Raw genomic sequence first — 72,089 nt, forward strand, 5'->3', positions numbered from 1 at the left:
GTGGAACTGCCTTGTGTGCAATATTAGTCACTAAGGAACTGCTTTAGTGATAGCAAACAAACTGTGTAAGTCTACTACTCTCTGCTTAAACTGCTTTAAAATGTACCTGCATGCTGCCTTATAAGCTGTGGGAGAGAGAGAGAGAGAGAGAGAGAGAGAGAGAGAGAGAGAGAGAGAGAGAGCAGGATTTGTGCTTTCTAGTCAGAAAAAGTACCAGACAGCCTCAAGTGAGTTATCAACTCTAGGCACAGCCAATTTGACAGACAGGCTGTCAGTTATCTGAAGCTAAAGACACATTACACCTACCTGCTTGTGTATCTGCATACTTGCTCACTGCGGTTTCAGAACTGAACTATGCATCTTACCTTATAGGCTCTTAACAGTTGTTTGCATGCTGCACCAGCGAGATACTGAACTGGGCTATTGTACAGATTCTCTGCTTGAATTATTCTCTTTCCCCATCTGCTAAGATTAAGGCATTTTCTGCATGCTTATCTAACAAACTATGAGACTGCATAACCTTGCTTGCTACTCTTAATGCTGGGCAGGATCTAGTAAAGGATGCAAGATTTCTTCTGTCTGGATGCAGCAGACACAAATTTAAGAGACCACATATACATTTGAAGGATAATATATATTGGGACTGGGTCACAGAGACTTTTAAGTCACTGCTTCATGGACAGTACTAGGTATTATGGTACCATTACTGACAGAAAGTGCATAATTCATATATATTGCTGAAATTCGCATGTTATGTTTATTACCTTGTAGGTGTTCCTTTCGCATGGTGTTATCTGATGAAATTGATATACAGTAACTGTCTTTAAAAGGAATTGTAATTGCTTTTGATCAATTAATCCACCAGTGGTGACCAGTTCTTCCTCAATAATAAAACTTTCTGTCACCGTCCTAACGCGTGGTGACTATTGTGTTGGGTCCTCTGGGGTTGGGGTTACTTGTATCTCTGCCTAGGGTTCCAGTGGTTATATCCATTTGAAGAGGTGATTCCGGGCAAAGAATCCAGGTACGTCAACTGATACCTGCACCTGCACAACACATCCACCGTATTTGCTTGTTACACATTAACTGACACACCTAGAAAGGGTAGCAAGTGAAGATAAGTAAGAACATACGTGTGCACCCCAGGATTCTCTTCCTATGTATTCTGGTAAGAAAGTGGCTTCATGTCTTATGAGTTTGTTAAAATCCCTGATAAGGGCATAGCCTCGGTGCCATCTAATTTTCCTCATACAGAAGGACCCCCTGATGTAAATACAGATTGACTTCATCCTCCTCCCAAAGGTCAGAACTAGCAATACATATGTACTTTTTGTGATTGATGTTTTTAGTCACTTCGTAGAAGCTTTTCAAGCCACAATTAGACTGTTAAGAAATTTCAAAAGTTAATTGGCAGATTTAGTATTTCTAGGATTATTGAAAATGATAGGGGAACACATCTTAAAGGCCATTTGACTATTTGGATATGCCTCTTATAGTTTAACAATGATGTGCCTCTTAATCTGCCCATTTTGATTAGCCTGCCACCACCATCTGCAATGACACATGGTTGTGCCAAACTACAAGACAACACTTGCTAGTTTGATTTCCTACTTTGCTCATTAGTTTACAGTAGTAATTTGGTGCTGCAGAACCCTTGTAGTGCCATATAAATAAAGGATAACAATAATAATAATAATAATAATAATAATAATAACAACAGCAGCAGCAGCAGCAATAATAATTATCAGAAGAAGAAAAAGAAGAAAAGTAATAATAATAAATACTAAGGGGTATATTTACTAAAGTGCAGGATTTTAGAAGTGGAGATGTTGCCCATAGCAACCAATCAGATTCTCCCTATTTGTCAAGCACCTTCTAGAAGATAATAGCTAGAATCTGATTGCTATGGCCAAATCTCCACCTGCCCTTTAGTAAATATACCCCTAAGATGTAAATAAATTAAGCCTAGGAGAGAGATAAAGCGGAGAAGTTGCGCAAAACAGCTAATCAGCTTCTGTAATTTCTCAAGCACAGTCATTGAAATGGCAGAAGTTGATTGGTTGCTTTGGGCAACTGCTCCACTTTATCTCTCTCCAAGGCTTGATGCATCTCTCTATAAATGAGGCTTATACAGTTTTTAGGAAATCAAAAAAAGACTACAGACAAACAAATGCAACATTGATAACATCAATATATATAATAATAATAATAATTATTATTATTATTTAGGGGGTTGCCCTGCTGTAAGACCATTGAGGCTCCTACAACCATCTCCTCCAGCCACCTGAAGTGATGCAAGCATTTTCAGCTTATTTGTGTTGGGCAGACAGGCCTTGGACAATACTCGTAGTCAGAGGCATAGCTAGGGTTTTTGGAGCCCAGGGCAAGATCAATAATGGCGCCCCCCCAAAAAAAAATTTAAATAAAAATAATAAATAAATAAAATGATAATAATAATAATAATAATAATAATAAAAAAATACAAAAGGAAAGTATGTGCAGACGCCACCGATGTCACTGTATATAAAGATGTCAGTGTGTGTATGTATAGATGTAGGTGCAGTGGTCGAAGTTGAATTTTTGAAGGCCGGAATGAAAGAGTGCAGATAGCACTCCGGAAAAGGGGCGCGGTCACTCAAAAGGGGCGTGTCCTTCAGTGTAGTAGGACCTCTTATACTATCTAGTACTGGTGCCACTTTTACATTATAGCACACGGTATGAGCCGAAATTCACATTACCCCACACGGTATGAGCCGAAATTCACATTATAGCACTCAGTATGAGCCGAAATTCACATTACCCCACACGGTATGAGCCAAAATTCACATTATAGCACACAGTATGAGCCGAAATTCACATTACCCCACATGGTATAAGCCAAAATTCACATTATAGCACACGGTATGAGCCGAAATTCACAGTATAGCACATGGTATGAGCCAAAATTCACATTACTCCACATGGTATGAGCCAAAATTTACATTACCCCACATGGTATGAGCCGAAATTCACATTATAGCACATGGTATGAGCCAAAATTCACATTACCCCACACATTATGAGCCGAAATTCACATTATAGCACACGGTATGAGCCAAAATTCACATTACAGCACATGATATGAGCCGAAATTCACATTATAGCACACGGTATGAGCCAAAATTCACTTTACAGCACATGATATGAGCCAAAATTCACATTATAGAGTGAGGGGATCCTACCCCCAGAATTAACAAGGCCTGTGGGGCACTATGGTGAAGGGAGCCCACCCCCTTAATAGACTAATTGCAGAGTTTAGCAGCGGAAGGGCTGCAGCGGTTTCTCACCCCAAGCTGCGGCGCTTCTGCCACCTCCGACACTCCACATCTTTGGCACCACCCAGGATGCAGAGCATCGCACCAGGTATGCACCCTTTTCAGTGTAGTCTGCTGCGCTCCAAAGGGGTTCTTCTTTCCTGCTGCAGGATCCCGATGTGCGCCATCCTCCCCGCTGTTACTGCCACGGTAAGCATTAGTATCATTTACTGCAGAGGCCATTTACTGAGGCATATGTGTTAAACATCGGGAACTGAGATGCCCTTCTCACCATACAGCTGTGTGGCCGAGCCGGGCGGGGGGACAGCCAGCAGCAGCAGCAGCATGCCGGATATCAGCAGCAGAGGGAGCGGGCTGTTCATACTTGAGGCAGCTGGATATTCAACAGTGCTGAAAGCCTCCAGAGCCCGCACCCCCAGAGCTGCAGTACACTGGCAGAGGACACCCATCCTCCGAACCCTGTGTAGCCCAAAGCCGGAGATCAGCAGAATGTTGAACGCGGAAGCAGAAGCTGCTTATTTCCGGTCAACATGCTGCTGATCTCTGGCTTTGGGCTCCGCACCGCTCCGCACGTGCCTTACAGCCCCCACCCTCGGCTGCTGATATCCGGCATGCTGCCCCTGCCGCTGACTTTCCACCTGCCCGGCTCGCTCACCCAGCTGGATGGTGAGTGAGAAGGGCATCTCCATGCCCGTGGTTTAATACATATCCCTCTTTGGTAAATGGTCATTAGTACATCCTCCCACACACACAGACCGCCCCTCCCCCTTACTTACAAACACACTCTGTAGATTACACACACACACACAGACTGGCAACCCCCAAACACCACTCAGACTACACACACATTCTCATACTTTCCCCTCCCCCACACACACTGGACTGCAAAAATTTACACACACTCACACTGTCCCACACACACACAATTAACACACATGCACACTGTCCCACACACCAGTGGCGTGCGGTGAGGTCAGTGGCTGGTGAGGCACTACAGCCATAATGTCCGCCGAATGCTGCCAATGACCCCTACCGCCACCGAGCCAATGCCCGCTACTGCCTCTGAGCCAATGCCCGCTGCCACCACCAATGGCTTACAAACTTAACACACATGCACACTGTCCCACACACCAGTGGCGTGCGGTGAGGTCAGTGGCGTGCGGAGAGGTACTACAGCCATAATGTCTGCTGAATACTGCCGATGACCCCTACCACCACCGAGCCAATGCCCGCTACTGCCTCTGAGCCGATGCCCGCTACCACCACCAATGGCTTACAAACTCGCCCACCATCAACTGACCCAGCCCTCCGCCCCTAATTTGTATTTCAGTCCGATGCCTCCAATGCCCGCTGCCTGCCTGCTTATCATACTTGTGATATATTGTACATTTTTATAGAAAAAAATAATAATTAGTGTTTGGGACTGGGAAGGGAGTGGGAGGAGGACATAAATGCAATTTTGTTGTCCAGTGCTTCCATTAACTTAATGGAGAAGGGTCTGAATCGGTTAAAAAAAAAAAAAAATTGTGAGGTCCCCCCCTCCTAAGTATAACCAGCCTCGGGCTCTTTGAGCCGGTCCCGGTTGTTTAAATACTGGGGAAAAATTGGACAGGGGTTCCCCGTATTTAGACAACCAGCATCGGGCTCTTAGTCCAGTCCTGGTTCCAAAAATATAGGGGACAAAAGATGTAGGGGTCCCCCGTATTTTTAAAACCAGCACCTGGCTCCACTAGCCAGGGACATAATGCCGCAGCCAGGGAACACATTTATGTAGGTCCCTGCGGCCGTGGCATTACCCCCCCAACTAGTCACCACTGGCCGGGGTTCCCTTGAGGAGTGGGGACCCCTTAAATCATGGGGTCACCCCCCTCCAGGCACCCAAGGGCCAGGATGAAGCCCGAGGCTGTCCCCCCCATCCGTGGGCAGTGGATGGGAGGCTGATAGCCATGTGTGTAAAAAAAAAGAATATTGTTTTTGTTGTGGAACTACAAGGCACAGCAAGCCTCCCCCGCTTGTTGGTACCTGTAGTTCTACAACAGAAAAAATACTAAAATAAAAACACAACTCACACACGTTGACAGTAAAAATTTATTAAAACACACTTACACACTCACACATACTTACCTATATCCCACGCCCGTCACGTCCACTTGTCCAGTAAAATCCAATAGGGGTACCTTTAAAAATGAGAGACAGATTACTTACCTACATCCCACGCCGGTCACGTCCACTTGTCCAGTAGAATCCAATAGGGGCACCTGTAAAAATAAATTATACTTACAAACTTCAATCCACAGGAGGAGAGAGAGAGAGAGAGAGAGGTGAGGGTGAGAGAGAGAGAGACTAATCTGCTGCTGCTGGAGAGAGCCGCACACACTGCAGGGCCACGCCGGGAGGACGGAGCCGGCGGAGGAGGGGGAGAGCTGCACACCGCCGCTCCTGTCAGCGGGAGGACGGAGCCGGCGGAGGAAGTGGAGAGCCGCACAACACCGCTCCTGTCAGCAGTGGAGGAGGATGGGGGACGGGGCGCACACTGCAGACGCCACTCACCGCCGGGACACGTCGCCTCCAGCGCCGCGTGTGGGTGATTGGACAAGCAGATCCAGCACTGGATCCGCTGTTTAATCACAGGTGCCTCACTGACATGGGGGTGGTGTCCCTGTCAATTAGCACACACGCACACTGTCACTCACACACACACACACACACAATTAACACACACGCATACTGTCCACACACACACAATTAACACACACGCACTGTCCCACACACACACAATTAACACACACTCACACTGTCCCCCCACACACAATTAACACACACTCGCACTGTCCCACACACACACACACAATTAACACACGCGCACACTGTCCCACACACACAAACAATTAACACACACTCACACTGTCCCACACACACACAATTAACACACACTCACACTGTCCCACACACACTATTAACACACACACAATTAACACACACTCACACTGTCCCACACACACACACACACACACACACACACACACACAATTAACACACACGCACACTGTCCCACACACACACAATTAACACACATGCACACTGTCCCACACACACAATTAGCACACACGCACACTGTCCCACACACACACACACACACACACACAATTAACACACACGCACACTGTCCAACACACACACACAACTAACACACACACACTGTCCCACACACACAATTAACACACACAATTAACACACACACAATTAACACACACTCACACTGTCCCACCCACACACACACAATTAACACACACTCACACTGTCCCACACACACACAATTAACACATACGCATACTGTCCCACACACACACACACACACACACACACACACACAATTAACACCCAGGCACACTGTCCCACACACAATTAACACACACGCACACTGTCGCACACACACACAATTAACACACACTCAAACTGTCCCACACACACACACACACACACACAAAAAAGTAACACACACACTGTCCCACACACACACAATTAACACACACACACACATTGTCCCGCACCCCTCTCCCCTACCCTCCACTCCCCTCCCCTCTCCTCTCCAGACAGGAAAGTAAACCCCGCTCGGCACTCACCTGCACTTCTGAGGCCGCGCACCCCCGTGGTCGCTCACGCGCGATCACGCAATGTACACTTTGAAGGGGGGAGATTAGGGGGAGGCGCATGGCTGCCGCTGTCTGTCCAGTGTGACAGGCACAGCAACAGGGGAGACAGGGAGAGTGCCGTGGGTATCGCCGTTGGAATCCCTGTCCGATGGGGCGAGCGGGCCGTGCAGGTGCCAGTGGCGCCCCCCTCTGTTGGGGCTGCCACGGCGCCCAGGGCATGTGCCCTGCTCGCCCCATGCTAGATACGCATCTGCCCGTAGTGTGTTTAATGTGCTTCTATGTACCAAGGAATAATTTGTGATCCTATATCTAGATGCTGAGAAAGCCTTCAATAGGCTTAATTGTGACTAAATGAGACAAACCCTATGCCTTTTAGGTTATCAAAGAACAATCTTTGACTCAATATTTGCCCTTTAACTGAACCCCTCAGTGCGGGTCTTCATTAATGCCTTTCTGTCCAACACATTTCCATTTCTAATGGTACTATGCAGGGTTGTTAATGCTCTACTTTAATATTTGTACTTGACATGGAGCCCCTGGCTCAAAAGATTTGACTCTCTGGATCATTTCCTGGTTATCTTTCTGAGTGGTGCTCATAATTTATGCCTTTTTGCTGACAACATCCTGCTTTTCGTTAATGAGCAGAAAATCTATTTACCTGCTTTACATTCTATTTTAGATAATTTTAGCACAGTTTCTTACAATAAATTCAAGGCCTCTAAATCTTTAGCCCATCCAATCAACATTTATTCACCTACAGTACTTCTTCTTAAACATAATTTTAAGTACATATGGACGATAACACATCACACTTCTGTAGGTGTTCAAATTGCTAATTTAGTTAAGGACATATTTGAGGTGAACTTGTCCCTGCTTTTATAAGAGTTTTGATCTCTGGGGCACATTTCAGATTTTGTGGTTGGGCCATACTGTATAGCCACCTTCAAAATGATGCTCCTCCCAAAATTCAAGTACTTGTTTGGGATATTCACTATCTTTTCTTTCCCCATTATTCAGTACAATTTAAAAAATGTATGATCTCCTAGTTTGGAAGTGTAAATTACTTTGCCTGCTGATTCATAAGATGACATTACTTAAGAGGTATGTTTAGCTTAAGCTCCAATATCACAGTTTTTATCAATCTGCATGTATTTTGGCACAACTTAAAATAAAATTGCCACTTGGACAAAACCCCTGGATTGACCTTGAAAAGGCTACTCTGGCAGGATTTCCAGCTATAGACATGCTCTGGCTTCCGAGTATGATTCACCCACTGCCTAAACACTGTCTATTAATTATTTAAGATGCTCTTAAAGTATTTTACGTCCACTCCTTTGCACAAGATGATAATACACCATCTATGCCTTGATATATGGGAATATCCTGTTATCTTTCTCCTGTCTACAGTTGAAATTTGGCCTTCCCACAACCACACAGTATCAGTATTTTCAAATTGCTCATTGATTGAGGGCCATGACTACGCTGCACAAAGGCTTTTCCTCTCCACCTTCCGGTTTTGTAAAAAGTGACCACTCATTGCTCTAGAGGTGATATTTTGGTATTTCAGTTTGCACCCTCTGATAAATCTGTGACTCAACAGTGAAGGGTTTCAGATCTACACTAAACTTTTACAACTTAGCAGTGGGAAAGTATATGCATTAATTTATCATATATATATATATATATTTAACTTAGTCTATTTTATACTAGTTAAATTTAATAAAATATCATTATCATGCTCAATATATTGTTGTCGTCAGTGTGCAGAGGAAGGTATACTCCTACATAACTTTTGGACTGTCCTTCCCTTTGCCAATTTTGGGTTGAGTTTTTTAACCTATTTTTTTAAAGTGATTAAGAATTAAGTAATTAAGATTCTCGTTATCCCTAATCTAGCTCCTGCTCTCCTGAATTGGTGTCCTCTGTTAAATTCCTATTTCTGAAAGCTATTTAATAGGTCAAATTTTGCTAGTGACCAGAGCAACATTAGCTTAACTATGGAAATCCCCCATTACGTCCATTCTAGCTAAAGATATTACTGCTTTGCTGGCATATATACAGGTGTGTCCTCTTCTAGTGTTGTTGTGTTTGTTACCACAATGTTTATGCATCGTGGTAATGATCATTTGCACCCATGAGTATCCCATTAATAGTGCATGGACCCTGAGTGCAAGCTTACGCACACAGCATGTGCAATCTGAAATATTAATAAAAAGGCAAAGTATATTGTTGTGGATGGGGTTGGCATAGAAACACGGCGCGTACCTTATGTGCGGTAATGTGCATGTAACTACCTTAAGGGATCCAACTATGAAACCATATACATTTGTAATGTGGTCCAACGCACATACAGATTTAATACTAACAAAAATAGGGTAAAATAAAACAAGTACAGAAATACAGGTAAACTGCAAGTATTATACACACCGTCAGAGTATATTACAGCTGATATACATACACAAGCGCCACCCTGGATCCAGGCAGCAGTAGTCAGCAGATATCCATGATAGTTCTGAGATAGGAGATCTCTGGAATGGATCCAAGGAACTGTATTTATACAGTAGCTTCTAACACACACAAGACAATAATAAACACGCTGTTCTTATTGGTCCGTGATGTAAACATTTTCGTAATTCGGTGGTCCATTAGTCCATCCACAGGTATTGTTCTCAGTAATGTGACTGTTGATGCCCTCAGGCTTCCACCATGCAGGTAATTCAAACTGCCTAGTTACACGCCCCTCACAATGCACAATATTTCACCTATGATTAATTTCTCCCAATAGCGTGAGCCCGCTATATGCGATATTCTGTCCGCTCATACCGGGGTGCAGCAAATGGAGAGCTGAACACGATGATATACAATAAAATGTGATATCATGTTTCTAAACCTGTGCTATGTGAAATGATGTTTCATGATCTAACCTTAATGTTGTTAGATTCTAAAGTCTGTAATTAAATCACTTATGACTATGTGTAATTTATGTGTAAGTTTGTAGTATGAATATAAGTAACAATATGGCTTTTATTAGCAACTGCATGTTCTACCACAATAAGGGTAAGCTGCGGTAATCCACATAGTACCTTAGTACGCAAAAATGCGTACGTACACATGGTAATAAATGCAATATTGCATTCTGAGAGTAATATGCAATTTCGACTTTTACAAGCCACATCTTGAGCAGTGTCAGACTGGGGCATGTAGGGCTCACCATGGAATGCAGAGGTAAGGGCCCAATATAAGTGGTGTGTCTATCCACAGGAGGAGATGTGGATAACTATTAGAGAGGATATACTCAGCCGACAAAGTGCCCCTTTATAAGGTAGGGAAGAGTGGTGTGTCAAGACTGCCCACTTTGATTGGCAAGAGGGCTAATATTTTTTGTATTTGTCATAGAAATAAACCAAGCTTCTAAGTTCATCCAAGGGCCTGCTCCATGAAGTTTTTGACCCTCTAGTAAAGTATCAATGTATAATTTGAATGAACAGTTTAGAACTTGACCACTAGAGGAGGGGGTGGGTTCACAGGAAGCAGAGCCCACTGGGGATTTCCCCTGTACACCTAAGGGCCAGTTCAACCCTGATCTCAGGAGACATTACCGTAATGTGTACAAAAACAGAAAAGGAAACATCTGTATAGCAGTGAAGGTGATGGAGCTAGAATAGGCACTTTAGATCTAACTAACTCTTCCATAGCATTGATTCTGAATTCTTGATATAGAAGTAGGAATCTGCCTGTTCTGGGTCTTTCAACCTTTTACCCTCCTATATATATATGTGGACTTAATGTGCATTGCCATGTATTGTGTGCTTTTATGACTATTTTTACTTTATATGTTACCAGCTGATCAATACCTACTTATGGACTTTAGATTATGTTTCCCTTCACCTTTTTAATTCTGTACCCATAACCTTTTTTCTTATTCAAATTGTAAAGCGCAACGGAATTTGCTGCGCTATATAAGAAACTGTTAATAAATAAATAAATGTATGAAAAAAATCTTTAATAATAATTAATGGAGAAAAAAAAATCAATTCACAAATATTTTATCAGTGGGTCAAGTAAGACTGTATAAATTAAAATAATATGTGCATAATTTACATTTGTTTAATGTGTTTTATATACTTTATTATTATTAAATGTACAAAATAAACATTTTAAGAAACTTTCCTGCCAAATTTCATGAAATTATTTACTGCTGTATAGTTGTAAAGTTTAAGCTTCATTAAAACACAAATAGAAAATGCAGCTAAACATTATCAATCACTGTAAGTAAAGCATTGTTTAGCAATGTAATTGGAATGAATATTTTTATTAATTTACTACAAATTGCAAAATTTGTAGTAAAATTGATTGCAAATTGCAATGCTCAGTTACTAATGCTGGGTGCACTTTATACAACATGTCATTCAATCAATCTATGACTTACATATCACATACAGTATTGCATCTGTCCATGTGTACAGTAGATATGACTATTGGTACATCTGCATGTGTGAACGGCAGACCTGTCGACCAACCCATTTACCGTCCTTAGTAATAGCTGACAATGGGCGGGATGTACTAAACGGAAAATGCAGTAAACCCTTGTTTTATGTATTTACCTAATGTACTAACCCCGGCCGCCAGGTCAGTGCGGTGGAGGGGATAAGCAGCTGTTGCTGGCCAAACCCCATAGAAGCCTATGGGTTTCTCTCCACCACGCTGATGTGAGGGATCTGATCGGTTCCCTCCCAGCATGCCCCGCTGCCACCCCCGTCACTCTGCGCATGCGCAGACTGCTTCCTGGGGCCAAAACCCAGAAGTCTGGGAGCTGCACAAGATCGCAAAGTACATATGCAATTAGCATTGTGACAAATGGTTTGATTTAAATTTGTACATCCCACCCAATGACATCACTACTGGGCAGGTATATTTAAATGCCCGCACAGTTGTGAAGTATGGCCAGACATATCAAGCAAAATGCTTACCAGAACTGGCTAGTGGATTGGTGGGCTGGCAGATAAGTCAGTAATTTGTGTACCTAGCTTTATATTCCTAACTCTGTATAGCCTTTTAACAAATGGTATCTTAGTGATTGTTATCTAAAAGTTGATATTACTAGTTAACTTTAGCTTTATTTTTTTGGTTTAACAAATATACATACCAGTAATCTATAATGTGGAAAAGTTGTGTTAAATGACTTCATACTGTTTAGAGACAACGCTCCCATGACACTTCTGAACAAAACTCAACAAACAAAAGAAAGTTAATATAATACAGAAAGTTAAGTTCAATGAAAACAAATGATGTCATTCCCAAACCTACTTCAGTTCCCAAAAGGTATAAATTCTGTAGCAGTGTGAGCACTTCTTAGAGATAGAGACAGTGTATTGTGTCACCTTCATCTCGGAGATCTATTGTGTGTGATCTTATTGGTAAGTTCTGCTTTTCTCTGAAGCATGTTATTTTGCAGAGGTTTGTGGGTAATAACAAAATATTCAATAGATGGTAGAAAAGACTAATTTTTTTATTAAGTAATTTTATTCACTCTAATTTATTGTTACAAACGTACTGTATATGAATTCTAATACTGGATCAATTTACTTACATGATATATCCTCTATACCAGTGGTTCCCAAACTTCCTTGTGTCACAGCACCCTCGTGTATCAGCATTTTTTTAACGGCACCTCTAGAATAAAAATTTTTTTATTGATACAGCTTGATAAAAATAGTAAATTAAATAAATTCTGGTAACTGTTATCTTTAGGTTCAATTGTGTGGTGGTGTACAGTTGTACTTCTGATTATTTAAATGTTTTATGATTGGCAGCCACTAGCACTGGTTTTTCCTATCACTTTGATTTAATTTAATTTGGTCCTGGATCACCAACCCATGGCAAATCTGTGATACCCTTGTGGCACCCCAGGGTGCCTAGCACACAGTTTGTAACCTCTACTCTATACGGTACTTTTTCACAAACTGGGTCATCTACTTGTAAATTGGTTACTTACAATTATGTTTGTGGGGTATATAGAAATTTTGCCATACAAATATACAATGATGACGATCATATGACTTTAACTTTACTGGTAGCTTATTGCTTTTAATGAAATAAATATCCATTTTATCTGCAAAAACAAATCTTCCAAAAATGATTTCAGCAGTGTGCAATTTCTTTGTGCATTCAGCAAAACCAATTGTTCAGTATTTAGCCTTTTTATTCCAGCTATTTTCTTCTTTTCACTCATGTGTATAAAAACCTTTTTTACGAAACATATCTTGTATTTACTTTGATTAAATAATTTGTTCTCTTGCCTCTATATGCATCTCATAATAACTTGTTCTATTTAGTGAATTGGTCTCTGTGGAGTCTATAGGCGCTCATAAACAGAAATTGATAATGTTGATGCATCATATCCAAGATGTGCACAAGAAATAAGAGTATTGAGATTCTCACATTATATCCAATATTGTGCCCGTTTTTCTCGAGGCAGGAATAATCAACACATTTTACCGATTTATGGGTTTATTTGCTATCCATTGGTGCTGCCAATCATCAGCCAATTACCGTTTTACATCTGTTGGTCATAGCCACCAGTGATTGGCTGCTTTGAAATCCAACGGTTAGTAAGTCTTTACCCAATCAGTTTAGACATATTGGGGGGAATGTAATAGGGTGTGAGAATCAGAAAGTGATAGATTTTGGGAGATTTCTCCTGTTTTTTTAAAGTGGGAATCATTTACATGGCAAAACCAGGTTGATTTTGCCATGTAAATGATTCCCACTTTAAAAAAACAGGATAAATCTCCCAAAATCTTTCACTTTCTGATTCTCACACCCTATTACGTTCCCCCCTTTTTGTTACTACTGAATGAAGAGTGGAAAACAGCATTTTTATTTAAAAAATTATTAAAAACACTTAGGGGGACATTTACTAAGCAGTGATAAGAGAAGTGAGCCAGTGGAGAAGTGCCCATTGCAACCAATTAGCACTGAAGTAACATCTATAATTTGCATACTATAAAATTATACAGAGCTACTGATGGGGAAACTTATCCACTGGTTCACTTCTCCGCTCTTATCACTGCTTAGTAAATGTCCCCCTTAAATATATATTACATTTCTAGTAAAATACTTGTCTTATTGGCAGAGGAGTTTGAGCAGTCACAAAGTATCCTTCAGGAACACTGTAAAATGAATACCATGTAGTGTTAGTGCTAAGATCAGTGTTCATACATTCTATACACCTTTATAGATATTTGTGCTATGGCTATAATATGAAAGCCTATACTATTGTGATTTGACCAGAGTATCTTTTCATTACCCGCAGAATTACTGAGAAGGTCAATTCATAAATAGAACATATCACATCTATAATATCATCAGTGTTATCAGTGCATGTTCAGTCCTCTATATGGCTGTGTCTTTACATCTACAATCTGTAATTTGCCAAACGTTTAACAGTTCATCATAATTCACTATGCAACCTTATTGAGAAATAATCATTTTAATGGTTTATATTAATCCTCCTTTTTGTCTTATCAAGAAGAAGACATGTAAGTATAACAAAAAGTAACACTGTAGAAAAGAGTTCCTAATATACGGCGCATAGAAAATTTTATAAAAGACATACTGTATAAAGCTAGTGATTAATGTGAAAAGAAAAATACTTATATGACATCAACCTATTTGTATCTCAGAAAATTCCTCTTGACTTGAAATATAGCTACTTTCCATGCTTACAGTATAACTTGCTACTCTTATTCATTTCTTATTTTTTTAGTTTTAATTACTGTTTTCATATTTTTTCTGTACGTCTATCTATATTTAATCTCATAATATTGAATGGGAGGGCAGTAGTAACTCATATATTATAAAAATAAGATTAAAATCTTGAAAATAAGAATTATACAGTTATTAGTACAATTTAATAATTTTCCAAAAACATGACATGACACCAAATGTATTTTCATGCAACCTTTTGCATTCAAATGTGTCTTATTTGCAAGTCGATGTAAATAGTACATAAAAGCATCTTATGTTGATTAAAATGATATGTGGTATGCTAATATTCTGTGTTGCGACCGCAGCTGTATCTGCATACGAAATGCTAAACTACAGTGTTTACCTAGAAAACACTGTAACATACCATTTCATATGCAGACACAGCTGCAGATACACACAGCATATAGACATGCCACATATCATTTTAATTAGCAGTCTGATGATGTGTCTTATTTGCATATTGATTCAAATAAGATGCATGTTTGGCAAAAAACAGACACCCAATACTAACGGATTTGCACGGGACCTGTCAGCTCACTTGCGCCAGGCATCTCCCACTGTTTGCTGTATTGAGGCAAGACCTTGTGACATATATTTTATTTGTTATCCCTACATTACATTTTCAGTGCCTTATTCCATACAAATATAGTCAGATTAATATAATAAATATAAACTGCTCAATTAAATGAAAATTAACAAACCTACAGACCCATAAAACACATGTGTCTAACACATTGTTCAGCAGATTATTTACTTTTGTGGGTTTAATTAACAATTGAAGTCAAAACACAATAGAAGTATCATATCAATATAAATGGACATCTGAAGTAATATTTCAGGCTGGGCTTGTCACCCTAATTGTACTACATGTAGACCTTGTTCTGAATGTGACGCTATTCCGATATTCACACAAATGGCCAATGCTTATTCTTCTGTGCATGCTTCTGTGTCTCACTACACATGTACTCCAATTTTTTTGCAGTACACAATTGGATGTGTTCCTGGGAGCTTACTGGGAGGTAATGGTGGGTGGCTAAAATGTTTAGTCTCCATCTGTTCCAATTCTTTTTAGGATTGTGGTTATTACACTTTTTACAATGTTTATGCATGATTCTTTGGTAATATTAGCAGTATAGATTACTTACTAAGTAGTATGTATCTTTTTTGTTATCTTTCTCTTTAAGTTTAATGATTAGATTCCCTAAGTGTGGCCCTTTAGGTTCATCTTCACCAGCATGTGACTAGTACTTCACCACACAAAGGTCTTCAGGACTTCCTTTGAGCAAGCTTGGTGGTCTATCCCCAGAATCCTTGGTATTTGGGTGTTCAGTATTACAGGCTTATCACCTGTTGGGCTTTGAGTCTACCTCCTTGTTCTTTCCCTTCTATCTTTCCATGTATTTTATCTCTTTCCTTCCCTTTTCCTTGGAAGGCCATTTTGGGAGTTGGTAGATTACTTATTTTTGCATACTGTATATGATGTGTGGCTATTAAATAACAATGCTAATACAATAATTTACATTTAATTATATTAAGTACATTTTAACACTATTCCTTTTCTATGTACACACCTGCATCCATACACCACTGCCTTCTTCTTCTCCATTTGTCAAAGCCATGATGTAGCTCGTTATCTGTCAGCTGCCTCAATAGCTCTGTCATTTATTTTCTTTACTTTAGTAACTGATGCATAACGGATATGATGGTTATTATAATTTTAATGGTTGTTTGGTGCACCTGCGCTCCTGTTCCTATATTGTAGTACTAAGTCCCAGAAAGGTAGCTCATCCCATTGTTAGAAGCTAGAATGTGCAGTTCCGGTCTCCTACCCCTAATATATTCTATATTATGTGTGTTTACACACCTGAGGGCTTGGAACTCCCTGATTCTGGATTAGCAACCCACCCACTGCCACGAGCATATGCTGACTGCACAAAAGCTATAGGTAAGATTCTTTCAACTATATGGAAAGTCAGTTGAGTGGTGAACTTTTGGGGTGTGGGGCCCCTTGGATTACTCTGGCTGGGCTACTTTGAGGCATCACCACCTTACATTTGTTTTTAACACCTATTTCACTGTGTGTTTGTTTTTTATTTATGTTGCATTTTTCACACATCTTTTAAACTTGTAACACTGATCAGCTTACCTCACCTTTTAACACTCTGACACCTTACTGCTGTCCTCTCTCTAACACTCTGACACCTTACTGCTATCCTCTCTCTAACACTCTTACACCTTACTGCTATCCTCTCTCTAACACTCTGACACCTTACTGCTATCCTTTCTCTAACACTCTGACACCTTACTGCTGTCCTCTAACACTCTGACACCTTACTGCACTCCTCTCTCTAACACTATGACACCTTACTGCTGTCCTCTCTCTAACACTCTGACACCTTACTGCTATCCTCTCTCTAACACTCTGACACCTTACTGCTATCCTTTCTCTAACACTCTGACACCTTACTGCTGTCCTCTAACACTCTGACACCTTACTGCACTCCTCTCTCTAACACTCTGACACCTTACTGCTGTCCTCTCTCTAACACTCTGACACCTTACTGCTGTCCTCTCTCTAACACTCTGACACCTTACTGCTATCCTCTAACACTCTGACACTTTACTGCTGTCCTTCTAACACTCAGACACCTTACTGCTGTCCTTTCTCTAACACTCTGACACCTTACTGCTGTCCTTTCTCTAACACTCTGACACCTTACTGCACTCCTCTCTCTAACACTCTGACACCTTATTGCTATCCTCTCTCTAACACTCTGACACCTTACTGCTATCCTTTCTCTAACACTCTGACACCTTACTGCTGTCCTCTAACACTCTGACACCTTACTGCACTCCTCTCTCTATCACTCTGACACCTTATTGCTAACCTCTCTCTAACACTCTGACACCTTATTGCTATCCTCTCTCTAACACTCTGACACCTTACTGCTATCCTTTATCTAACACTCTGACACCTTACTGCTGTCCTCTAACACTCTGACACCTTACTGCACTCCTCTCTCTAACACTCTGACACCTTATTGCTATCCTCTCTCTAACACTCTGACACCTTATTGCTATCCTCTCTCTAACACTATGACACCTTACTGCTGTCCTCTCTCTAACACTCTGACACCTTACTGCACTCCTCTATCTAACACTTTGACACCTTACTGCTGTCCTTTCTTTAACACTCCGACACCTTACTGCACTCCTCTCTCTAACACTCCGACACCTTATTGCTATCCTCTCTCTAACTCTCTGACACCTAACTGCTGTCCTCTCTTTAACACTCTGACACCTTACTGCACTCCTCTCTCTAACACTCTGACACCTTACTGCTGTCCTTTCTCTAACACTCTGACACCTCACTGCTGTCCTTTCTTTAACACTCCGACACCTTACTGCACTCCTCTCTCTAACACTCTGACACCTTAATGCTGTCCTCGCTCTAACACTCGGACACCTTACTGCTGTCCTCTCTCTAACACTCTGACACCTTACTGCTGTCCTCTCTCTAACACTCAGCAGTTACTTTCACTTGCCTAACACAGATTTCTCACGTCTATTCCTTATTTGTGTGATACCTTGGGGTGGTATGGCTGTGATGGTTTGGGTGTGTCCTGTGCCTTAGAGGTGAACCCCTATAATGTTATGGACCTGTCAGATGAGGTAATTGTGATGATTGGTGGACAGGCTCATATATTGGCCAATATATGCCAAGAACCTCGGATATGATGGTTATTATAATTGTAATGCTTGTATGCTGCACCTGTGCTCCTGTTCCTATATTGTAGTACTAATTCTCAGCAAGGTAGAACATCCCATTCTAAGAAGCCAGGGTGTGCAGTCCAGGCCCCCTGCACCCAATATATTTAGTAAATACATTGTTCATTTTGTGATTGGTAAGAAGTTTCTCTACTGTGCTTACAAGGCTGAAGTAAATATAATCTTGATTTATTTAAGTATTTGGATTTTTCCCTTTTAAATCTTTCTCTCTCTCGCTCTCTCTAAAATAATTTATTTTTTGACAACCGGTAAATCATTTTCTCACAGTTGGGTTTTATTCCTGCCTATGTGTTTTCCTAATTAATCAATAATGTTATTTTCCCTTTTCTAGAATCTCATGTTATGGACAATCACACCTCTCTTCCTGAGTTCCAAATTGTTGTTTTTTTTACTTCACCAGAATATAAATCATATTTCTTCACAGTCTTTCTTATGTTATATGTGAGCGGGGTGTTAACAAACACTGTTATAATTACAGTCATATATCTGGATAATCACTTACACACCCCAATGTATCTATTTCTCTGTAATTTGTCCTTCATTGATCTTTGTTACACAACAGTCACTGTCCCTAAACTGCTGGACATGTTACTGTCTGGGGATTACACAGTGTCCTTCATACAGTGCTTTACCCAGATGTATTTTTTCTATGTATTTGCCAGCACAGAATCTGTTCTTTTATCCACAATGGCCTATGACCGGTATGTTGCTATCTGTAAACCTCTACACTATCACTGTATATTCAACAGGATACATTGTATTCAACTTACTGCTGCCATATGGCTATCTGGATATTTCAATGGTTTATTATTTATATTTGTCGCCACAAAGTTATCTTCTTATTATTCACACATAATTCACCAATACTTCTGTGATGCTAAATCTCTCATGAACATCTCAAGCACCAATAAGAAAGTATTTTTGATTTTGATATATGCTGAATTATTCGTATTTGGACTTTGTTCATTTTCCTGCAATTTGACATCTTATATAAAAATTATTAATGCTATCCTGAAGATAAAATCCAGAGATGGCAGGAGAAAAGCCTTCTCCACCTGCTCATCCCACCTCACAGTCCTCATCATATTCTTTGGGACAGCTGTAGCTGTGCATGTTATAAAACCATCAGACCACAACAATATCTTGGAGCTGATAGTGACCATATTATTTACTGTAGTTACACCTGTGTTAAACCCACTGATATACAGTCTACAAAATAATGATGTAAAGAAGGCATTAAAGGGGTTATTGAGGTACAATAAGTCAACATTTAAAATAACATAATTGATCATGGTTTAATTATTGAAATTATTTGTCAAAAATTGTATCCTGAAAATAGAAAAAAATATTTTAAGCCTGATGCAGACTTTGTTGACCCCAATAAAAAGTTATAGGAAAGTCTAGTGTACACTAACTAGCTGTTAGTAATACATACAAATGAACCACAAGTTAACAAGATAAATTAAATATTGCATACAGTAGTGTTTTGGTGATATAAGGTTGTGTTGTGTACTGTACATTAGGTTCTTTTCAGTGTACTTTACATATATTACACTATCCTCCAATGAATGTTTTGTACCTCTAAAGAAGAAATAAACCATAAAACAAATAAGTGTATCAGAGTAGAAAGAACACTGCCCCCTTTGGATCAGCCTGCTTTCACAGAACTTACACAATTATGGTAAATACTGTATATTGTATTCAATCCAAACACATATTTGAATACTGCTCCACATGTCACTGGAACACAGGAACAATCAAGGATAAAAGACAAATATATCTATGGCAAAAAAACTAAAGTTTTTGAATCCATTTGTTAATTTCACACACATCAAATATGACTGGGTAGGGGTGTGGTGTGGTATGGTATGCCGGCGGCCGGGCTCCTGGCGACCAGCATACCGGCACCGGGAGCCCGACCGCTGGCATACCGACAGTGTGGCGAGCGCAAATGAGCCCCTTGTGGGCTCGCTGCGCTCACCACGCTGCGGGCACGGTGGCGTGCTACGCGCGCCATGCTATTTATTCTCCCTGCAGGGGGGTCGTGGACCCCCATGAGGGAGAATAAGTGTTGGTATGCCGGCTGTTGGGATTCCGGCGCCGGTATACTGTGCGCCGGGATCCCGACAGTCGGCATATTGAAGACCACCCACTGAGTAGAAAGTTTAGGAAATTTGACAACATATCACGCAAAGTGTTCCAGACACTCACCCTGGTTGCAAGTCCACCTTGGTACTGTCAGTCTTCTGGTCCACAAAGGAACATCACTTATTCGGTATGCATTCATTTTGTAAAAAAAAAAGTTGAAATAATTTTTTTTTTTAAATTAAATTCATGCATGTTAAATTGTCAATTGAATTGCATTTTATAAAAATTGGTGGTAAAAATAAAAAAGTTTAGCTCTCCTGTAACTGTGAATTTTGTTGCTGTGTCCAATGATGTACAGATTAAAAAATGTATGCAGTTTTCTTCTTCTTAACAGAAGATGTCCAGATGGTAGGATGGGAAAGTGTTACTGATGCACAAGGATTGTGGCACAGTTAAGGAGGAAAATTAGTTGCACCCAGGTTTCTCGTCATTGCAATGACTGGGCTGTCACATGAGTTAACCCATGTAGGCAAGATGATCCTGGCAAGTCTAAAAATATACTTCAAAATATAAAAAGGCAGTGCTGTACACCTTGGTGTGGGAATGGGGGTGGTAGATGATAGATAGACAGATAGATAGATAGATAGATAGACAGACAGACAGACAGACAGACAGACAGACAGACAGACAGACAGATAGATAGATAGATAGATAGATAGATAGATAGATAGGTCGACTGGCATAGAACGTCGACTGGGTCAAAATGTCAACTTGTAAGAGGCAGATAGTAGAAAAGGCTGACAGGTTCAAATGGTCGACATGACAATGGTCGACACACATATGGTTGACACAAGTTTTCAGGTTTTTTTTTTCATGTTTTTATAACTTTTGCAGAATTTATTATCCGTGTCACATACTGTACTATTACCTGTAATAACATTGTGGCAAGTGAAGTGAACTTCTGCACCTGAAGCATGGCCAGCGAACTGAGACAGCAAGGGGATGTATGACTACTAATTTGGGTCATATATGGTTAAGAATACTGTGAAGAGATCAAGATAGGGGTGCGCCCTCCTGGGGTAGATGGGCACCTCCAAGTACTCAGCAGCCAGGAAAACAGCAAACCAGTCCAGGGTTTTTGTGCAATCTAGCCATGGCTTGTTTTATTATTTAGTACAAAAACAAAACATAAAAATAAATCCTAGGCCGACTTCTGGTTCCGGGACCCATGAGTGAGACGCATGCTGCTGGAGCTCCATCCCTCCACCCGCCGCAATAAACCTTTTAAAGGCTGTTACAGCCTCCACGTCCCCCGGACCACCCTCAGCAGGACCCGCAGTCAGTAAAGACCGCTATGTGACCCCCATAACCACGGCTCCCCATGCTCCCGCCGGCGCTAACACGATGCTGAAGAAATGCCACACGGGCAGCAACATGGTGCCTGGAGCTGTCCCTGAAGTAACCTCTCCTGCCTCCAAGAAAGCCGCGGCGGAGGGGACTGATATCACAGGATCACAGGTATGCCACGATCCTAAAGCCCCTGTAACGTATGGGGATGTAGTTGCAGCAATAAAAGCCACCATGGCTCCCCTGCTATCACAGGCTATTACTGATTTAACTACACAGCTGCAGCACCTACAGCAGAGAGTCTCTCACACTGAATCACAGCTGCAAGCAGCTACACTTGAATAGAGGCGCTGCATCACTCAGTGAAATCTCTTACTACAGAGAACAGCGCTGGCTCATTTTGTACGTGTCACCCTTCCTGCAATTTTGGGCATAAAATGGGACTGTAGCGACTAGTGATGAGCGGGTTCGGTTTCTCGGAAACCAAACCCCCCCGAACTTCAGTTTTTTTTACACGGGCCCGAGCAGGCTCGGATCCTCCCGCCTTGCTCGGTTATCCCGAGCGCGCCCGAACGTCATCATCCCGCTGTCGGATTCTCGCGAGGCTCGGATTCTATCGCGAGACTCGGATTCTATATAAGGAGCCGCACGTAGCCGCCATTTTCACACGTGCATTGAGATTGATAGGGAGAGGACGTGGCTGGCGTCCTCTCCGTTTAGACTAGAGTACTAGAGAGAGACACTTGATTTACTAATTTTGGGGAGCATATTATTAGGAGGAGTACTACTTGCTGCTGATAGTGTGACCAGTGACCACCAGTTTAATTAATCCGTTCTCTGCCTGAAAAAAAACGATACACAGTGTTACACAGTCACATACCATATCTGTGCTCAGCCCAGTGTGCTGCATCATATGATACTGTATATCATTATCTGACTGTGCTGAGTGCTCACTGCTCACACAGCTTAATTGTGGGGGAGACTGGGGAGCAGTTATAGCAGGAGTACATATTTTAAGTACAGTGCACACTTTTGCTGCCAGAGTGCCACTGCCAGTGTGACTGACCAGTGACCACTGACCACCAGTATATTGTGATTGTCTGCTGACCACCAGTATATTGTGATTGTCTGCCTGAAAAAGTTAAACACTCATCGTGTGGTGTTTTTATAAACGCATTCTGCTGACAGTGTCCAGCAGGTCCGTCATTATGTAATATATATACCTGTCCGGCTGCAGTAGTGATATGTATATAATATATTTTATATCTCATTATCATCCAGTCTATATTAGCAGCAGACGCAGTACGGTAGTCCACGGCTGTAGCTACCTCTGTGTCGGCAGTCGCTCGTCCATCCATAATTGTATACCACCTACCCGTGTTTTTTTTTTATATCTTCTTGATACTAGTAGCTTACTTTAGGAGTCTGCAGTGCTGAGCTGACAGTGTCCAGCAGGTCCGTCATTATATAATATATACCTGTCCGGCTGCAGTAGTGATATATATATATTTTAATTTTATCTCATATTCTCATTATCATCCAGTCTATATTAGCAGCAGACGCAGTACGGTAGTCCACGGCTGTAGCTACCTCTGTGTTGGCAGTCGCTCGTCCATCCATAATTGTTTACCACCTACCCGAGGTTTTTTTTTTTCTATCTTCTTGATACTAGTAGCTTACTTTAGGAGTCTGCAGTGCTGAGCTGACAGTGTCCAGCAGGTCCGTCATTACATAATATATACCTGTCCGGCTGCAGTACTAGTGATATATATATATTTTAATTTTATCTCATTATTATCCAGTCTATATTAGCAGCAGACACAGTACGGTAGTCCACGGCTGTAGCTACCTCTGTGTCGGCAGTCGCTCGTCCAGCCATAATTGTATACCACCTACCCGTGTTTTATTTATTTTTTTTCTATCTTCTTGATACTAGTAGCTTACTTTAGGAGTCTGCAGTGCTGAGCTGACAGTGTCCAGCAGGTCCGTCATAACATAATATATACCTGTCCGGCTGCAGTACTAGTGATATATATATATTTTAATTTTACCTCATTATCATTCAGTCTATATTAGCAGCAGACACAGTACGGTAGTCCACGGCTGTAGCTACCTCTGTGTCGGCAGTCGCTCGTCCATCCATAATTGTATACCACCTACCCGTGTTTTTTTTTTTTTCTATCTTCTTGATACTAGTAGCTTACTTTAGGAGTCTGCAGTGCTGAGCTGACAGTGTCCAGCAGGTCCGTCATTACATAATATATACCTGTCCGGCTGCAGTACTAGTGATATATATATATTTTAATTTTATCTCATTATCATCCAGTCTATATTAGCAGCAGACGCAGTACGGTAGTCCACGGCTGTAGCTACCTCTGTGTCTGTAGTCGATCGTCCATCCATAAGTATACTAGTATCCATCCATCTCCATTGTTTACCTGAGGTGCCTTTTAGTTGTGCCTATTAAAATATGGAGAACAAAAATGTTGAGGTTCCAAAAATAGGGAAAGATCAAGATCCACTTCCACCTCGTGCTGAAGCTGCTGCCACTAGTCATGGCCGAGACGATGAAATGCCATCAATGTCGTCTGCCAAGGCCGATGCCCAATGTCATAGTACAGAGCATGTAAAATCCAAAACACCAAATATCAGTAAAAAAAGGACTCAAAAATCTAAATTAAAATCGTCGGAGGAGAAGTGTAAACTTGCCAATATGCCATTTACCACACGGAGTGGCAAGGAACGGCTGAGGCCCTGGCCTATGTTCATGGCTAGTGGTTCAGCTTCACATGAGGATGGAAGCACTCAGCCTCTCGCTAGAAAAATGAAACGACTCAAGCTGGCAAAAGCACAGCAAAGAACTGTGCGTTCTTCGAAATCACAAATCCACAAGGAGAGTCCAATTGTGTCGGTTGCGATGCCTGACCTTCCCAACACTGGACGTGAAGAGCATGCGCCTTCCACCATTTGCACGCCCCCTGCAAGTGCTGGAAGGAGCACCCGCAGTCCAGTTCCTGATAGTCAGATTGAAGATGTCAGTGTTGAAGTACACCAGGATGAGGAGGATACGGGTGTTGCTGGCGCTGGGGAGGAAATTGACCAGGAGGATTCTGATGGTGAGGTGGTTTGTTTAAGTCAGGCACCCGGGGAGACACTTGTTGTCCGTGGGAGGAATATGGCCATTGACATGCCTGGTGAAAATACCAAAAAAATCAGCTCTTCGGTGTGGAAGTATTTCAACAGAAATGCGGACAACAGGTGTCAAGTCGTGTGTTGCCTTTGTCAAGCTGTAATAAGTAGGGGTAAGGACGTTAACCACCTCGGAACATCCTCCCTTATATGTCACCTGCAGCGCATTCATCATAAGTCAGTGACAAGTTCAAAAACTTTGGGCAACAGCGGAAGCAGTCCACTGACCAGTAAATCCCTTCCTCTTGTAACCAAGCTCACACAAACCACCCCACCAACTCTGTCAGTGTCAATTTCCTCCTCCCCCAGGAATGCCAATAGTCCTGCAGGCCATGTCACTGGCAATTCTGACGAGTCCTCTCCTGCCTGGGATTCCTCCGATGCATCCTTGAGTGTAATGCCTACTGCTGCTGGCGCTGCTGTTGTTGCTGTTGGGACTCGATCGGCATCCCAGAGGGGAAGTTGAAGACCACTTGTACTACTTCCAGTAAGCAATTGACTGTCCAACAGTCCTTTGCGAGGAAGATGAAATATCACAGCAGTCATCCTGTTGCAAAGCTGATAACTGAGGCCTTGACAACTATGTTGGTGTTAGACGTACGTCCGGTATCCGCCGTTAGCTCACAGGGAACTAGACAATTTCTTGAGGTAGTGTGCCCCCGTTACCAAATACCATCTAGGTTCCACTTCTCTAGGCAGGCGATACCGAGAATGTACACGGACGTCAGAAAAAGACTCACCAGTGTCTAAAAAATGCAGTTGTACCCAATGTCCACTTAACCACGGACATGTGGACAAGTGGAGCAGGGCAGACTCAGGACTACATGACTGTGACAGCCCACTGGGTAGATGTATTGCCTCCCGCCCAAGAACAGCAGCGGCGGCACCAGTAGCAGGATCTCTCAAATGCCAGCTCGTTCCTAGGCAGGCTACGCTTTGTATAACCGCTTTCCAGAATACGCACACAGCTGAAAACCTCTTACGGCAACTGAGGAAGATCATCGCAGAATGGCTTACCCCAAATGGACTCTCCTGTGGATTTGTGGCATCGGACAACGCCAGCAATATTGTGCGTGCATTACATCTGGGCAAATTCCAGCACGTCCCATGTTTTGCACATACCTTGAATTTGGTGGTGCAGAATTATTTAAAAAACGACAGGGGCGTGCAAGAGATGCTGTCGGTGGCCAGAAGAATTGCGGGCCACTTTCGGCGTGCAGGCACCACGTACAGAAGACTGGAGCACCACCAAAAAGACCTGAACCTGCCCTGCCATCATCTGAAGCAAGAGGTGGTAACGAGGTGGAATTCAACCCTCTATATGCTTCAGAGGATGGAGGAGCAGCAAAAGGCAATTCAAGCCTATACATCTGGCCATGATATAGGCAAAGGAGGTGGAATGCACCTGTCTCAAGCGCAGTGGAGAATGATTTCAACATTGTGCAAGGTTCTGCTGCCCTTTGAACTTGCCACACGTGAAGTCAGTTCAGACACTGCCAGCCTGAGTCAGGTCATTCCCCTCATCAGGCTTTTGCAGAAGAAGCTGGAGGCATTGAAGAAGGAGCTAAAACAGAGCGATTCCGCTAGGCATGTGGGACTTGTGGATGGAGCCCTTCATTCGCTTAACCAGGATTCACGTGTGGTCAATCTGTTGAAATCAGAGCACTACATTTTGGCCACCATGCTCGATCCTAGATTTAAAACCTACGTTGGATCTCTCTTTCCGGCAGACAAAAGTCTGCAGGGGTTCAAAGAACTGCTGGTGAGAAAATTGTCAAGTCAAGCGGAACGCGACCTGTCAACATCTCCTCCTTCACATTCTCCCGCAATTGGGGGTGCGAGGAAAAGGCTCAGAATTCCGAGCCCACCCGCTGGTGGTGATGCAGGGTAGTCTGATGCTGACATCTGGTCCGGACTGAAGGACCTGCCAACGATTACTGACATGTCGTCTACTGTCACTGCATATGATTCTCTCACCATTGAAAGAATGGTGGAGGATTATATGAGTGACCGCATCCAAGTAGGCACGTCAGACAGTCCGTACATATACTGGCAGGGAAAAGAGGCAATTTGGAGGCCCTTGCACAAACTGGCTTTATTCTACCTAAGTTGCCCTCCCTCCAGTGTGTACTCAGAAAGAGTGTTTAGTGCCGCCGCTCACCTTGTCAGCAATCGGCGTACGAGGCTACTTCCACAAAATGTGGAGAAGATGATGTTCATTAAAATGAATTATAATCAATTACTCCTTGGAGACATTCACCAGCAGCAATTGCCTCCAGAAAGTACACGGGGATCTGAGATGTTGGATTTCAGTGGGGACGAATTAATAATCTGTGAGGAGGGGGATGTACACAGTGAAAGGGGTGATGAATCGGACGATGATGATGAGGTGGACATCTTGCCTCTGTAGAGCCAGTTTGTGCAAGGGAAGATTGATTGCTTCTTTTTTGGTTGGGGCCCAAACCAACCAGTCATTTCAGTCACAGTCATGTGGAAGACCCTGTCGCTGAAATGATGGGTTTGTTAAAGTGTGCATGTCCTGTTTATACAACATGAGGGTGGGTGGGAGGGCCCAAGGACAATTCCATCTTGCACCTCTTTTTTCTTTTTTTCTTCTTTGCGTCATGTGCTGTTTGGGGACTGGGGAGTATTTTTTTGAAGGGCCAGCCTGCGTGACACTGCAGTGCCACTCCTAGATGGGCCAGGTGTTTGTGTCGGCCACTAGGATCGCTTAGCTTACTCACACAGCTACCTCATTGCGCCTCTTTTTTTCTTTGCGTCATGTGCTGTTTGGGGAGTGTTTTTTGAAGGGCCAGCCTGCGTGACACTGCAGTGCCACTCCTAGATGGGCCAGGTGTTTGTGTCGGCCACTTGGGTCACTAAGCTTAGTCCTCCAGCGACCTCGGTGCAAATTTTAGGACTAAAAATAATATTGTGAGGTGTAAGGTGTTCAGAATAGACTGAAAATGAGTGTTAATTATGGTTATTGAGGTTAATAATACTATGGGATCAAAATGACCCCCAAATTCAGTGTTTTAAGCTGTTTTTTAGTTTTTTTTGAAATCCAAAACAGACCCAAATCCGTCAAAAAAAATTCAGTGAGGTTTTGCCAAAACGCGTTCGAACCCAAAACACGGCCGCGGAACCGAACCCAAAACCAAAACACAAAACCCGAAAAATTTCAAGTGCACACCCCTAGTAGCGACCTAGTAATTGAGAGGGTTCACCGTGTGGGTCCTGTCCCCACCCCCAACAGACCGCGTCCACGTGTGACTGTTTCGTTGTCTGAACTGCCTTCATAACCTGGCATTCTGGTCTGCATCCCGCAAAGTGAAAGATATCCAATGGGAGGGTAATAAGCTTTTCATGTTCCATGATTATTCGGTGAAATTGACCCGGGCCCGTAAAGCCTTTTCCCCTATTTGCACTCAAATGCTTGTGCATTTATGAGGGTACCTCCCACAAAGACTTTCTATCGCCTGCTGACGCTGTGGCCTATCTCCGTAATATTTTCAGAGAAGACAACGCAGATTTTACTGACCTCCCCTCAGCGACAACTTGATCATATTTCACAGGTTCCCCCCCTGCAGTCTCATCATTTCTTCCACATGGACTGCCTTGGTTCTTTATGTTATTGCAGAGACTGCTCCCTTAAACCACAGTGGCTGCTGCTGCTCCATATTTGATTCTGTTTTGTTATATCTTTGATATGTTCTCATATATAAATGTATTCTTCAATTGCTCACCATGTTCTCCACGCATGCTGGGGGCTACCCCACAATCATGGACTTCAGTGGTTATGTTTGCTTATTCACATCTCCATAGGTTTTCTACCATATTCTGCTCACTACATCTCTCCCATGATATGTTGTTCTTCAGAGTATACTGTTATCTTGTTTATTTTTTTGGGTTTCCGGGTGGGTATTGCTAACTACATTGTGACGATGGGGAGGGGTTCCTTCTTTCCTGCTGGCGCCTGCCACTCAACATCCGTGTGCGGGACCGCTATTATTGGTACTCTCACATGCTCAATGGCCGGAGGTCGCTGGCCACTGGAGTATTAGCTATTCTTAATGTATTACTTCTAAGATTGTACGGTCTGTTATTCACTATTGCTTCTTCTTTCTCTTTTTCTCCTCTTGTTTTGTCTCTTCCCTCCTCCCTCTCTCCCACCCCCCTTCCAACAGGATGTGACTATGTTAATGCCTCTTAAGAAGATGGTAAAGAATGCATCCGTTTTGCCTTTTCCTCTGAAATATGCCTGATCTGACGGTGGGATCTTGGAATATTGGGGGTTTTAATTCCCCAGCAAAGAGACAAAAAGTGCTCCTCTATCTTTGTAAACAACAAGTAGACCTGGCATTCCTCCAGGAAACACACCTGACTCCAGAGGAGACGGCAAAATTAAATGCTTTAAACTGGCGGGTATTGGGTTTTAGCTCTTTCAATTCTAAGGCCAGAGGGGTTGTTATATTGATCAGACATCCTATCCCCACAGAAGTCCTATCCACTGTCGTTGACCCTGATGGTCATTATGTGATAATATCTGCTAAGATTAATGGTAAAATGTATTAAATATGTAATGTATATGCACCTAACGTTTACACTAAGAATTTTTTTCAGTCCTTACTTGCCAAACTGACTCCCCTCCTCACAGACCCCTTGATCCTCTGCGGAGATTTAAACCTTGTCTCCTCCTCCTATTTAGATAGATCTCATTTACCAGCAAGACCTCTTTCCTTGCCCAAATTTGGGGTCCCTATACTGGCTGAAAGACTGCAGGTGGTGGATATTTGGAGAGCCTTACATCCCACAGAGAAGGAATACATCTGCCTCTCTGCGGCCCATCATACACTATCTAGGATAGACTATATTGTATTATCCCATTCTCTCTTACTGCATGTATCAGACTCTCAAACTCAGGCAATATCCCTATCGGATCATGCCCTAGTCACTGCGACCTATCACTTTCCAGACATTTCCTCCTCTCCTAAACTGTGGAGATTCCCCTCATATCTCGCACGCTCCCTGAAATTTCAACAAAGACTAGAATCTTCTTGGGAATCTTTTAAAACTAACAATGCATCCCATTTGGATGAAGATCATATATTGTTTTGGATGACCACAAAATATGTCTCAGCCACTAACAAGAAATACGCCTCTCAGTATCTAGAGTTTCAGAGCCCCTTGTCAACGGCCTATCAGCAATACAAATCTCTTTCCACTCCACACAATCGCCTTATATACATGGAGGCCAAAACGCATTTTGATGAATTCATGTCTTCCATGGGTTATAGATTCTCTTTTTCAGTGAATTATAGGTTTTATAAGTTTGGAAATAGAAATGGAAAATTGTTAACAACACTTCTCACTGGTTCCCGCCCTCCCATGGTTACTCACCCCTTACGTACCTCCACTGGCACATTAACTACTAATAATCAGGAGGTATCTGATGTAATGAAATCCTTTTATAAGGACTTTTATTCCTCTTCTTCACGCTCTTCTCCTGCCACATCTCCCACCCCTTTGCCATGGCCCAATGATTTTTGAGACAACCTTCCTGTCCCTAAACTTCATTCCTCCATGGTTCAATCATTGCTCGATCCTATTTCGTTAAAAGAAGTCCAGAGTGTCATTGGTCAATTTGGTAGGGACAAAGCACCAGGCCCTGATGGCTTTAGTGCCGATTTTTATCAAATTCTATTACCCCGAATGGAGGACACCCTGGTATCTGTCCTAAATGCGATATTGTCTTCTCACACTCTTCCAAGACATTTTAATACTGCTATCCTCAAAGTCCTTCCCAAGCCTGGTAGAGATCTGTCACAACCGGGATCGTATCATCCGATCTCGCTGTTAAATCTTGATTACAAGCTTCTCACTAAAATATTGGCAAACCAAGTTAAATTATTGCTCCCCCATATCATACATAATGATCAAATGGGATTTATCTGGGGTAGACACTCGGAGATTAACATATGGAGAGTATTAACAGCCATTTATGCTTCTTCTCCCTCTTCTTTACCCACCCCTTCCTCTCTTCCAGTTATTATCTCCCTTGATGCTGAAAAGGTGTTCGACCTGGTGGATTGGGACCATCTTTTCTCTACTCTCCTACACTTTGGTTTTCTTGCTGATTTTGTGAATCTTCTGAGACTTCTTTAGACAGTTCCACAAACTCAGATATCCTGTAATGGGGTACTCTCCTCATCATTTGAGATTCATCACGGTACCAGAAAGGGCTGCCCCTTATCACCCCTACTATTTGCAAAAGCACTGGAACCCTTGGCGATAGCCTTACGCCAATCGTGCATGTTTAAGGGAATAAAAATTGTAGACATTGACCTCCGTCTTGCTCTGTTTGCCGATGACATGCTATTATTTGTTTCAGACCCGTCGACCTCCATCCCGGAGATCCTTGGATTGATGCAAGCATTCGGAATTAGGGCGGGATATAGGATTAATGTGGCCAAGTCGGAACATTTACCCTTAGGTCCCTCTACCCGTAACATCTCCAGTATCCTCCCATCTCTTTCTTTTAAAGTTACCCACACAAAGATTATCTATCTAGGGATCCAAATCCCAGCGAACCTCTCCAGACAATATGAGGAAAATTACACTCCTGCCCTGGCACGTGTAACTTTGTTGCTGGATAGCTGGAAACTGTTACCTCTGTCTCTCTTGGGGAGAAGAGCTGTTTTACAAAGCATAGTCTTTCCAAAATGATTTTATCTTATGCAGCTGTGCTTCCGGTCCGCCTTACGAACATGACTTTCAATACTTACGGAAGATTATGTCGAAATTCTTATGGAAGGGAAAAAAAGCGTTTATTGCTTTAGATAAATTGATGGCTCCTAAGTCTGCAAGTGGCTTTGGTGTTCCTGATTATATGTCCTACTCATTGGTGACTTTATTCCGATGTGCTGCTGACTGGCTGTTTGACAGGGAACTCTTTACGGACTCTGCTCTGGATGAGGCCTTATTTACTCCCTACTCTCCGGGGGCATTGCTCCTGTCTAAACCCTCCCTGATCACGACTCATATCCTCAACAATCCCCTTTTTCATTATGTTTATTACAACTGGTGCTCCTTACATAAGAAATTTAAATATAACCCTGATGTGTCCATATGCACTGCACTATGGGGTAATCCCGCCTTTCCCCCATCTCTCATTAACTCCAATTACCAGCTCTGGAAAGAGAAGAATCTATCTAACTCCTCCAAAGTGTTTGACCCGGGGGGCTCTATGTATTCATTCTCATTACTTCAAGAGAAATTTGACCTGTCTCACTCTCATTTTTTCATGTATCTTCAGACCCGACATTACTCAATCACCCATATGCGCACTATACCACTTGACACCCCCCCTTCTTCTCACCCATTGTTAGTCGCGCTTAATATCCATAGGGCTGGCCCAACATGCATTAGACAGATTTAGACCATCCTGACATCCAGTACAATGGAATGTAGATGGATAACCTACTTACCCAATGGCGTAAAGATATACCTAGCCTGACTAGTCATCATCTACTTAGTGATCATTACGTTTCCACCCTAAAAGCCCTGGCTTCGCCTTACTTGCAGGAGGTCCACCTCCGTACTTTGCAGAGAGCCTATATCACCCCAATTCAACATGCTAGGTTTAATCCCACGGAAACGGGGGAATGCCCTAAGTGTCATATTCGTACGGCCTCCTTCTACCATATGTTTTGGGAGTGTGGTCTGATCCGGCATTTCCGGCACAAATTACTGGCCTACATTATTCAGCTGTTACATATACGGGTATCAGCAACACCCCTTTTTTATGTTTATGTGCAAATTTTTCTGAATGGAATTTAGAGCCTGAGAAACAGCAAATTATACCGTTTCTCACTATTTTAGTAACAGTCTCAAAGAAAATTATTCTATCCCACTGGTTATCGTCCTCTTCCCCTACATTAGTAGAAGTTCATGGTAAGTTATTGCAGATATTATATTATGACAGGAAATCAGCTCAAGTTAATATAGAGTTGGGTGTTAAATCTTTTTACAAAAAGTTGGGCTTTTACATTGATTCGTGGGATCGGACCACACAGACCCAAATATTTAAGGTTTTTGAACATATTGAATGGTTCCTCCACAGGAAGATACTGGAAGAGTCCATGTTATGAAAATCATTATCCTTACCTTATGATAAGCTCTAAGGTTGAGATCTTATGCTCTCCGACCAGATATTGATCTATCAAGTGCTATCTTTCCTCACTTTTATAGATAAGAACATCCTTACCCTCCTTCCCTACTTACCCTTATGTGTATCCCTACCCACCTCTTTATCTCTATAACTCTCCTTTCTCCTCTTTCCTTATTGATATGTTTTATATGATGTTTCTAATGTTATAGTTCAGGGAGTGGCTTCTTGAGGGTTACTATAGCTCACTATTGTGCATATGTCATGAGAGTATATATACCTTATCCTACTTCCATATATATATATATATATATATCTATCTTCGAGGGTAGTTCTTTTTTTATTCATTCCCATGATTTTATAGCAGATTCTTGGAATACTAAAAATACCACTTTTTTCATATCATTGACAATTATATAACTCCAGTGCATGGTGTAATTACTGGTACACCACGTCTGCTCCACTACTCCGAAGATGTCGTATGTTCACTCCTGACATAGATTGGTGTAAACACCTATATTGATTCTCTACTTTATTCATAAAATACCTGCTATTTGCTTATGTTTTGCATTGTATTCTATGAAAATCATAATAAACAGATTTATAAAAAAAAAAAGTCCTAACCCATCTAGGCACTAACTAAACATTATAGATTCAGTCTCTCACTGTGGTAGGCTCTAATGCCCATACCACACATACAGTACTTAAAGTCAGTAAATCACAGTGTCTCATAACAGACCTGCTGCCTATTCTCCCAGATAGTGAGACTCAGAGCAAAGCCCTGACACAGCTTTTATCAGCCTCCAATAGGTGCAGGCACTAAATAGCCTGCTCTCAGGCTGAAGGTCTAAATACCCAAAATGGGTCTCTTTGAATGGAGCCCTCACTTCTCTCTCACATCCACACCCAAGCAACCCTTATTTGGCTTTTAGCAATAGCCCTAAAGCTCTCAGCAGAGCAACCACACACATCTTCCTAGTGTTTTAAAATACATTGGCCATAAACCTGGGACAAACATACGTATCTATCATTTATCACTTTACTGTTCTATCACAATACAAACACCCACAAATAAAAAATCTTTTGTCATCCCTTTTTGTATCACTCATTTTTATGTTGACCTTTTGAATCTGTCAACCTAATGTAGTTTTCAACCTTTTGTACTGTCTACCTTCTTCATGTTGACCATTTGTCCCTGTTGACCTATTGACTGTCAACCATATGATGTCGACCTAATGACTTTTGACCTTTTGACTGTTAATCTGTTCATCCACACTCGGGAATGGTATGCCAATGCAAGTAAATAGATACAAATGAGTAAATAATTTATACTAGATAATAAATCAGAATGACAGGAATTGTTTAGTCCTTTGATATAAGCCAATAAAGCATTAATTTCCTAGATATGAATATATATACATTGAAGAGGATCAAATTGAGACCAGGAGCTTTATTAAACCCACTGATTCCAGAGGGTAAATTTACTAAAATTTCTAAAATAGAGAATTGGTAATGTTGCCCACAGAAACCATTTAGAAGCTATTTTTTTCTATCGCATTTTAGAAAATGAGAGACAGCATCTGATTGGTTGCTATTGGCAACATCACCAATTCACTGTTTTAGACGCTTTAGTAAATTTACCCCTAGGTCTTATATAAAAAGAGATAGTTGTCAGCAAAATATTTGGTTAAATTCCATACCAATGGGACAATTCAGAAGACTGAGGATTGTACAGATGAGGAAGGTTTTATCTCATAGCCAAAGGACATTAATTCCAGTTAAAAATCTGAATAGGAAAGACCTCATTAATTATAAGAAACAGGAAAAGGACAAATCAAGCTTAGATAAGCTTAAATGGTCCTTTACTGCAAATTATACTGCCCAACATCAATAAATTAAGAATATCCTTAAAAAAACACTAGGGCTTTTTGACAAAAGATCCAGTTATAGGGGCAGATATCCCCCCCACAAAACGACTTGCATTTTTCGAAGGGCTCTCAATTTAAAATCGAAATTAGCTGGGAGACTTTGTCCAACATCTCTCAAAAAAATCAACTGTTTAAACAAGTGGACAGATAGTTTTTGTAGCGCTCAATAACCGTGGTATGTGTTGTGATACTTTGTGTGAAAGAGAGAGAGTGTATTAAAGAAAGTATACCTCAACTTTTGAGAATCAATTAATTTGTCTATATGTTAATGTTTGCTTCATCATAACGGACAACCTCAGCATGATCAGTGTTTATTCCAGTCCATTGATTAACTCTTGGTATTCAAGTACACATGTATATGTCATTTTCTTCCATTGTGCATTTTTTATAAATCCAAGATTTAGCAGAATATTTTAATAATAAAATGGTATACTTTCTTTAATACACTCTCTCTCTTTCACACAAATTGTCACAACACATACCAAGGTTATTGAGCACTACAAAAACTGTCTACTGTATTCCTTAGGGTGGTCGCCCCTACTAATTTGTGAGCAGCTCACCGGATCATTTACTACCCAGTGCGCTGGTACACCCTCTTTTCTATGTTTTAACAAGTGGTTTGTTTAGATGTGAATCCTGTATAGGGCGCAAAAATGTTCTTAATAATTTTCGCACCAAATTAACTGAGATTAACATTAATAGGAAAAATTGCAATATTAAAGATTGTATAACTTGTCACTCTTTTAACGTTATCTATGGTATAGGAAACACATGCAGAAAATGTTATATAGGCAGGACAAGCAGACCCCTAAAAGTAAGCATAGGGGAACACTTGGGAAATATACACAAACTTCTTGAGTCAAATGCCCTAGCCATGCACTTTAAAGAAATTCATCGCTGTGATGTTAAACAACTAGGTTGGCCAAATGGGTATGATTTATTCATTTCAGACTTTGTCCCCCTCTGGACGTAATAAAGACTTTGAGCTTAATTGGTATATGTCATTCTATGCACTTTAATATACATTTCTGAATATAGTATACAGGTTCCTAAAATTGTTATAGTTAATAAAAAAAAATTGCTGAAGTATTATTCTAGATTCATGGTTTTAATCAGTGTTTACTTTTTTAAGTGTTTACATTTTCATCCATGTTTTAATTCCCATTTTATTATTGTTTTTGGGTCTCTGCGAGACTGTCTACAAGAACATGGTAATTTCCATTGGAAGTATAGGAATATAAAGTGCATCCAGAATGTATTCACGGTGCTTCACTTTTTCCCCATTTTGTTATGTTACAGCCTTATTCCAAAATGGAATAAATAAATGTTTCCCTAAAAATTCTGCACACAATGGGCCTAATTCAGACCTGATTGCTGCTGTGCATTTTCGCACAGCAGCTGATCAGGTCTGAACTGCGTATGCGCCAATGACCATCTCAGCCCAGCGATTGCCTCTGCCTGATTGACAGGCAGAGGCGGTCTCTGGGCGTGAGTGGGCTGGCCGGCGCTGTTTGGCTGCCATTTTGGGGACGCAGTCAGGGCAATGCAGGCGTACCTGGACCATGTAGGGAGCGGGCAGCGGTGACTGCATGATGTCACATCCAGCTGCTGCGACCTGGGCTAGCGACAGGTAGAGAGCTACGCGGGTAGCGAGCTACTCATCAAGTACAAAAGCATTGCCTCTGTGCAATGTTTTTGTACTTGTGCGGGGGAGTAGAACCAGACATTTGGGTCAGACTAGCCCTGTGCTGGGCATCCCCCCACATGTCTGATTAACTGATCGTAACCCTGCAAAATTTTACACTGCTATGATCAGGTCAGATTAGGCCCAATACCCTATAATGACAACATGAAAAAAGTTTTTTGAGATTTTTGCAAATTTATTATAAATAAAAAACTAAGAAATCACATGTACATAAGTACATTGAGTCTTTGCTCAATACTTTGTTGATGCAACTTCAGCAGCAATTACAGGCTCAAGTCTTTTTCAAAAAGATGCCACAAGCTTGGCACACCAATGTTTGGGCCGTTTCGCCCATTCCTCTTAGCAGCACCTCTCAACCTCCATCATGTTGGATGGGAAGCGTCTGTGCACATCCATTTTCAGATCGGTGCACATCCATTTTCAGATCTGGAAATAGATTTACTGCAAGGATTGCTTGATGATACATAGAAGGGGTATAAATATTGGTTAGGAAGAAGTCATCCATATGCCTTAAAAAGTTACCACCAAAGGTACTGAAACTCATTGGTAAGGAGGATGCTTTGGAAATGATTAGACTTGATCCAGTGGACTGTTGCAGAGGTTCTTGGGATTCCTGGTATTAATACTCATACTCTGTCTGCCATTTGGTGGAGACAAATCCATATGGTGAGAGTCCATTTTCTTCTTCTTGTATATATATATTTATATATTTTTTAAATTAAAGCTGTGTTACACTATTTGGAGTCTCCCTTTTCCGTATGGATATATATGTCGGTGGAAGTTGGAGATTAGGAGTGATGCAGTGAATGCTGATATCTGAAAGACATTATTTTCTCCCCCTCTGCGAATAATGTCTACTTGCTATAGTAGACCAGTCATTATGGTACAGGTTCATTTTCATTCCAGTGTATGCAAAATAATAGTTTACACATGACAATATTACATTATTGTGCTTTTTTTTTTTTTTTGGCTATAATTTGATGAAGACATACAGTATGGTTTTCTGTGAACAAGCACTTTACATATTCAAGGGGAGGATTACTACCATTAATCCCTCTATCAAGCACTCATGGAACACATTGGTTGCTTTTGGTATTGTAATAAACAATAAAGATATCTCTAGTGACCGATGTCAGATTAATATCATATAGTTCACAATTACCCATGAATGGGTTATGCAATAAAAACAAGTATAGACATTAAATAAACAGTAAAATATTCCATCTTGTGGGAATTCAAAAATTACGCATTACACTTTAGAGAAATAATGTTGCAATACTACACTAGCCATAAATTATGATGAAAATGATCCGTACATGGGCAACAATTGATTATAATGATCCTGCCAGTCACTGGTGGAGAATATATGTATTTAGGGGCTAATTTATATACAGTATCCTAATAATAGTGCACAAAATGAAAACGTTCAATTGAGTTGTGAAAGAGGGTAAATACTCATGTACCCAAATAGATATTACAAAGGTTGAGCTGGCAATTGATTCCTTATGAAAAGTGCTGTTAATGCCGCACTCGACAGAATGCCTTTATATCTTACTTTGCTGAATTGCCATGGAATCTGTAATTATACAGCCTTGAAAACAATGAAATACCTTTTTCAGTAGCTAAAGAGGGTAATTCCTAAGTAGATGGCCTGCTCCTGATTGGTATTAAACTGTGAAGGCTTTGAGGGCTGATTAGCACACTGGAGAGGACTCATTTCCAACAATTGAACCAGCCAGGTAGCTAAACCAAGGGCTGCCATGGTAGATGGCCTGTTTCTGATGAGAGCTGCCCAAGGAAATTTGTGCAGGTTGTAATCAGTGAGGGGTGAGCAGGGGAGGCTGTCCTGGCTGTTACCAGTGAGCACTGAGTGGGGAGACTGGGAGAGCTGGAAGGCAAACTTGAGGGGATTCAATTCCAACAGTTGATTCAGCCAGGAAATAATGCAGCAGGAATCAACCCAAGACTTGTTGTATGCTGCACCACTGGCAGTGTGCCACCCAGGAAACTGGATCCCCATGCCAGAAGAGGCCCCGTCGTATGGGCAATGTACCCACTAGGTGAAAGGTGATAGGTGGGGAGGAAAGATAGTGTTCTCACTCTTCAACAAGCTACCGAACCATCAGTTCAGTCTCAGGCTCTCCAGTGCTCAAGGGTTTGTTAGGAAAATCCACCGGACTTGCAATACAAAGAGCATAAATTTGAAGAAAACATGGGTACAGACTCAGTAATAGGGAGGAAAGACTCATACTGCTTTTTTTTTGCACCTCGCGATTTCATCAGAGATGTGTCTCAAAACTTTTTGGTACACATCTCTAAGAAAATCGTGAAGTAATAATAATAATCCCTCCTACCAAAATTTATGGGATTTGTTAACTACTGCACCCATGATTTATTTATGAACTACTTAAAATGTATGTTCTTCATACTGGGTGTCTCATTGAAGAGCTAGAGCATTACCTTTCCTGGGATGGTGTTACAGGTGGGTTAAGTTCGAGGAGACCCAGATGGGTGGATTCCCAGAAAAGTACTTCAACAAATAAATTTAAGATATATAAATATGAATTTATTGTATACTTAGCTAAGGTTATTGATCAATTCAGTAGATCCAGTTCGATACAGCAATCACATCATCATACTCAGGAGCCTCGCCCTCTTCGTCTAGAGGCTGAGTTCTATTCAGATCATCCTGGTTCATCCAGGTTATCTAGGCTGCTTTTTTCTCATTGAAAATGTCTATGTTATATAGGCTGAAGAACTCCTGAGTAAGGGTATTTCAAGAGTCCAAAGTTCATATTAAGACATATACATAAATGCTAAGAAACAGTAGGGGGCACTGTTGCCTCAATTATGAGTGTTAGAAGTAACATAAAAATATCAATGTGTAACATGGATTATATAGATTAACACACAAGGTGAAAACACCATTGTCTTAATATAAAGACGCAAACATTACAAGGTTGACATATGTCCAACTCCAAACACTTGTCTTGTTTTTGTCTGTCTCATATAACCAGACAATGGACATTGCCCTTGCTTGTAAGATATACCTGCGTCAGGAATACTGACACACACAGAACATAGTTTGTAATAAATATATATATCTATATTTCCCTTGTATTAAATATATATATATTCCCCCCTTCTTGTACTATTAAAAACACTGTATTATATTCATAACAAACACCAACCACCATTCTAAAGATATAACATAAAGCACTCCTATAATAATCCAATGAAGTTAAGAACATGAATTGTATATAGCCAGTATGCAACCTGGCATGTAATGAGTAACAAATACTATCTTCAGAATGTTTACTCATTCTGTTCTTTGTATTTGGTGCTAAAAACACATGAGAGCATGATCTTGATGAGATTGATAATAGTGAAACTTATATATTTTGAATCACTCCTTACACTCCACCCTCTGCTCTCTGGTTTTGCACCATATACCTTGCAAGTTATATCCTGTATCAGTTATCATCTTAACATTTTCTATTAACTATATACCACATTTAAATCACCGAACATAATTAAAAAAAAAACATAAACAAAGCATACTTTTAGATGTAGGATTCCTATAAGCAACATTTTTAATACAGATAATCAATTTGTTGTATTAAACCAGGATATCATATTCTGGATCATTGTCAGTATTTATTTACTCCTCCTTTAACTTTGGTACTCGCTTGATATGGGCTGTCAAAGGGTAAATAATGTCTGTAAAGGCTAGTTCAATAAAGTCTTGGGATATTGCTGAATGTATGAATCCAAGCAATATATGGTTCAAGTTCAATTTTCCATAATTATGTAGATGGAAATGCTGTGTCATCCATCTTGTGCAAATGTCTTATCTTCATGGTCTCTTTCTTGTATAAGGAACTTCTCTCTAGCCATAGTCATCACAGGCACCTCTCAAGTGAAGTCCTCTCATCTCCTCTTTCAACGAGTGTAGAAGTAATCAGCCTGTTGGCTTAAGAACAATAGACAGTGTGAGATAAACCATTACATTAAAACAAAATAAACATTTCTTTATCTTACTACTAATATCTCTTCTTCCTGTTTTTATTTCTAAACATTTCTACAGAACAATCTTATCATAAATGTGTGTTTTTGTAGAAAAAAAACAGAAAATATTCCCAAAAAATTCAAGCTTTTACCACCCTCTGGTTAATAAAGCATATATACATACAGTCTGCTCTAAAAACCCAATTTGCATATGCATGAACATTCCTGTTTCCTAAACAACACATCCATTCCTTCAATCATACTGATGTCAGTTTTGTGAATGGTATGAATCATTAAAGAAACAATATACTCTTGTTTGTGTCTGTAAAATGGGTGTCTGTCTGCTCAAATCTTCTTGGACATCTCATAATAACAACAAAAAAGTATTTAAGTATTTGTCAACATCGGGATAGTCTCTTATCTTGCTTCTCTCTGCTTGAGACAACTTCACTCCTGGATGACGATGTTCGGTAGCTGTTAAATACAGAATTCTTCTTCTTGGCAGGAAATTACATATTCAAATTGCCATACTTGTGCAGTTTATATTTCAAAGTTCATGGGCCCTTTTTCAGTGTCAGGGAAGAAGATACTCCAAATTTTCAACTGCTGGCAAACTTGACAGTTCTCTGTAATATCAACCATGGTCTGGATACAGGCAATACCTCTGACTTGAGCTTGCTGGAATGAAGCTTCCACTCTTCCATGGCTTGACAACAGCATCAGTATTTGAACCCAGCATCTTAGCACCATCAGTGCTGTATCTGTGACAACTTGCACACCACGCTTTGCACTCAGTTCTTGTGTTTGCACACCCTTCAAGACATAGGCGTGTATGTCAGCATGTTCCATGTCAGCAACCGTCCGTATATATTCCATGTCATCATCCATCCACATAGGCTTGACAATTGTCCAGTTTTCAAAGCAAAGATTTACTGGATTTATTGTCTCTGCAACGGCTTCTGTCTGAAGTCTGACAGTCTGTATAGGTTGCTTCAACCCTGCATCAGCTGTCCACTCTTGATCTTCATCTGTAAATGTGGCAAAATTATACATAAACCAGTATTTCACTCCATCTTACAATGGTTCCTCCCACCGTGGAGCTGTGCTTATGGAAAAATCCAAATTAGACAGTTCTGTTATCTCTGTCAACACTGGTTTAAATTTGACAAGTCCAGCAAGTAGATTTGCGGTTGTCGTTGGTAACTGCGCATCTTTCAACAGTTTCAATACCATTGAGTACATTGGGGTTCGAATTTCAGTACCAAACACAAAATCTGAACTAAATCCCCAAATCAGTGTGTTTCTAACTCTCTGTTGCTCTCTGTTATCAGACAGTTTGTCTGTAATGGGTTGCACATTGTAAATCTTTATCAGTGTGTTACCAACCCCCTTGTTGAATGAGTATCTCTCAGCCCGTGTGTCATCAGCTGGTGTACAATTATCAGGTATCCAGTTTTACTTTGCATGTTTGCTCATGAAACACATCTTTTTCACTTTTTTCAGCAAGAAACTTGAAATCATTTAGTATGTTTTCCCATGTAACTTTCTTAAAATAATCTTCTACCACCTCACATTCACACTTTTGCTCAGAATCATTGTTGCCCTTATCTGTAGTGTCAATGTGCATGGTTATTTCTGTCTGGCAATTTGTTATCACAGTTTGGGCTGTGTCTGTGACACTCTGCATGGAGCAGCAATTCTCTCCCCTCTCTGTGTTGTGTAAATCAAACCCCCCTTTCACACATGCAGTTTGTGAAATCTTGTGGGTATCAACATCAGTCCCTCCTAACTCTGAACAGCCCCCCTTGATTTCATCACTATCTGGGCTGAAACTATGTGAGAGGGCTAAAACTTCACACTGTTGTCTGAGAATGTCAACATCCTTTGTTACAACTGCAGTTTTAACTACATTCTTATTATCTACTGTGGTTTGTATACAGTTAGTGCAAACAAACTGATTAAGCGTCCCATCTTCAATTTGTCTATTCTCTTGTGAGGAAGTGCAAGTAGTATGTCTGACAGAGTGCAGCTGCCCTGTTACATCTTCCTCATATTCTACCTCAGAATCACTGTCTAACTGTTCCCACTTTTGTGAGGTAATCAATGTGCTTATCTGCACGGAATCATATTTGGGCTTTTTACCCAGCTGTTTCTTACAGTTCACTCTTTTTACAACATAATTTTTAAACTGTGTCTGCAATTCACTGGTACACTGTTCCTGGGACAACACACAAGTTCGCAGGACAGTATTTTGTTCTCTTAGTGCATCTCGCTCTATCAGCACTTCCTGTACCTGTAAAACGAGTTCACAGACAGCCTGTGCATTGAGCTTCTGAATTGCAGTCACGGCTCGATACTCATTTTCCCAAAAAATACTTAAATCAACATTCTGTAAATCTTCTAAAGGAGTTACAGTCCTGATTGGTTGCATGTATTTAGCGTCAGTCTCCAAAATATCATAACAGTGTCCGGATCTATTTAGATATGATGGAACACTTGCCCGCTTCTTACTGAATAACCTTTTAAACATTTTTCTTACACAAAATATATAGCACTTTCTGGGGGTCCAAACGGGGTCTCCTGGCTGGCTCGCCAAATGTTACAGGTGGGTTAAGTTCGAGGAGACCCAGATGGGTGGATTCCCAGAAAAGTACTTCAACAAATAACTTGAAGATATATAAATATAAATTTATTGTATACTTAGCTAAGGTTATTGATCAATTCAGTAGATCCAGTTCGATACAGCAATCACATAATCATACTCAGGAGCCTCGCCCTCTTCGTCTAGAGGCTGAGTTCTATTCAGATCATCCTGGTTCATCCAGGCTATCTAGGCTGCTTTAACATTGAAAATGTCTATGTTATATAGGCTGAAGAACTCCTGAGTAAGGGTATTTCAAGAGTCCAAAGTTCATATTAAGACATATACATAAATGCTAAGAAACAGTAGGGGGCACTGTTGCCTCAATTATGAGTGTTAGAAGTAACATAAAAATATCAATGTGTAACATGGATTATATAGATTAACACACAAGGTGAAAACACCATTGTCTTAATATAAAGACGCAAACATTACAAGGTTGACATATGTCCAACTCCAAACACTTGTCTTGTTTTTGTCTGTCTCATATAACCAGACAATGGACATTGCCCTTGCTTGTAAGATATACCTGCGTCAGGAATACTGACACACACAGAACATAGTTTGTAATAAATATATATATCTATATTTCCCTTGTATTAAATATATATATATTCCCCCCTTCTTGTACTATTAAAAACACTGTATTATATTCATAACAAACACCAACCACCATTCTAAAGATATAACATAAAGCACTCCTATAATAATCCAATGAAGTTAAGAACATGAATTGTATATAGCCAGTATGCAACCTGGCATGTAATGAGTAACAAATACTATCTTCAGAATGTTTACTCATTCTGTTCTTTGTATTTGGTGCTAAAAACACATGAGAGCATGATCTTGATGAGATTGATAATAGTGAAACTTATATATTTTGTATCACTCCTTACACTCCACCCTCTGCTCTCTGGTTTTGCACCATATACCTTGCAAGTTATATCCTGTATCAGTTATCATCTTAACATTTTCTATTAACTATATACCACATTTAAATCACCGAACATAATTAAAAAAAAAAACATAAACAAAGCATACTTTTAGATGTAGGATTCCTATAAGCAACATTTTTAATACAGATAATCAATTTGTTGTATTAAACCAGGATATCATATTCTGGATCATTGTCAGTATTTATTTACTCCTCCTTTAACTTTGGTACTCGCTTGATATGGGCTGTCAAAGGGTAAATAATGTCTGTAAAGGCTAGTTCAATAAAGTCTTGGGATATTGCTGAATGTATGAATCCAAGCAATATATGGTTCAAGTTCAATTTTCCATAATTATGTAGATGGAAATGCTGTGTCATCCATCTTGTGCAAATGTCTTATCTTCATGGTCTCTTTCTTGTATAAGGAACTTCTCTCTAGCCATAGTCATCACAGGCACCTCTCAAGTGAAGTCCTCTCATCTCCTCTTTCAACGAGTGTAGAAGTAATCAGCCTGTTGGCTTAAGAACAATAGACAGTGTGAGATAAACCATTACATTAAAACAAAATAAACATTTCTTTATCTTACTACTAATATCTCTTCTTCCTGTTTTTATTTCTAAACATTTCTACAGAACAATCTTATCATAAATGTGTGTTTTTGTAGAAAAAAAACAGAAAATATTCCCAAAAAATTCAAGCTTTTACCACCCTCTGGTTAATAAAGCATATATACATACAGTCTGCTCTAAAAACCCAATTTGCATATGCATGAACATTCCTGTTTCCTAAACAACACATCCATTCCTTCAATCATACTGATGTCAGTTTTGTGAATGGTATGAATCATTAAAGAAACAATATACTCTTGTTTGTGTCTGTAAAATGGGTGTCTGTCTGCTCAAATCTTCTTGGACATCTCATAATAACAACAAAAAAGTATTTAAGTATTTGTCAACATCGGGATAGTCTCTTATCTTGCTTCTCTCTGCTTGAGACAACTTCACTCCTGGATGACGATGTTCGGTAGCTGTTAAATACAGAATTCTTCTTCTTGGCAGGAAATTACATATTCAAATTGCCATACTTGTGCAGTTTATATTTCAAAGTTCATGGGCCCTTTTTCAGTGTCAGGGAAGAAGATACTCCAAATTTTCAACTGCTGGCAAACTTGACAGTTCTCTGTAATATCAACCATGGTCTGGATACAGGCAATACCTCTGACTTGAGCTTGCTGGAATGAAGCTTCCACTCTTCCATGGCTTGACAACAGCATCAGTATTTGAACCCAGCATCTTAGCACCATCAGTGCTGTATCTGTGACAACTTGCACACCACGCTTTGCACTCAGTTCTTGTGTTTGCACACCCTTCAAGACATAGGCGTGTATGTCAGCATGTTCCATGTCAGCAACCGTCCGTATATATTCCATGTCATCATCCATCCACATAGGCTTGACAATTGTCCAGTTTTCAAAGCAAAGATTTACTGGATTTATTGTCTCTGCAACGGCTTCTGTCTGAAGTCTGACAGTCTGTATAGGTTGCTTCAACCCTGCATCAGCTGTCCACTCTTGATCTTCATCTGTAAATGTGGCAAAATTATACATAAACCAGTATTTCACTCCATCTTACAATGGTTCCTCCCACCGTGGAGCTGTGCTTATGGAAAAATCCAAATTAGACAGTTCTGTTATCTCTGTCAACACTGGTTTAAATTTGACAAGTCCAGCAAGTAGATTTGCGGTTGTCGTTGGTAACTGCGCATCTTTCAACAGTTTCAATACCATTGAGTACATTGGGGTTCGAATTTCAGTACCAAACACAAAATCTGAACTAAATCCCCAAATCAGTGTGTTTCTAACTCTCTGTTGCTCTCTGTTATCAGACAGTTTGTCTGTAATGGGTTGCACATTGTAAATCTTTATCAGTGTGTTACCAACCCCCTTGTTGAATGAGAATCTCTCAGCCCGTGTGTCATCAGCTGGTGTACAATTATCAGGTATCCAGTTTTACTTTGCATGTTTGCTCATGAAACACATCTTTTTCACTTTTTTCAGCAAGAAACTTGAAATCATTTAGTATGTTTTCCCATGTAACTTTCTTAAAATAATCTTCTACCACCTCACATTCACACTTTTGCTCAGAATCATTGTTGCCCTTATCTGTAGTGTCAATGTGCATGGTTATTTCTGTCTGGCAATTTGTTATCACAGTTTGGGCTGTGTCTGTGACACTCTGCATGGAGCAGCAATTCTCTCCCCTCTCTGTGTTGTGTAAATCAAACCCCCCTTTCACACATGCAGTTTGTGAAATCTTGTGGGTATCAACATCAGTCCCTCCTAACTCTGAACAGCCCCCCTTGATTTCATCACTATCTGGGCTGAAACTATGTGAGAGGGCTAAAACTTCACACTGTTGTCTGAGAATGTCAACATCCTTTGTTACAACTGCAGTTTTAACTACATTCTTATTATCTACTGTGGTTTGTATACAGTTAGTGCAAACAAACTGATTAAGCGTCCCATCTTCAATTTGTCTATTCTCTTGTGAGGAAGTGCAAGTAGTATGTCTGACAGAGTGCAGCTGCCCTGTTACATCTTCCTCATATTCTACCTCAGAATCACTGTCTAACTGTTCCCACTTTTGTGAGGTAATCAATGTGCTTATCTGCACGGAATCATATTTGGGCTTTTTACCCAGCTGTTTCTTACAGTTCACTCTTTTTACAACATAATTTTTAAACTGTGTCTGCAATTCACTGGTACACTGTTCATGGGACAACACACAAGTTCGCAGGACAGTATTTTGTTCTCTTAGTGCATCTCGCTCTATCAGCACTTCCTGTACCTGTAAAACGAGTTCACAGACAGCCTGTGCATTGAGCTTCTGAATTGCAGTCACGGCTCGATACTCATTTTCCCAAAAAATACTTAAATCAACATTCTGTAAATCTTCTAAAGGAGTTACAGTCCTGATTGGTTGCATGTATTTAGCGTCAGTCTCCAAAATATCATAACAGTGTCCGGATCTATTTAGATATGATGGAACACTTGCCCGCTTCTTACTGAATAACCTTTTAAACATTTTTCTTACACAAAATATATAGCACTTTCTGGGGGTCCAAACGGGGTCTCCTGGCTGGCTCGCCAAATGTTACAGGTGGGTTAAGTTCGAGGAGACCCAGATGGGTGGATTCCCAGAAAAGTACTTCAACAAATAACTTGAAGATATATAAATATAAATTTATTGTATACTTAGCTAAGGTTATTGATCAATTCAGTAGATCCAGTTCGATACAGCAATCACATCATCATACTCAGGAGCCTCGCCCTCTTCGTCTAGAGGCTGAGTTCTATTCAGATCATCCTGGTTCATCCAGGCTATCTAGGCTGCTTTAACATTGAAAATGTCTATGTTATATAGGCTGAAGAACTCCTGAGTAAGGGTATTTCAAGAGTCCAAAGTTCATATTAAGACATATACATAAATGCTAAGAAACAGTAGGGGGCACTGTTGCCTCAATTATGAGTGTTAGAAGTAACATAAAAATATCAATGTGTAACATGGATTATATAGATTAACACACAAGGTGAAAACACCATTGTCTTAATATAAAGACGCAAACATTACAAGGTTGACATATGTCCAACTCCAAACACTTGTCTTGTTTTTGTCTGTCTCATATAACCAGACAATGGACATTGCCCTTGCTTGTAAGATATACCTGCGTCAGGAATACTGACACACACAGAACATAGTTTGTAATAAATATATATATCTATATTTCCCTTGTATTAAATATATATATATTCCCCCCTTCTTGTACTATTAAAAACACTGTATTATATTCATAACAAACACCAACCACCATTCTAAAGATATAACATAAAGCACTCCTATAATAATCCAATGAAGTTAAGAACATGAATTGTATATAGCCAGTATGCAACCTGGCATGTAATGAGTAACAAATACTATCTTCAGAATGTTTACTCATTCTGTTCTTTGTATTTGGTGCTAAAAACACATGAGAGCATGATCTTGATGAGATTGATAATAGTGAAACTTATATATTTTGTATCACTCCTTACACTCCACCCTCTGCTCTCTGGTTTTGCACCATATACCTTGCAAGTTATATCCTGTATCAGTTATCATCTTAACATTTTCTATTAACTATATACCACATTTAAATCACCGAACATAATTAAAAAAAAAACATAAACAAAGCATACTTTTAGATGTAGGATTCCTATAAGCAACATTTTTAATACAGATAATCAATTTGTTGTATTAAACCAGGATATCATATTCTGGATCATTGTCAGTATTTATTTACTCCTCCTTTAACTTTGGTACTCGCTTGATATGGGCTGTCAAAGGGTAAATAATGTCTGTAAAGGCTAGTTCAATAAAGTCTTGGGATATTGCTGAATGTATGAATCCAAGCAATATATGGTTCAAGTTCAATTTTCCATAATTATGTAGATGGAAATGCTGTGTCATCCATCTTGTGCAAATGTCTTATCTTCATGGTCTCTTTCTTGTATAAGGAACTTCTCTCTAGCCATAGTCATCACAGGCACCTCTCAAGTGAAGTCCTCTCATCTCCTCTTTCAACGAGTGTAGAAGTAATCAGCCTGTTGGCTTAAGAACAATAGACAGTGTGAGATAAACCATTACATTAAAACAAAATAAACATTTCTTTATCTTACTACTAATATCTCTTCTTCCTGTTTTTATTTCTAAACATTTCTACAGAACAATCTTATCATAAATGTGTGTTTTTGTAGAAAAAAAACAGAAAATATTCCCCAAAAATTCAAGCTTTTACCACCCTCTGGTTAATAAAGCATATATACATACAGTCTGCTCTAAAAACCCAATTTGCATATGCATGAACATTCCTGTTTCCTAAACAACACATCCATTCCTTCAATCATACTGATGTCAGTTTTGTGAATGGTATGAATCATTAAAGAAACAATATACTCTTGTTTGTGTCTGTAAAATGGGTGTCTGTCTGCTCAAATCTTCTTGGACATCTCATAATAACAACAAAAAAGTATTTAAGTATTTGTCAACATCGGGATAGTCTCTTATCTTGCTTCTCTCTGCTTGAGACAACTTCACTCCTGGATGACGATGTTCGGTAGCTGTTAAATACAGAATTCTTCTTCTTGGCAGGAAATTACATATTCAAATTGCCATACTTGTGCAGTTTATATTTCAAAGTTCATGGGCCCTTTTTCAGTGTCAGGGAAGAAGATACTCCAAATTTTCAACTGCTGGCAAACTTGACAGTTCTCTGTAATATCAACCATGGTCTGGATACAGGCAATACCTCTGACTTGAGCTTGCTGGAATGAAGCTTCCACTCTTCCATGGCTTGACAACAGCATCAGTATTTGAACCCAGCATCTTAGCACCATCAGTGCTGTATCTGTGACAACTTGCACACCACGCTTTGCACTCAGTTCTTGTGTTTGCACACCCTTCAAGACATAGGCGTGTATGTCAGCATGTTCCATGTCAGCAACCGTCCGTATATATTCCATGTCATCATCCATCCACATAGGCTTGACAATTGTCCAGTTTTCAAAGCAAAGATTTACTGGATTTATTGTCTCTGCAACGGCTTCTGTCTGAAGTCTGACAGTCTGTATAGGTTGCTTCAACCCTGCATCAGCTGTCCACTCTTGATCTTCATCTGTAAATGTGGCAAAATTATACATAAACCAGTATTTCACTCCATCTTACAATGGTTCCTCCCACCGTGGAGCTGTGCTTATGGAAAAATCCAAATTAGACAGTTCTGTTATCTCTGTCAACACTGGTTTAAATTTGACAAGTCCAGCAAGTAGATTTGCGGTTGTCGTTGGTAACTGCGCATCTTTCAACAGTTTCAATACCATTGAGTACATTGGGGTTCGAATTTCAGTACCAAACACAAAATCTGAACTAAATCCCCAAATCAGTGTGTTTCTAACTCTCTGTTGCTCTCTGTTATCAGACAGTTTGTCTGTAATGGGTTGCACATTGTAAATCTTTATCAGTGTGTTACCAACCCCCTTGTTGAATGAGTATCTCTCAGCCCGTGTGTCATCAGCTGGTGTACAATTATCAGGTATCCAGTTTTACTTTGCATGTTTGCTCATGAAACACATCTTTTTCACTTTTTTCAGCAAGAAACTTGAAATCATTTAGTATGTTTTCCCATGTAACTTTCTTAAAATAATCTTCTACCACCTCACATTCACACTTTTGCTCAGAATCATTGTTGCCCTTATCTGTAGTGTCAATGTGCATGGTTATTTCTGTCTGGCAATTTGTTATCACAGTTTGGGCTGTGTCTGTGACACTCTGCATGGAGCAGCAATTCTCTCCCCTCTCTGTGTTGTGTAAATCAAACCCCCCTTTCACACATGCAGTTTGTGAAATCTTGTGGGTATCAACATCAGTCCCTCCTAACTCTGAACAGCCCCCCTTGATTTCATCACTATCTGGGCTGAAACTATGTGAGAGGGCTAAAACTTCACACTGTTGTCTGAGAATGTCAACATCCTTTGTTACAACTGCAGTTTTAACTACATTCTTATTATCTACTGTGGTTTGTATACAGTTAGTGCAAACAAACTGATTAAGCGTCCCATCTTCAATTTGTCTATTCTCTTGTGAGGAAGTGCAAGTAGTATGTCTGACAGAGTGCAGCTGCCCTGTTACATCTTCCTCATATTCTACCTCAGAATCACTGTCTAACTGTTCCCACTTTTGTGAGGTAATCAATGTGCTTATCTGCACGGAATCATATTTAGGCTTTTTACCCAGCTGTTTCTTACAGTTCACTCTTTTTACAACATAATTTTTAAACTGTGTCTGCAATTCACTGGTACACTGTTCCTGGGACAACACACAAGTTCGCAGGACAGTATTTTGTTCTCTTAGTGCATCTCGCTCTATCAGCACTTCCTGTACCTGTAAAACGAGTTCACAGACAGCCTGTGCATTGAGCTTCTGAATTGCAGTCACGGCTCGATACTCATTTTCCCAAAAAATACTTAAATCAACATTCTGTAAATCTTCTAAAGGAGTTACAGTCCTGATTGGTTGCATGTATTTAGCGTCAGTCTCCAAAATATCATAACAGTGTCCGGATCTATTTAGATATGATGGAACACTTGCCCGCTTCTTACTGAATAACCTTTTAAACATTTTTCTTACACAAAATATATAGCACTTTCTGGGGGTCCAAACGGGGTCTCCTGGCTGGCTCGCCAAATGTTACAGGTGGGTTAAGTTCGAGGAGACCCAGATGGGTGGATTCCCAGAAAAGTACTTCAACAAATAACTTGAAGATATATAAACATAAATTTATTGTATACTTAGCTAAGGTTATTGATCAATTCAGTAGATCCAGTTCGATACAGCAATCACATCATCATACTCAGGAGCCTCGCCCTCTTCGTCTAGAGGCTGAGTTCTATTCAGATCATCCTGGTTCATCCAGGCTATCTAGGCTGCTTTAACATTGAAAATGTCTATGTTATATAGGCTGATGAACTCCTGAGTAAGGGTATTTCAAGAGTCCAAAGTTCATATTAAGACATATACATAAATGCTAAGAAACAGTAGGGGGCACTGTTGCCTCAATTATGAGTGTTAGAAGTAACATAAAAATATCAATGTGTAACATGGATTATATAGATTAACACACAAGGTGAAAACACCATTGTCTTAATATGAAGACGCAAACATTACAAGGTTGACTTATGTCCAACTCCAAACACTTGTCTTGTTTTTGTCTGTCTCATATAACCAGACAATGGACATTGCCCTTGCTTGTAAGATATACCTGCGTCAGGAATACTGACACACACAGAACATAGTTTGTAATAAATATATATATCTATATTTCCCTTGTATTAAATATATATATATTTCCCCCTTCTTGTACTATTAAAAACACTGTATTATATTCATAACAAACACCAACCACCATTCTAAAGATATAACATAAAGCACTCCTATAATAATCCAATGAAGTTAAGAACATGAATTGTATATAGCCAGTATGCAACCTGGCATGTAATGGGTAACAAATACTATCTTCAGAATGTTTACTCATTCTGTTCTTTGTATTTGGTGCTAAAAACACATGAGAGCATGATCTTGATGAGATTGATAATAGTGAAACTTATATTTTTTGTATCACTCCTTACAGATGGTATCGGGATCCCGGTGCTTGAGATGCAAACAGCCAGAATACTGACAGCAGCATCCCGATGCTCAAGATCCCGACACATATTTGATGAATAAACTACCTCTTACCTCCCTAATCATCCTTTCCTGCAGCCTGACCCTAACCACCTCCCTGCAGCCTGACACTAACACACAGCCTATAAAATGTAACATGCAATTATCAAATATAACATTTAAAAATCACAAGATTAGAAATAGTTTATAAATGAGCGCTCAAAAAAGCTATACAATTATAAACCCTACTATTAAAAATCACTGACAATGGCATCCTACCCACCAGAATGCGGGGTGAGCGCTAAGAGACCCCTTGTGGGCTTGCTGTGCTCGCCACACTGCTGGCTTGGTGTTTTGCTGCACTCGCCACAGGATCTATTCCCACTCCATGGGTGTCGTGGACACCTACGAGTGGGAATAGCCCTGTTGCACTGGGATTACGGCTGGCAGCTTTAAAGGCTGTCAGGATTCTGGCGTTGGTATCCTGACCGCTGGGATCCTGACAGCCAGTACATTAAATGCATCCCCTTTCTGTATATATCCTCTGCCTGCTGCTTGATTGTGGACTTTTAGTCCTATGGGGATCGCACATCTCATCCATTTGGTGGGCAATGCTTGCAACAGCAGTTACAAACAGACACAACCAGAGGAGGGGGCCCATTTATCAAATAACATTTACAACTATTTCCCCATTTTTTACAGGAATCTGACTTATGAATTTTACCTGGTTCCTGGGATTTAGCGGTACTCTGTATTATGGACCCAAAACCCACCGCATCTGCAGTATCTGTAACTCTGAGCTGATTGCACAATTACATGGAATATTTTAAAACATAACTTTTAATTGCATATCAAGTTGTGTATGTTAAAAACTAGCAAAATATAATAAAAACGAGTAAGATAAGTGAAAAAAAGATTGTTATTAAAAATCAATTTTCCTCACCAGATGACTACTAGATATATAGTCAAGAAAGTTTGTATCAATTAATCACCGATGTGCCTGTGTGCTCTTATTGCTGCATTCATTTTTTGTATATATAAATTAATGCATTGATGTTATTATTGTCAAACCTCCATAATACAGTATGTTTCCATTCATCATAAACTATAGCTTGCATAAAACAGGTAAGTATGGTGAGCCTTAAGTGGCCTGGCTGTATTGTTATCGGTATCAAGTATGAACACAGAAGATAGTTCTTTTGCCAAGCATCACCTAATCTTATTGTTGTGCAATCTCCATAATGAGTTACCATTCATGGTTCTTCCTATATCAGTAAATACTGCAAGCCACAGAGAGCTTAGGTATATAAATCTCTCAAAATGTCTTCTGTGCAAGTGATCTAATTATGATGACTCAAAATCTCTCAGAATATTATGATAATAATGCGCATTTGAGTATCAACATTGTCACGTAAGATCACCTCATCAGATCATCAGTGGTACGGTTAACACCTTCTACATAATTGATGAATGGTGAATTGGGAATATTGAGAATATCTCAAATGTAATCAATACAATATATACATTATTCTCAAATTGTTAGGTATTGTAATTATCATGCGAAATCAGGAGAAGTAAATGCCTGAATGTCACGGAGTCCCCTCAGACTGATGCAATGGGGTTTATGTATTTATCAGGTTATTAAGCACAACCGTGCATACACTGATGTATTTTTATCCCTCCATCTGGATTATCTGAATACGCTTGAAAGTGGACTATTTCTGTTATATGGAGAATTATGTTACTAACATCATAATGTATACATACTTATAACACTGGCTATCTGTCATACAATTACTGATAATCCAGTGGAGGATAAAACAACATCAGTGTATGCACGTTTGTGCTAGATAACCGGATAAATACAGTACATAAACCCCATACATAAGTCTGGGGGGACTCAGTTACATTTAGGCATTTACAGTACCTCTCTGATATCGCTTGATAACTACAATACCTAACAATTTGAGAATAACATATATTGTATAGATTACATTAGTGATATTCTTAATATTCCCAATTGACCATTCATCAATTAGGTGGAAGGTGTTAACCGTACCACTAATGATCTGATGAGGTGATCTTAGGTGACAATGTTGATACTCAAATGTGCATTATTATCATAATATTATGAGAGATATTGTGGTAAATTTACTAAGATGGGAGTTCTATTTAAGATGGGATGTTGCCCATAGAAACAAATCAGATTCCAGGTATTATCTTCTAGAAGGAGCTAGATAAATGAGTAGTAGAATCTGTTTGGTTGCTATGGACAACATCCCATCATAAATAGAACTCCCATCTTAGTAAATTTACCCTATTGAGTCACCATAATTAGATCACTTGCACAGAAGACATTTTGAGATATTTATATACCCAAGCTCTCTGTGGTTTGCAGTACTTACTTACTGATATAGGATGAACCAGGAATGGTAACTCATGATGGAGATTGCACAACAATAAGATTAGGTGATGATTGGCAAAAGAACTATCTTCTGTGTTCATACTTGATACAGATAACAATACAACCAAGCACCTTAAGGCTCACTATACTTACCCATTTTATGCAAGCTATATGATGAATGGGTACATATAATTGAGGTTTGACAATAATTTATATATACAAAAACTGATACAAACATTATTGACTATATATCTAGTGGGCATCTGGTGCAGAGAATTGATTTTTAATCACAATCTCTTTCATTTTCACTTATTTTACTCGTTTTTATTATATTTCACTAGTTTTTAACATACAAAACTTAATACAAAATTAAAAGTTACATTTTAAAATATTCTATATAATTGTGCATCACCTTAGAGCAAATTCTTTTTACATTTCTCTCAGTGCTAATGTCATACCCTCGTCTGTGATAGCACTCCACAGCATTATACAAAAAATTTAATTTCTTTCAGATAAGTTTATGGGGGTGATTGATTGACTGATTGATTTGATTTAATATTAGAGATGTGCGGCGGGCACATTTCGTGTTTTGTGTTTTGGTTCTAATTCCATTTTCGTGTTTTGGTTTTTGCTTGGTTTTGCCAAAACCACCCTTTTGTGATTTGGTTTTGGTTTTGGATCTGGATGATTTTAAAAAAAAACATAAAAACATCTAAAATCACAGAATTTGGGGGTAATTTTGCTCCTATGGTATTATTAACCTCAATAACATTCATTTACACTCATTCCAGTCTATTCTGAACACCTCACACCTCAAAATATTGTTTTTAGGCCTAAAAGTTACATAGCGGTGGCTGTATGCCTAAGCTAAGCGACACAAGTGTGCGGCACAAACATCTGGCCCATTTAGGAGTGGCACTGCAGTTGCAGACAGGACGGCAGATTTAAAAAAATAGTCCCCAAACAGCATATGATGCAAAGAAGAAAAAGAGGTGCAATGAGGTAGCTGGATGGCCAAGCTAAGTGACACATGTGTGCGGCACAAACACCTGGCCCATCTTGGAGTGGCACTACAGTTAAAGATAGGATGGCACTTAAAAAAACTAGTCCTCAAACAGCACATGATGCTAAGAAGAAAAAGAGGTGCAAGATGGAATTGTCCTTGGGCCCTCCCACCCACCCTTATGTTGTATAAACAGGACATGCACACTTTAACAAACCAATAATTTCAGCCACAGGCTCTGCCACACGACTGTGGCTGAAATGACTGGTTTGTTTGGACCCCCACCAAAAAAGAAGCAATCAATCTTTCCTTGCACAAACTGGCTCTACAGAGGCAAGATGTCGACCTCATCATCATCCTCTGATTCCTCACCCCTTTCACCATGTACATCCTCCTCACTGAGTATTAATTTGTCCTCACTGGAATCCACCATCACAGGTCCCTGTGTACTTTCTGGAGGCAATTGCTGGTAAAGAACTTCCCGTAGGAATTTATAATTCATTTTGATGAACATCATCTTATCCTCATTTAGTGGATGTAATCTCCTACACCAATAGCTGACAAGGTTACTGGCTGCACTAAACACTCTTTCAGAGTTCACACTGGAGGGAGAGCAACTTAGGTAAAATAAAGAAGTTTGTGCAAGGGCCTCCAAATTGCCTCTTTTTCCTGCCAGTATACATACGGACTGTGTGACATGCCAACTTGGATGCTGTCACTCATATAATCCTCCACCTTTCTTTCAATGGTGACAGAATCATATGCAGTAACAGCAGACATGTCAGTAATCTTTGGCAGGTCCTTCAGTCCAGACCAGATGTCAGCTATCGCTCCTGACTTCCATGCATCACCGCCAGCGGGTGGGCTAGGAAATTTTATCCTTTTCCTTGCAGCCCCAGTGGCAGGAGAAATTGATGGATGAGCTGTTGACGGGTCACGTTCCGCTTGAGTTGACAAGTTACTAACCATTAGGTCTTTACACCTCTGCACACTTGTGTCTGCTGGAAAGAGAGATACAATGTAGGCTGTAAACCTAGGATAGAGCACGGTGGCCAAAATGTAGTGCTCTGATTTCATCAGATTGACCACCCATGAATCCTGGCAAAGCGAATGAAGGGCTCCATCCACAAGTCCCACATACTTTGCGTAATCGCTCCGTCTTTTCTCCTCGTTTAATTTATCTAGCTGCTTCTGCAAAAGCCTGATGAGGGGAATGACCTGACTCAAGCTGGCAGTATCTGAACTGACTTCACGTGTGGCAAGTTCGAAGGGTTGCAGAACCTTGCAAAAGATGAAAATCATTCTACGCTGCACTTGAGTCAGGTGCATTACCCCTCCTTTGCCTATATCGTAGGTGGATGTATAGTCTTGAATGGCCTTTTGCTGCTCCTCCATCCTTTGAAGCATATAGAGTGTTGAATTCTACCTCGTTACCACATCTTGCTTCAGTTGATAGCGGGGCAGGTTCAGGAGTGTTTGCTGGCGCTCCAGTCTTCGGCACGCAGACAGCATCTCCTGCACACCCCTCTTATTTTTCAAAAGATTCTGCAGCACCAAATTAATTGTATGTGCAAAACATTGGACATGCTGGAATTTGCCCACATGTAATGCATGCACAATATTGGTGGCGTTATCCTATATCACAAATCCCCAGGAGAGTCCAATTGGGGTAAGCCATTCTGCGATGATGTTCCTCAGTGTCCATAAGAGGTTGTCAGCTATGTGCCTCTTATGGAAAGTGGTTATACATAGCGTAGCCTGTCTAGGAACGAGTTGGCAAGATGCTGCTACAGGTGGCTGCTGCGGCAGGCCATACATCTACCCAGTGGGCTGTTACAGTCATATAGTTCTTAGTCTTCCCTGTTCCACTTGTCCACATGTCTGTGGTTAAGTGGACACTGGAAACTACCGCATTTTGTAGGACACTGGTGACTCTTTTTCTGAAGTGGAACCTAGATGGGATTTGATACCGGGGACACACTATCTCCATCAAATCTCTAAGTGCCACTGAACTAATGGTGGATTTCGGACTCACCTCTAAAACCAACATAGGCCTCAGTTATCCGCTTTGCAAAAGGATGACTGCTGTCATATTTCATCTTCCTCGCAAAAGACTGTTGGACAGTCAATTGCTTACTGGATGTAGTACAAGTGGTCTTCCGACTTCCCCTCTGGGATGACGATCGACTCCCAGCAGCAACAACAGCAGCGGCAACAACAGCAGGCGTACCACTCAAGGATCCTACGGAGGAATCCCGGTTAGGAGAGGACTCCTCAGTCTTGACAGTGACATGGCCTGCAGGACTATGGACGTTCCTGACTGAGGAGGAAGTTGACGATGAGGGAGTTGGTGGTGCGGCTTGCAGGATCTTGGGTACAGGAGGAAGAAAGGATTTAGGTGTCAGTTGACTGCTTACGCTCTTACCCAAAGTTTCACAACTTGACACTGACTTCTGATAAAAATGCTCCAGGTGACGTATAAGGGAGGATGTTCCTAGGTGGTTAACATCCTTACCCCTACTTATTACAGATTGACAGAGGCAACAGATGGCTTGACACCTGTTGTCCAGATTTGTGGAGAAATAATTCCACACCGAAGAGGTGGCTTTTTTGGTAGTTTGCCCAGGCATCACAATGGGCTTCTTCGTCCCAAGGACAACAAGTGTCTCCCCCGGTGCCTGACTTAAACAAACCACATCACCATCAGAATCCTCATCATCAACTTCCTCCTCAGTGCCAGCAACACCCATATCCTCATCCTGGTATACTTCAACAATGACATCTTCAATTTCAATATCAGGAACTGGAAAGTGGGTACTCCTTCCTACACTTGCAGGGGGCATGTAAATGGTGGAAGGAGCCACCTATTCCCGTCCAGTGTTGGGAAGGTCAGGCATCGCAACCACCGACACACTTGGACTTGGGGATTTGTGATACCATCGCAGAGCACACAGTTCTTTTCTGTGCTTTTTACAGCATAACTCTTTTAATTTTTTGAGCGTGAAGATGAGGGCTTCCATCGTCATGTGAAGCTAAACCACTAGCCATGAACATAGGCCAGGGCCTCAGCCGTTCCTTGCCACTCTGTGTCGTAAATGGCATATTGGCAAGTTTACGTTTCTCCTTGGACTATTTACATTTCTTTTTTTAATTCTTTTTACTGAACTTTGGCTTTTTGGATTTTACATGCCCTCTACTATCACATTGGGCATCGGTCTTGGCAGACGATGTTGATGGCATTTCATCGTCTATGACATGGCTAGTGGCATCAGCTTCAGCACTAGGAGGAAGTGGTTCTTCTTGATCTTTCCCTATTTTCTGCTCAAAATTTTTGTTCTCCATTATTTTTTGGGAGTTACATGAGACAAAATCCGGCACAGGAATGACTGGAATTACTAATGAGACAGGACACTACCACTGGTCGGATGCAGCACAATAGGTTGTTGTTATAATTATTATACAGCAGCAGTGGACATATTGCAGCAGCATATATCGTCACTGGAATTACTGATGAGACAGGACACTACCACTGGTCTGATGCAGCACAACAGGTTGTTGTTATAATTATTACACTGCAGCAGTGGACATATCGCAGAAGCATATATCGTCACTGGAATTACTGATGAGACAGGACAGTACCACTGGTCTGATGCAGCACAACAGGTTGTTGTTATAATTATTATACTGCAGCAGTGGACATATAGCAGAAGCGTATATTGTCACTGCAATTACTGATGAGACAGGACACTACCACTGGTCTGATGCAGCACAAAAGGTTGTTGTTATAATTATTATTATACTGCAGCAGTGGGCATATAGCAGCAGCGTATATTGTCACTAGAATTACTGATGAGACAGGACACTACCACTGGTCTGATGCAGCACAACAGGTTGTTGTTATCATTATTATACTGCAGCAGTGGACATATAGCAGCGGCCAATATTGTCACTGGAATTACTGATGAGACAGGACACTACCACTGGTCTGAACAACACAGCACCACTTTATACAGCTACACTGGAATTGGCAGCAGAGAACACCAACACTGTGACTGGATGGACTGATGCAGCACAATACACTGAGTGACTACACTGGACTGGACTAAGCAGCACAACACTTGCCACCCCATTTTCCCGCCCCCACACAGACACTGAACGCTGAGGACACGTCCTCTCTATACACTTTCCAAGACTGGAGTGAAAATGGCTGCGACGTGCGCCTCCTTATATGGAATCCAAATCCCGCGTGAATCCGACAGCAGGATTATGACGTTTTGCCAGGTTCGGGTTGCTGAGTCAGGCGGGAAAACCCGAGCCTGACTCAGATACGGGCTCGAATGGTGAAGTCCGGTAGGTTTCGGTTCTCTGAGAACTGAACCCACTCATCTCTATTTAATATAGCTGTGCCTGTGTGACCGATATGTTTAGAGTACTCTGAGATGATTTTAAGTCCTGCCACACATGAAATTACTTAGCTGTGCTCCAGATTGCCAACAGACAGGTATACTGGCTTTTATTTATTATTATTTAAATATTATCCTACAGAGACATCTGTATTTATAGCAAACAAGATGGGTTTTTTTTAAGAGGCAGTGGCTCTTTTTTATGGATGTGGATTAACCTTTTATATATTGACCGTTTGACCCTGTCAACCTTCTGACCATGTCGACCTATTGACTGTCAACCCTATGATGTCGACCTATTAACTTTCGACCATTTAACTGTATATCTAATATCCACTACCCCTTTTTATACAACACAATTCCTGAGAAGTATCTTACTGTGATTATTGTTGATTGTTAAGATCTACCATAATTAAAGAACACTCCAGTTTAGTTTATTCCACAGTATTTTATTTTCAAAGTTTACTTGGCCAGTACAGATGTTTACATTTTTATTAGTATATTTTTATAGTAGAGTTTATACATGTAAACCTTTTTTTTTTTTTAGATCTCACTTATAAGCTACAGGTGTGTCTGTGGTCATTGTGGCTGCAAATGGTTCACATGGGTATAATAGTCAAGCACACTTGCGACCAGTTTCCAGGAGCATAGGCACCCAAGCAGTACTATGGATCACTGGTGCATTCTCAGGGGGCTATTCAAAGGTGGACACAGGTAACCAAAAATCCCAAACAGGTGATGCAATGCACATGCAAGGACTTCCACTTTGCAACTGCATTCCTGAAGGATGCGATTGACAGGCGGTGGGATTCCAGGAGTGGCATTGTGGCATTTGTGGGGAGTGTTGCTATAAATACAGGTGTGTCATGGCCATTTTCAGAGCAAGCCAATGACATCACCTGCATTTGCTGCAATCAGAAACATGGTGGTGGTGCGCCTGCATATGCAGCCTGGGTGCGTAGGAAAGGTGTCAACCTCTATTTGTGATGTGATCACAATTGAATTGTGATTGCAATTAAATTGCGATCGCATCTTTGTACAGCACAACACATTCTCCCTCCCTCAGCATGAGATTTTAGTGGTCACAGATTTTGCTAAAATAGCAACATTTGCGACCAACTTTGAATAACCCCCTCAGTGCATCTTCATGGCTACAGGCACGCTAGTCATGGCAATCAAATCGCGATTGCTGTGGCTATTGGTAAAGATTAACTAGGACTCATGTGTAGTTCCAATTTGTGGCTTTTAAATGCTTCATTTGATTACTGAATGTTACATTTTATAGATTGTAACCTTGTTAGCAACATTGTGGCCAGAATGATAAAACAAATGTAACATTTCTTTGGAGACAATTTTGTAATTTATCATTACCGTAAGCGCTGTTTATTATATTATTTTATAGGTGTTCTAACTATTTAAACCTACCCATAGTGTTTATATAAACAGCAGCTAGACATTTTTTTTATATCATTCATTATAAAGCATATACAGATGTGCCCTTATCCAGCCTTGCCACGGTGCATATAGTATGTATCATGGCAGCCTACCGGGGTTTATCATTACCACAATGCATGTGTATCCATGCATACACATTGCGGCAACGCTGGAAAAGGACACATCTGTATATTCATATTAGTGCTCTGGTTTTATTTTTTTTCTTACAGTCTTTGAAATTACAGAAGGTGATTGATTGCATTGGGCAAATACTCCACTTTATCTCTCTCCAAGGCTTAATGCATCCATAAATCAGACTTACATAGTAGTTAGGAAATCAACTCCAACTACAGATAAGCAAATACAACATTGTTTACTTCAGAAGGACAATGTATAATAATTAGATATTTAAATAAAATCAGTTCACAAATAATTTATCAGAGGATCAAGGCAGAATTCATAAATTATAAAAAAACTTCCTAATTTACATTTGTTCAATGGCTCTCATTCCGAGTTGTTCGCTCGCAAGCTGCTTTTAGCAGCTTTACACACGCTAAGCCGCCGCCGACTGGGAGTGAATCTTAGCTTCTTAAAATTGCGAACGAAAGATTTGCAATATTGCGAAAAGACATCTCTGTGCAGTTTCTGAGTAGCTCGAGACTTACTCTGCCAGTGCGATCAGTTCAGTGGTTGTCGTTCCTGGTTTGACGTCACAAACACACCCAGCGTTCGTCCAGACACTCCTCCGTTTCTCCAGCCACTCCCGCGTTTTTCCCAGAAACTGTAGCGTTTTTTCCCACACGCCCATAAAACGGCCTGTTTCCGCCCAGAAACACCCACTTCCTGTCAATCACATTTACGATCACCAGAACGAAGAAAAAAATGTGAGTAAAATGCCTAACCGCATAGCAAATTTACTTGGCGCAGTCGCAGTGCGGACATTGCGCATGCGCACTAAGCGGAAAATCGTTGCGATGCGAAAACATTTACCGAGCGAACAACTCGGAATGACCACCAATATGTTTTATTTACTTTATTATTAGTAAATGTGAAAAAAAATGTTAAGAAAACTTCCCTCCAAATTTCATGAAATCTTTTACTGCTGTATAGTCACTACGTTTGAGCAACATTGAAACACATAGAAAATTCAATTCAGTTAAACATTGTCAATCACTGTAAATAAATTGTTGTTTAACATGTAATTGGAATTCATATATTTATACCTTTTTTACAAATTGCAATGCTTGTTCTGGTTACTTAGTATAGGGGGTATTCAATTAGTGCAGTTTTTTTCGACCAGTCAAAAAAATGACATGTTTTGTCTGTTTTTAGGTCAAATTTACATTCGACCTATTCAATGCCCGTGCCATTTTCTCGACTGGTCAAAAAATCAGAACGGGCAAAAACCACATGCATCGGTGAATTCGCTGCCGATCAACATATTTTGTTTAATTTGCAGGGGTTTTCGACAGTTTTTGGGTCCAATTTCACCCACGCCAATTCGACAAGAAACAAAACAAAAAGGTATGGGCGAAAATGGATTAAAAAATGGGCAATAATGCCCGCTTTTGAATACACTGAGGTTGAATTAGTGCTGATTTTCAGACTGACTAATTGAAAATACTCCAATGTGATGTCATTCAATCAGGGTGCCTGGGTGTGCTGGCAGACATGGGTGGGGTCTTTCATGAAGGGTGTTACTGTGCTACCAGAGTGGGGAGCAGTGCCAGGGCATTGTGTTACTTGTAGTGCCATGGGGAAACATGGAGCGCTTAAGGCAGTGGGGTGTATAGCTAGGCGTGTAAATGTAGACGGGCATCGTGGTGACTAGGGGGGATGGCGGCGGTGTCTAAGTTTGCACGGATATCGTGGGGAATAGCGCGCGGGGGGGGGGGTCGTCAGCGTTGCAGATGTGCAGCAAGGTGCCCGGGTGTGCTGGCAGACATGGGTGGGCTCTTTCAGGAAGGGTGTTACTGTGCTACCAGAGTGGGAAGCAGTGCCAGGGCGTTGTGTTACTTGTAGTGCCACAGGGAAAGCGTGGCAAGTGAAACATAAAAAGCAGAACTTCCAAGAGAACGGATCCAATTGCAAAGAAACTCACCTAAATAACAGCTGGCATCTGTGTTTGGGCTGTGAAAGAAAGGATGGCAGAAGCTGCAGCTGCACAAGGACATCTACCAGAATCTGTGACTGCAGGACCCTCTGCGACAGCTGACCCTCTGTAACTACAGGACTGCAGGACCCTCTGCAACAGCTGACCCTCTGTGACTGCAGGACCCAGTACTCAAGTACAACCAGCAGAAAGAGTTGTGAAAAAGAGTCAGCCACACTTTGGAAAGAAGGAACTGCAGATCCTAGTTCCACAAGCTATGGATAAAGTCCACCGTGGACCTAAGAATATGGGAGCTGCAGCTAAGGAGTGTATCTGGCAGGAAAAAATGTGGAAGCGTCCATCTTCCGAACATCACATAAAGTTAAAAGATGGTATGTGAAAACATTATGAACATATGATGGACAGATTTAATGATGTATGGGTATTTGGGGGTTGTAGATCAGACATTAATTATGTGTACATGTCTTTACTAAACTAGTGCTTTTTTTATTTCTGTATGAACATTTTGATAGATGGGCTGACTTCCACTGCATGCTAAAGCTGAAGATGGCTTTTTGCTGGAAGGTGGTGGGGAATCCCTGAAGCCAGGGCAGGTGCTAGGGTGTACGGCGCCCCCCTGCAAACTATAAAGTTGTGACTGGAAAAGGGGTGAGGTCTAATAGTAAGGGGCATGGCCACACAGTAGAACAATCTTATTAATCTTATACGTAATGCCCCACCTGTAGTAGTAGCATACTTATATGTAATGCCCCCCAGTAGTACTAGCGTCCTTATACCTAATGCCCCCCAAGTAGTAGTAGCTTGCTTATACGTAATGTGCCCCCAGTAGTAGTACCGTCCTTATACATAATGCCCCTCCAAGTAGTAGTAGCATCGTTATACGTAATGCCCCCAGCAATAGTAGCATCCTTATACGTAATGCCCCCCGGTAGTAGCGTCCTTATACGTAATGCCCCCCAGTAGAAGCGTCCTTATACGTAATGCCCTCCCCCAGTAGTAGTGTCCTTATACGTAATGCCCCCCCCAAGTAGTAGCGTCCTTATACGTAATGCCCCCCAGTAGTAGCATCCTTATACGTAGTGCCTCCCCCCAAGTAGTAGCGTCCTTATACGTAATGCCCCCCAGTAGTAGCGTCCTTATATATAATGCCATCCCCCAGTAGTAGCGTCCTTATACGGACTGCCCTCCCCCAGTAGTAGCATCCTTATACGTAATGCCCTCTCCCAGTTTTAGCGTCCTTACACGTAATGCCCCCTTCCCCAGTTTTAGCGTCCTTACACGTAATGCCCCCCCAGTAGTAGCGTCCTTATACATACTGCCCTCCCCCAGTAGTAGCGTCCTTTTACATAATGCCCTCCCCTAGTAGTAGCATCCTTATACAGAATGCCCCCCAGTAGTAGCGTCCTTTTACGTAATGCCCTCCCCCAGTAGTAGCGTCCTTATACGTAATGCTCCACAAAGTAGTAGCATACTTACATGTAATACAACCCCTTTAGTAGTAGCATCCTTACATGTAATTCCCTCAAGTAGTAGCATCATTATATGTAATGCCCCCTGTAGTAGTAGCGTACGTACATGTAATGACCCCCAGTAGTAGCATTGTAATACGTAATGCCACCCCGTAGTAGTAGCATCCTTACATGTAATGCCCCCAGTAGTAACGTCCATAATACACATGCACACAGACATACCTCACACACGTACACACCCCCACCATACACACACACAATTCACACATATATACACACACCCACCATACACACACACCTCACCATACACACACACATACATTTCTCTCTTATCCTCCACTGGCCGCCACTTTAATTACTCACCCTCTCTCTGTACAGCAGCCTGGTCTGTGTAGCTCCACCCCCTTCTGTCTCATTTAGCCCCACCCCTTCAATCCTGTGTAGCTCCAACCCCTCCTCTGATCCGTACACAGCTGCTGTCACACAGAGTGGGCTTTTCATGCTGCCGGCGCCGTTGCTTGTCATACAGTGACAGGCACAGCAGCTGGCAGCAGCAGCAGAGGGGATAGGATGGTGCAGCAGCTGGGAAGGTATGCAGAGCAGGGGAAGCACCTCTCCATCCCAGTGCCTCCCTGCACTGCATCCCTTCCCTGAGTGGGTAGCCCCGAGCCTGCCTGCAGCTAACCCCCTTCCTCCCAGCAGCGTAAACTTACCCTCCCCATGCAGCCTAAACCTAAACCCCACCCTGGGTAGTGCCTAACCCCCCCGCCCCCCCTCATAGTCAAATCCTTAGCCTCCTAGCTATACTTACCTTCAGGATCCTGGCTGTTGGTATTCTGGCATCGTGATGCTGACAAACAGTAGTCGGGATTCTAGCATTGGTGTTCTGAAGGGTGTCAAGATCTCAGGATCTCGACAGCTAGGATCTTCAATGTATACCACTCACACATGTAAACACAATAAAATAGAATGGGCGGGATGTACTAAAGCCGAAAATGCAGCCAAAACTGTGAAAATCATTTTTCCCACCTTTCCATAAGTACCAAGCTCCGGAATGCGATACAATCCGTAACTTTGTCCTGTAGATAGTGACATCTTTTTGTAGCACTATCCAATTGAAGCCTTTGGCCTTCTTTTCATATCCCCCCCCCCGAGAGAGATGCTATTACATCCCTCCCTGCATCCCCTGTGTTACAGTGGACATACTCAGAAGGACTCCTGGGTGTTAAACCCAGATGTCCTTCTATCACATAGGACGGCTCTTATTGGGAAAGCTGTCCTCTGCAATTTTAATCCATTTCTAATTATATACTGGCATTATTAATGCTGGTATGTGCCCAAAAAGTGGTGGGATGTATCTCATCACGGATGCAATACTTAATACATCCAGCACAATATGTGAATGTTTTTATTGGGTCTATTTACTGATGTCAATTTGCGGGATATACTGTATGTACCTGAATATACTGTAACCTGCCACATCCTGACACTCTTATTAGCCAGACATCACATCTGTTCCCCTCATCTTCTACCATCTGCCAGCAGCCAGGCACCCGTCCCAGAGCTGTGCAGGAGGCAGCACCACTGTAGGGGGTGTCACCCTCCAGCGGACTGATGTGGCCATGGCCCACAGCTCTTTCTCATAGCTGCAGACTTTGACACAGTGCTATGGGCAACTGTATGTTGTGGGGGGCAATCAGGGATCCATCCCTGTGTGACAGTGCCCTTGGGGATGTTTTTGCAACCCAAAGTGGGGATAATGTTATGGACATTATCTGGAGCAATGGAAGGGGGTACCTCTATTGTGTATTGACATAAATTATATAGTGTATAGAATTTTTTTTTGTAGCATTGGAAGAGTATCTCATTTATTTTAAAAACATTAATACACCATATTGTTAATTAACATTGTTAAGAAGGAGCAATATGCAGGTATTTAAATATATCGTTATCGCCAGTGACAAGGAAAATTGAATACAACCCCCCCCCCCCCCCCCACTACCACCTACCTAAGACTTCCACATACTAGAAAATGTGTAACAGGCTGCTGCTTATCTGTTTCCCACTCTCCTGATTACAGTCCGACTCCACACACGGTACTACTGTGCTACTGGGGAATACTGTGCTACTGGGGAATACTGTGCTACAGTGCTGTTTCCGACTCCAGACCCACAAGCCATAGCTCATAGATGTGCATTTATAACTGGGGCATGCTGATTACTAAACATACACATATTGTGACACTGCAGGTGGTCCATGCTTTGTATAAAGGGGTCCCCTGCCAATCTAGGGGTACTCTGACAGATATAAAAAAATCTAAATATTTAATTGTATTTATATATATATATTAGAGATGAGTAGGTTCGGTTCTTATAGAACTGAACCCCCCGAACTTTATGCTCCGAGTCCGGATCCAAGTCTAGTTTGGGACTTTCCCCAGACTCGGATACCAGAATAAGGCAAAACATCATCATCATGCTGTCGGATTCTCGTGCTTTGGATTCCATATAAACAGCGGCTCATCACCACCATTTTTACTCCAGACTTGGAGAGTGAGGGAGACAGACCTCTGTCTCTTTTTGGGTGGTGGCGTTGGGTGAGGTCCGTGTGTGCTCTGTAGGAGTGCTGTTCCAGTCACTGTGGTGTACTTGTGCTGGTAGGGGTGCTGTCCTGGCTGTCACTGGTGTTTCATATGCTTTTAGGGGTGCTGCAGCTGTACATGGGTGTTGCTGTCCTTTCTGTCACTGTGTTGCACAGGAGGCAGGAGCACTGTCCTCCTGTATGCTGTGAAAATACAGGGGTGCTGGCTGCAAAAAATCTGGGGTGTAGTCAGTGAATATAAATGTACACTATCCCTGTCTTGTATGCTGTAAAAAATCTGGAGAACGATGAAAATAAATGTACACTGGCCCTCTCTTGTATGCGGTAAGAAAGCTGGGGAGCAGTGAAAATAAATGTACACTAGCCCTGTCTTGTATGCTGTAAAAAATATGGGGTGCACTTGTTAAAATAAAAGTACACTGGCCATGTATGCTGTAAAAAAATTCAGGGGTGCTGTTGTTAAAATAAAAGTGCACTGGCCCTGTATGCTGTAAAAATACAGATGCACTATTGTTAAATAAAAGTACACTGGTCCTGTATGCTGTAAAATTATGGGGCACTGTTGTTAAAATAAAAGTACACTGGCCCTGTCTTGTATGCTGTAAAAATTCTGGGATGCAGTGAAAATCAATGTACACTGGCCCTGTATGCTGAAAAAATACAGGGGCACTGTTGTTAAAATAAAAGTACACTGGCCCTATATGCTGTAAACATTTTAGGGTGCTGTTGTTAAAATAAAAGTACACTGGTCTTGTATGCTGTAAAAATTCTGGGGCACTGTTGTTAAAATAAACATACACTGTCCGGGTATAGTATGATGTAAATATTCTGGGGTGCAGTGAAAATCAATGTACACTGGCCCTGTATGCTGTTAAAAAACAGGGGTGATGTTGTTAAAATAATAGTACACTGGCCCTGTATGCTGCAAAATACAGGGGTGCAGTGAAAATAAATGTACTCTGGCCTTGTCTTGTATGCTGTAAAATTAAAGGGGTGTTGTGAAAATACAAGGGTGCTGGCATTGTCTGCGGTTGCGATGTCTAGGCCTGACCTTCACAACACTGTATGTGCAAGTGCTGGGTGGAGCCCTGCCAGTCCAGTTACTGATATTGAGATTGAGGATGAAACTGAAGAAGTACAGCGGAATGAGGAGGATATGGGTGTAGCTGGCGCTGTGGAGGAAGTTGATGAGGACGATTCTGATGGTGATGTGGTTTGTTTGAATAAGGCACTAGTGAAGACAGCTATTGTCCATGGGATGAAAAATCCCATTCTTATGCCTGGGTAAAATAACAAAAAAGTCACCTCTTCGGTGTGGAATTATTTCTCCACAAATCCAGACAACAGGTGTCAAACCATGTGTCTGACCTCTGTCAATCCATAATAAGTAGGGGTAAGGGCGTTAACCACCTAGGAACATCCTCCCTTGTACATCACCTGCAGCGCATTCATCATGTCATTGTCAAGTTTAGAAACTTTGGGTAATAGCATAAGCAGTCCACCTAAATGATGTGAATTGTTTGAATAATATTACTCTGTGAGGATGAGGATGTAAACACTGAAGGGGAAGGAATCTGAGGATGAGGATAACATCTTGCAACTGTAGAGTCAGTTTGTGCAAGGAGAGATTAATTGCTTCTTTTTTTTTTGGTGGGGTCCCCAAACAAACGAATAATTTCAGCCACAGTTGTGTGTCAGACCCTCTCACTGAAATGATTTGTTTGCCTAAGTGTGCATGTCCGGTTTATAAAACATAAGGGTGGGTGGGAGTGCCCAAGGACAATTCTATCTTGCATATCTTTTCTTTGCCACATCATTCCAGGGGTGCTGCCCTATATAAGGGCTCTGCCCCTCTGACTTATCAGTCCAGGGGTGCTGCCCCACTGCTGTTTAAGTCCAGGGGTGCTGTTGACTGTCTGCTGTGCTGTGTAATTCCCCAAGGGTGCTGCCTATGCTGTATAAATCTAGGGGTGCTGCCGTATAATTCCAGTGGTGCTGCTGTACTCGATCCTAGGTTTAAATGTAAGCATAGAGCAAATATGAAACAAGCTTCAACATCACAAACAGATTTGTGAAAACATAGCCGAAAAGGTGGAAATGGAAATTGCTATTTTGGCAAAGTGTTTTTAAATAAAGTGGGGAGAGACCTCAGTGTGACTCAGTAGAGACTGAATTATAACCCAGCGCAGCTGCCAGTAAGGAAAAAGTGAGATTTTCTGCCGGAGCATTAGAGAGAGGTGCTTCTCAATTATTTCATGTTTGGGACTCAGTCAAATGAGTGGCTCCAATTAGTCAACCTTAATTTTGATTTATTATTGATGTACCACATTTTGGGAGTATTTATTTAGAAGATGCACATTTGTTGTACAGGGTTCATTCCTAAGGTTTGCCTAGGGTTGCCGCAAGACCTCACTGTGTCAGAAGACCAGTTTCAGAGATATTGCATTGCATTGCACTGCAGCACTAGATGGGCCGGGAGCTCATGTCAGGCATAGTTACTGAATAAGGCCTAGTATGGAGTCTCATGTTAACTTACAGCCAGGAAGATGTCTGGCTTGCCAGGCTGAGGCATGCTGTGGGCACAAAGGTTAGCATTGCTTCCTCCCACAGTCCTACTTATAGTATGAAAAGATTTTTGACTCTAGAGTTATAAACTCCACTAGAGCAGGGGCTCTATAACAAAAAATCCACTGCACATTCCTGCTTAGTACCGTACCGAACTCAACTTGCCCCATCCGGGGCTGCAGTGGGGGCTCAGGAGGGGCTGCTAAAACATCTAAGGGGCTGCTTTATTTAAAAAATAAATATGAAAAAATAAAAAAAGACACACAGGTTAGCTCATATGCATGTAACTGGGACACACAGGTATGCTCACATGCGTGTAACTGGGTGCTGTGAAAAACAAAAATTAGGCATCTGCCACAAAATATGTAACTAAAAATGCATTAAAAAATGAAAACCCACAAGATTTTCACAAAATAAGTCTCCAGACTCCATGGAGAGGAAATATCCAATCTTGATCCTGTGGTATACACTAGTTTTTGCATTTCAGCATTAAATCCGAGATTATCTTAATCCCTGAAAATGGAGATGGAGGTACAAATTTGGAGGCTTTGGACTATAGTTTTTCAGTTTGTCCAGTAATGTGGTAATTGAATGTTTGCTTGGTTGAAGTCCTTTCCCTTCCACACCAATATAGGAGTGGAGTTTAAAGCCTGTGTGTTGTTTCTGATTGCATATGCCTCTCTATTTTTTAATCACCTTCTTTACACTGTCCTCTTCCTCTTGCTTCTTCTCATATTGTGAAAAGTCATAAAAGAAGGAGGTGGTATGTTTGTAGCTAGCTATGATTCGGAGAACTTGGCAAGCTTGTTCCACGGGGACCACATATAACTGAAATTATGGATTTATTAAATTGTGCATGTCCTGTTTAAATAACGTATGGGTAAGTGGGAGGGCCAAGACAGTTCCATCTTTAACCTCTTTTTTTTCTTTGCATTATGTGCTCTCTGGGGACTATTTTTTAAAATTGCCATCCTATCTGTCACTGCAGTGCCACTCCTAGATGGCCCATGTGTTTGTGCCACCTACTTGTGTTGCTTATCTTAGTCATCCAGCGACCTTGGTGCACATCCTTTTTTTCTTTGCATTATGTGCTGTTTGGGGCCTAGTTTTTAAAACTGTAATCCTGTCTGCCACTGCATTGCCAATCCTAGATGGCCCAGTTGTTTGTGTCGCCCACTTGTGTCGCTTAGCTTAGTCATCCAGCGACCTTGGTGCACCTCTATGTTTCTTTGCATTATGTGCTGTTTGGGGCCTAGTTTATAAAAGTGCCATCCTGTCTGTCACTGCAGTGCCACTCCTATATGGACCAGG

This window comes from Pseudophryne corroboree, chromosome 7 (genome assembly GCF_028390025.1).
Source record: "Pseudophryne corroboree isolate aPseCor3 chromosome 7, aPseCor3.hap2, whole genome shotgun sequence".
Taxonomy (NCBI): domain Eukaryota; kingdom Metazoa; phylum Chordata; class Amphibia; order Anura; family Myobatrachidae; genus Pseudophryne; species Pseudophryne corroboree.